This window comes from Tyto alba, unplaced genomic scaffold (assembly GCF_018691265.1).
Source record: "Tyto alba isolate M040663 unplaced genomic scaffold, T.alba_DEE_v4.0 Super-Scaffold_33, whole genome shotgun sequence".
NCBI lineage: Eukaryota > Metazoa > Chordata > Aves > Strigiformes > Tytonidae > Tyto > Tyto alba.
Genome location: NW_024881308.1, coordinates 6,243 through 77,933, shown reverse-complemented (window position 1 = coordinate 77,933; position 71,691 = coordinate 6,243). Strand labels below are relative to the sequence as shown.

General features: G+C 43.3%; 3 protein-coding genes and 1 long non-coding RNA gene across 5 annotated transcripts in view; 1 reads left to right on the top strand and 3 right to left on the bottom strand.

Annotated features, from left to right (window-relative positions):
- Nucleotides 1-11,744, bottom strand: part of LOC116962195 (ral guanine nucleotide dissociation stimulator-like 1) — a 22,983-nt gene extending 11,239 nt beyond the window's left edge. Inside the window, exons 1-6 of the mRNA XM_042801210.1 lie at nt 11,713-11,744; nt 11,063-11,140; nt 8,938-9,122; nt 5,452-5,576; nt 4,559-4,774; nt 608-711 (exon numbers count right to left, since the gene is read on the bottom strand). Of these exons, the coding sequence (XP_042657144.1) occupies nt 608-711; nt 4,559-4,774; nt 5,452-5,576; nt 8,938-9,122; nt 11,063-11,140; nt 11,713-11,729 (725 nt within the window). The 5' untranslated portion in view covers nt 11,730-11,744. The remainder of the gene's footprint in view (nt 1-607; nt 712-4,558; nt 4,775-5,451; nt 5,577-8,937; nt 9,123-11,062; nt 11,141-11,712) is intronic.
- Nucleotides 11,745-46,387: 34,643 nt separating this feature from the next.
- Nucleotides 46,388-48,968, bottom strand: LOC122154169. The gene is made up of 3 exons (XR_006166097.1): nt 48,872-48,968; nt 47,397-47,429; nt 46,388-46,647 (listed from the first exon to the last, which is right to left on the bottom strand). It is a non-coding gene; the product is annotated as an uncharacterized LOC122154169 (long non-coding RNA).
- Nucleotides 48,969-49,285: 317 nt separating this feature from the next.
- On the top strand, nt 49,286-56,134 carry LOC116959126 (protein ecdysoneless homolog). 2 transcript variants are annotated; one of them, XM_042801052.1, is made up of 5 exons: nt 49,286-49,396; nt 52,207-52,313; nt 53,169-53,291; nt 54,915-55,135; nt 55,758-56,134. In XM_042801052.1, exons 2-5 carry the CDS (start codon nt 52,244-52,246, stop codon nt 55,974-55,976), a joined length of 633 nt encoding a protein of 210 aa, XP_042656986.1. In that variant the 5' UTR covers nt 49,286-49,396; nt 52,207-52,243; the 3' UTR covers nt 55,977-56,134. The 2 variants fall into 2 exon arrangements, with proteins under 2 accessions (XP_042656986.1, XP_042656987.1); XM_042801053.1 differs by lacking the exon at nt 53,169-53,291 and having other exon boundaries at nt 55,758-56,133.
- Nucleotides 56,135-67,460: 11,326 nt separating this feature from the next.
- On the bottom strand, nt 67,461-70,049 carry LOC122154167 (syntabulin-like; the record flags this gene model as incomplete). Its single annotated transcript, XM_042801046.1, is given in 3 exon segments — nt 67,461-68,376; nt 69,286-69,435; nt 69,947-70,049. Coding segments are annotated over 3 exon segments (1,169 nt in total), but the record flags the coding sequence as incomplete, so codon positions are not given.
- Nucleotides 70,050-71,691: the final 1,642 nt, after the last annotated feature.

The window sequence follows — 71,691 nt, the reverse complement described above, 5'->3', positions numbered from 1 at the left end:
AGTGACATTTTTCTTTGTTTATCAAAGGCAAAGGAAATAAATCTATTCTCAAACTGAACGAGCAGAACACCATCTTCCCTACACAGAGATTTCTGGTGTCTCTTTGGCATGCGGTAAATATGCCAGTTGCACAAAAAGGTATTCCCCTGTGGGAAATAGCAGCTTCAAAACAGGTTTGGATTTTGTAGTTTGGGGATATATTTTAAGGAAATGTCAGGACCAGGAGAGGATTAGTGCGGGTTTGTAGTAACCTGGGCCTCCTCCAACTTCACAGGAGAGGAGACAACAGGCAGGTATCATGGTGCCCTTTTGCTTGCCTTCCAAGGGTGGTGCGCATGTGCTGCGTGAGTAGCTAGTCCTATAATTTTTCAAAATAGGTTGTGGAAGGTCTAATAGGCGATAAAGGACAGAAATAGGAAAGAGGAGCTCACAGCAGTCAGACCCAAAAAAGGGGTCTGAGCCTCACAGGAATGAAGAGATCCTCTAAGAGAACAGATGTCCACAGCAGAGCAGAATAGGAAGGCTGAGAAGAATCAGATGAGAAGAGCGAGCACTGAGCTTTTGCCTTTGTTTGGGGCTAGCCACAGGAACGGAGGGGGAGGCTTACTTTGAAACACACCCCCACGTCTTCTTTAGCCGATAGATGGAGTTGGACTGCAGAGCTGAAATGATGGCCCTCAAGGAGGAAAAATTCTTCAGGATCCTACATTCCTGTGAAAGGAGCGGTTAGAAATACAGGAGCATTAAATGTCAGCATTACGAATACGTTAGCGCTCTTCTGTTTGACGGGTGTCATGCTTGCTACACATTCTCACTGCTAAGCAGGCAGCTGTACAAATATTGAGTATCAAAAATATCACTTCCCCCCCAGCCAGCCTCCAGCCACCAAACACTTTATGGGCTTTGGCACTTATATCTTGTTTTCCTCACTTTCCTGTATTTGTGGTGATGTTGCAGCGTTACAGCTTCCAGTTGTCCCAATAAAAATAAAAGTGGAACTGAGTCCATGAAGCTAGGCTAAAAAGCACAAATGTCACACTTCTTAAGAAGCTGTTTACAGTTACCAATCCCTTTTACCCCTTAGGGGGAAACCCAGGCTTTGCCTCTTTGTATGTGGTATTTAAAATGTAAACCCTCAATCAGCTAAGTGTCAATTAAAAATAAAGACATGCAAAGGAATAACCCGATATTCAAGTATGTGCACACTGTTAAAGAGAAAAACCTTCCCAGCTTTTCCCAAGTTGGGATCAAATCTTAACAGAAAGACTGGTTCATAGACATTTCTTATGCAGCTTCTCTGTGGCAAAAGCTTTGATGGAAATGGGTACTGAAAAACTCAAAAAAAATAGCACAGATTCCTGGTAAAGCAGACAGAAGCAAGAAGGAAGGGTAAAGTTTGGTCTGGGACTCTTCGTGGAACTCCTGTAAATCTGTTGGCGGCTCATGAACTAGAGCCCAGGCACCACAGACTTAGGAAACTCTTGCAAATACAAGCTCTCACAAACAGGTGTCAGTACATGCAAATTAAGCAGACAAAACACATGCCAATTTGACTGTTGCATGTAGATGAGAATGTATTCAAACTCTGATTGCGCTTCTGCCAATTGTTATGGGGCTGATTATTACACTAATAATGCTGATGGTGTAAAGGATCCTTACACTGAAAAGAGACATAATTTATTTCCTTTGTAGGACTGAACAAATGTAAAGCAACCTTCATAGAAACAAGAGTCAGACCTTAGTATATCAGCAACTCTGCTCATGAGTTGCATTAAAATTGACTGAACAACTAAGGCAAGTATGTTTACTCCCATTTATTTACCTAAAAAAAATAATCTTTGTGCAACTTAGGAGGCTACATTTAACAAAGCGTGGCTTAGGAGGGCTGAGTGGGCAGACAGCACTTGAAGCAGGTTGACAGTTAGGCTAGATAAAGACCAAGTTCAGGATCACGTGGTAGGACATGCAAGACCTGAAAGCTATTCTTGCATGGTTTGGAGCCAAAGAAGCCACATAATAGCTCTTCTTCAGAGACTGACACATTTAAGAACAAGACTCTTTTTTCTTTAAGTTCAACTTGAAATTCAGGCTGGGGAGAACATGGATTTAGAGGCATAAATTCTCAGCATTTCTGTTTTTTCAAATACAACAGGAGTTTGGCCTGGAAGATCCAATTTGGAAGCATCTTGACTTAATTACATGTTGCATAATTTAAAGCACATTAGGAATTCAATGTTGGATTTTGTGTTCTCAATGATTTAAACTGACTGCAGACTAAACTTTCACAAGCTTTAATTTGTATATAAGAAGAATTTTTAAGACTGCACTGAATAACCTTGTTTCATGCTGTGTCCTTCACAAGCGGAAAACCAGAAAGAATCCTGTGCAGAAGCAACTTTGATTTAAAAAAAGTAAGCATAACAGGATATTAATGATTTCATTTTCACTTTTTATTTTTAAAGAAAATATCGTGAGTGAAATTGGCTGCTTCTGCTCAGGAACCCTAGATCTAGGTGGAGCAGAGAAGGCTGGCAGTTTGAAAAAGTATTCAATTTACCCTGTAAACCAAGAAACTGGATCCAAAAGTCACGAACAGATAACAAAAGTGGAACTCCACGCTCCTAAGTTACAGAGTTAGCAGTCAGTGAATAACTGCACTTTAACAAGTGGATTATTTTCTAATTCAGGCATCTACCTATTCAAAACACTCATTTGCATGCACAAAGCAAGCAGCTTTCTTGAGAAGTGGGCAGCTAAGCATATATGCAACTAGCTGTTCTACACGTGCAATTATTTTGTGGAGTGTGCACACGCATTTTTCATGTGCTTAGCTAAGACTGCAGTATTTAATTATGTGCACAAATTAAATAAAGGGAGGAGGACTGAATCAACACAGGTGAAGAACAAAGTTCTCCATCCGCAGAACAAGTATGATGAGAGGAAGTGGTGCCTGTCCTGGCTTCCTGGGCCTCCCCGCTGCCCTGGAATGAGCAAGAAGCTGCTTCGTACTTGCTTGCCCAGGCTGCCCCATAAAGGCCCCTTTAGCTGGTACCCTCTGCAACTTCAAGATCTGCACGCAGAAAATAGGGCTCAAACTGCCTAATCCATTCACACAGGCTACTAAGCAGCCTGGATGATAACAAAAACGAGTCGATGTAAGTGCCAAGAGAGAGGTGAAAGACTTCTTCCCCATACCAGTTTCCTGAACCATGCAGTTGCCAGAGCTTAGGTGCCAGGACTAACAATGCTGCTGCTGGAAGGTTGCATTGTCAAGGTTGGAAAGCCTCTGTTTGGCTTGAGCTTTTTATGACTGCTTATTTTGTATAGTTCGGAAAGAATCCATGTGATTCTTAAAACAAAAGTCAACACACATCCATATTAAAGTGCTTTAAATGTTCTCTTCAAAAGAGAGATCTAGTTTGCTTCCAGTTGCCCGGTGCTGTGAGGGGAGTTAAAAAGGTTACAGTAAAATATTAAAGATAAAATCTAATTAGCAAATTAGAGTTATGCAAAGAAGTCATGCAAAACCCTTTCATGCAAAGATTAAGGAACACACAATCTGCTACAAGACAAAGGAATTGAAGCCAAGAGTAAAAAAGTTTTAGAGAAACATGTGAGACAACAATAAAGCAGAGTGGTAAGAAGATGAGGAGACTGGTACCATATTGTAACTCGACTTATTTTTTCTGGTCACTGCTTGCACCTCTCACCCCCTCCAAACCCAGCTGGTTTGTCTACTTGATGTAAACCACTAATAATTCAGTAAACAGACAACCTTTCAGCCTCAAGACTTTTTCAGAACAAAAGAGTATGAATAATAATTACATTTTTTCCCTGTTAAAGAGTCTGCTACTTCTTAGAAGTAAGTTAGCTTTGTCTACACTTACTTAAAACCTTGTGTTTACTTTACTTTCATAGGTACATGCACATATATATATATGTGTATGAAAGCACAAACAGTTGTGCTCTCTTCCACCATATCTGATTTCAACTCCCGGGTGTTCATCGACGCAGGAGGGGGAGCATGACACTCATTGACCAAACACGACCGGCCAAAGGCAGAGAAGTGCAAGGTGTATTCCGACTGCACCACTGCCAGTCCTAGCTGCTTGCTTGTTAAACTTTCCTCTGAAAATAAGCCTAACCGTTGGGTGATACCAGCCATCACTTCTTTCCCTGATATGAGCAGTATTTTTTTTGCCTAGGGAAGTGAACTGGTTGAATTTATACCTGTATCTTACCATTAATGTTACATTATCAAGTATATGACACTCCCCATCCTCAAGACACAGTATCTGCCTCACCCATTAATTAGCACTCCCAACCCCATGAAGAGACAAGCAGCAGCCCCCTTTCCACTGTGGGGAAGGAACTAAGGAGAGGAAGGGCAATACTTCATCTGCTATTACAAAGCAAGTCAGTCAAAAGCAGAAAGAATTAGAGCTAAGATGTTCACTGGCCTGGGACCAATGCATACAACCCCTTCCTCCCCTCCCAACTCCCTCACTCCAAGGCATCTGCACAAGAAACATTAAAGAGTCTAGAATAAATGTTTTACGTGTGCAATATGAATCCACTTCTCAATGATCTTGGCTCTTTGCTGTGTTTTGAGTTCCTTGTCCTTCAGGATAGTGCTGATGACACATTTGGTAACTGCACTGAACTGAGAGATGGTAGCTCTGATGGTAGGTGCCAGGTTCTTGTTTTCTTTCTTATCCCTTTGAGACCAGATGCATCCCAAACAGTGGTGGGGCACAACTTGCTTGAAAAGTTTCTAGAGTGAAATAGAGGTGGTTAAGGCAGCAGGATTCTCCTGGATCTTTACTGTCCACAAGAAGAAACGTATATTTACAGTACAAATAGGATCTAAAAATCTATTATGGTATTAAAAGATAAATATTTGTTTTCCACTAGTTTAAAATATACACTTTGGCATACTTTTTATAGGCTTGATGCTCTAAAATGTCTGTCAGCTAAACAATCCTGGGAAAATAAGAGACACCATTATATCAGTTGTATAACCAAGGGGGAAAATTATTTCTATATTGATATTTTGAAGGAGATCGATAAAGACAAACTAAATCAGAGCACTACAGTTAAGAGTACTTTTACATCTTTAGGCCAGGTAGCAATATAGTAAAAATGTGCTATTTATCAGGTGTCAGATATTGAACTTTGCAAAAAAGGCTACACATTATACATTCACACTTTTTTTTTTTTTTTTTTTTTTTTTTAATTAAAAAAACCCTTCAGAATGGCTGAAGGAAAAATCCCAATGAACTAAGGAAGTTTGGCTAACCAAGCAGAGCTGTGTTCTGTGTCACAACAACAGACCTGTTCTGGAACACTACACTTACATTCACATAACTTAAAAAAAAAAAAAAAAAGAGAGAGAGAGAAGCCCAGCACTATTTCCCCTAGCATTTTAAGTAGTACATATACTCTACATACTGCATCCATGTATGTCAACTGTTCTGCCACAAGGTCTTCTTGGAAAAAAGAGAATTCTTCTGGAGTGCTGATCTCCAGTTCCTCTTCATTATATAGGTTACAGGGGGAAGTGTTACGGAACCCATCTGTCCAGGATGCGAAAACACAATTTAGTAAATTTGTACAGCAGTGAATCAAAGCAGATGTTTGTTTATTTTAAAACACCACTGTATATATTATAGCAGAACTCCCAAAGGGTCCTGCCTGACCTAATGGCCCCACTGTGCTGCATATTTTAGTGAGAAAGATGACGACCAGAAGATTAAATTGTCAGAGAAAAGGTGGAAGAAAAAGGAATAGAGTTAGAGAGAATTGAGCTGGTCAGGGTCTCTTAGCAGAAAAGTGGCTTAACCCATTCCCTAACCATTTTTCTGAAAGAAAAAACATCACTGCCCCAACAAAAATTCCTTATTAACATTGCAGAATTTTGTTAATCTACTTTTCAGTATTCATGCATTTTCTAATCTGAAAAAAAAAAAAAAAAAAAAAAAGATAAAATCAAACTGTAAAGGGACAAGAATGTAGTTCTATCCCCAAAATATTGCATGAGGAATGCTCCTATATCCCGATTTCATCTCCCACATGTGGAACTACAAGGAGATATCAGATTTCTTGGCACCATTTGTGGCTACGTGTACTATATCGAAGAGAGTTTATTCCAGCATCTCTCACCTTCCCTCTCTGGGAATTTTTCTCAGAAAAGGGAATACAGTAAGCACCTACAGCATTCGGCTGAATGCTTCTTCTAAAGTTGCACCAGGCAGCAGTGGGGAGGTGAGAGAGGAGAGCTGTCCTCACCAACAGACCTGATCCACTGTGGGAGAGAAAGGATTTCACAGATGTTCCCATGTCACCTTTTGGCTCCCACAGGTTGGGAACAAAGTCACGTTAAAACACAAAGAAATATGCCCTTGTTTCCCATGGTAGAGGAGGAAGTCAAACAGAAAATCCCTGAAAACAAATCCTCTTCCTAATCCTTTTTACCATAAGGGACAGTAACTCCGTAAGAAGGGAGAAAAAAAAATGGGTTTGTTGAAGATTAACAGTGAAAGTACTGAGTTTACTACTATTGAGATTTCTTTAACAAAACCAAGCAGCACATTTCAGAGTATGTTATGCAATACTTCATACTCAATTAAAGCAGAACAGACATGCAAGTAACAAAAAGCAGGTAAAGTGATACTTTATCATTGTTTTTCAAAATAGTTTGGTTCTTCTTTCTTCATTAATTAGCAAAACCTAATCATCAATGTAAATTGCTACAGTTCTGAGGTAAGAAATTATAACTACAGGCTGTATCCAGATTTCCATCTGTACATTCCGATTGCACAATTTATTGACAGAGCTAAATGCAATAAGTGGAGACCTCTGTTCCAGCATTATTTTTCTGTGGCTGTTTTGTAACAATGTGCATAATTAAATGGACTTCTAATGAACTGTTACAAGAGCTACACTTTTTTCCTCTCTCTTTTGGGCTATGTTACTCTGCATTTTCCTTTCAGCTCTTGGAATTCAACTGAAAATCCTCATCACTGGACTGCAAGCCTGCTCAAAACCTCACCAGTGCCTTTAAAATCAGGTCCTGGAGTCCAATGCAAGACTTTCCTTTTCTTTTTGCATGTCTCTTTCTCCTTTCTCTCCCACCTTCATAAATGTGTAACCAGTCTTTTCCCTACTCCCCAAGAAGCTGGAATCCTCTTGTACTCAAGTATCTCATCATCTTCAAATCGCTCTGATCCATTTAGCCCTCTCAAAGCCCAGTTGCCCTCTTGACTTCACTGAGAGCAGCCACGTGTCCTTTCTGAATTTGCAGCCTTTGACTCACCTTCATTTGTATTGCTCAAGCTGCAAGAGTCGAGGCCAGGAACAGCTTTTAGTTATGTATCTGCTACTGCAATCTAATCTACTGGCATGGCTGATGGCAGCACTGAATGGAGGTCTGATTACACAAATCAAACTGTAGGATTAGGACCCAAATTTGTAAATTCATAGCACAATATGAATGCTTGAGAACAATAATTATCAGCAAATCTTGATGGCAGACAACACCCTAAGAGTTTTGAAAGAAACCTCTGAAATTAACAATGAGCTCTGATAAAGTGACAATTCTAAAACTCCTTTCTGCAGATTCAGCAGGTTAATTGCATTCTCTTATTTTAGTCTAATTAACAGCCTCTATTCTCCCGCAATTTGGGAAATGTTGTCACTCAAACTGACCCATCTGTAACTCTGAAAAGAACCTTTTCAACTGTTATTTGAGGAAACAAATGCAGAAGCAGGGCTGCTGAGAACTTCTGTTGACTTTGAACAACAGATGAACTCAAATATAACCCTCGTGAGCTTTCTTGGTTTGACCTGGGGGAATCAAACCCAGGAAAGGACATCAATAGGCAGATATTAGCAATCCTGCTCACTTACCTGTGTTCAATGAGGAAAACGCCTGGGCTCTGTGCGGTATTCCTTTTTATGTATGTGTTAAAGGCCAAGTTAATTTGTCATTTCACAGTATTATGCATTGTCATGGTATTTTTGGAACATCCGGCAGACATTATTTTTATGGGATCAAATGTTGGTTTGGTTTTTGTGGGGTTTTTTGTTTGTTTATTTGGTTTGTTTGTTTGTTTGTTTGTTTTTCCCCTGTCATTTCCTTTATCCTTTATTACATGAATTATTCCCTCTCACCCCTCTAACAAAGCTGGGAGTTGATTCTAGTTCTCATTCATACACTATGTGAGCTCCTATGATTTTTCAGCTTATGCCACAGGAAGCTTTCTGACCAGGATAAGGGTACGTGTCAGGCTTGACGCTGCACACAGCATATTTGTGTTACTACAGTTCACTATTGTTTCAGTAGTTTGTGACCCCCAATAACGTAAGATTTTCCTGTGCCCTTGGATACCAGCAGCCGGCCACTCAAATAGGAAAAAACAGCCACAGACGCTTCCTTTGACATGATGGTAACTAAGAGGAAAAACTTCATGACAACAAGGCTTGTGACTTGAGCTGTATTTTGTCACAGCTCTGTATTTTGTTGGTTTGGGCTTTTCTTGGGGGGGAAGTGATGGGGTGTTGAAATGAGAAGACCAGCTAAAGAGCAGCTGTGTGTTTTAATTCCATGGCATGGGAAGTGTGCTGACAATTAACCACTTGGATGCTGCAGCAATCTCAAAGCTTTGGCTAAATATTAGCGAAGTGCTGGATTTCCCAGCCACTCCAGGATAAACAGCCATAGGCACCTACACTGTACAACTCTTTCATCTCAGACAGAACCCGCAGCCTTGCACAGAAGTTTTTTTTTTTTTTTTTAAAGGAAACAAGAAAAAAGTCACTGGTGAGCCTCACAATGCAGTCAATTAACATAGGAGTTAATGAAGTGTACTCCGCACAAATCTCTGTGCTACCATACGGTCTGGGAGAACAGAAGGGCAGAAGGGAAAGGTATCTTACCATCGTTTTCCACTTCTTGGTTCTGGAACTGCTCCAAGAGTTTCTGCACCCTCCTCTCTGGGTCAGAGCCAGGGATATTGCTCTTCAGGTAATCCAGCAACTTCAGCAAACACGGGTAGTTGGGTGGCTCTCGGAAATCCTCAGCGCACTGATCGAGCCAGGCTCGTAAGATTGATGCTATTGCACTAAGAGCAAAAACAGAGAGAACACGCTGGTTGTATACAGCGTTATCGATGCAATCATGTGTATCTAAAGCAACAATAAAAAACCTGAGACGTTCATAACCCACATGAAAGCAGTATGAAGACTTTTTTGATCAAGGAATTTAATTTGTTCTTTTTATGCCTGGAATCTTATTAAGATATCACTCAGATTTTGCCAGGGACTTCAGTGAAGTTGCTCCTGATTTGCCCTCCTCTAAGTGGATCAAATTATAATCCCCAAATGCAAACTAATAAAGAATCTAATTCATTTAAGCTATAGTGAGACCCTTCTGATAAATTCAGGGTATCAAATGATGATAGAATAGAATAGTTCAGTTGGAAGGGACCTACAAAAATCATCTAGTCCAACTGCTTGGCCACCTCAGGGCTGACCATAAGCTACAGGATGTTGTTAGGGGCATTGCCCAAATGCCTCTCAAACACTGACTGGCTTGGGGCACCCACCACCTCTCTGGGGAGCCTGTTCCAGGGTTTGACCACCCTCACGTCCAGTCTGAACCTCACGCAGCACACCAGGAACCTCTTTATCCCACAGTTGGACAACTCGTCCAGAAGGATGCTGCGAGGGATAGTATCCAAAGCCTTACTAAATCCAGACAAACTTCATCTACCACCTTCCCTTCATCCACTGGGCGGGTGACCTTATCATAAAAGGACACCAAATGAGTTAGGCAGGACTTTCCCTTTGTGAACCCATGTTGGCTGTGCCTGATCACTGAATTATTCTTTAAACACCTTTCAATAGTACCCAGTATCATCTCCATAACTTTTCCAGGTGTTGAGGTTGTTCAGTATGTTAATGGCACATTTCAGGGCTGGGGATATTTGAACCATTTTAAGCCAGACTTGAAACCCCCCTATCCCAACCCACAAACCATCAGAAAAGCATGGAGGTAAGCAGTGGGAATACCAGGCCCAATATTGTAGAATAGAATGTCATTTGAATCAACAGTCAGCCTGAATCTCAGAAATGAAAATACTGCAGTGTATTTCTCAGTCTTGATTGGACTGTGTATCTCAGAATAGAAAAGCTCAAAGTTTTTCTTCCATCTCAAAACAAAAGGAAGCTGAAGGCTTCTTCTGCAATTACACTTTGAGAAATCAGTTCACTGATAAAAAATTTAAGGTTTTCTTAACTGGTGGAAGCTAAAATAAATTCATAGAAAAACAACCCTCAGTAACACTGACAGAATCAAACATCTTCATACTGTAATCAAATATAATGACGCAGCTACTTTTTACTGCCACAATGCATGCAAACCACAGATCATACAGATGTCAAAGAACAAATGCTGATGACCTAAGGCGCATTTTATACCCAATATCTAAAGATAAAATACAGTTTCATACGATGCTAGGAGGATAACCAAACTGCTTTTTTTTTTTTTTTTTCCATTTAAAATGCATTTCAAAACAGCTTTGCTATTTTTCTTGCAAATTAGGATGACTTCAGAATTTAAATTTCACTCTAAAAGCAACACTGTAAATCATAGGGGCACTAATGAAAAAGATATATGCATACACGTTGCCTGAAACAACCTCAGCTCTGGCCTGCAAGCACTATTGTAATGCACAATAAAGTCAGTTATAAGAAATAATCATTTACTGCCATAGATAAGGCAGGGGAACCAAACACTCCTCCTTTGTTTAATCAACAAAATGTTGGCCTAGATGTGTTCATCTCATGTTTAATTCTGAGACAATTTCCCTGATGGAAAGATCTCTTGGTTATATTATTGGATATGTCACGAGACAGTTGATATTTGTCCTTTACACGAGCCTGTTTAAGCAAGCAAACAGTGCTGTGAAATTTCAAAGGAAACAACAGCTATGCTGCCCACATCCTCCCCCAATACCGCATCCTGACTGGGGCTCGCTGTACAGTGCAAAACCACACTTACGTCCTGAGTACTGTATTGGATTCGGAGGAATTCTGGTCTCCATCTTCTTCATAGCTTGAGATCTCCAGGTTTCCATACCTGAAAAATGAGATGGGTGGTTTAGAGGAAACTAGTGAATGAAAGCAAAATCCCAAATAGCATAATCCATATACAATCTTCATAAACAACTAAAAACCTCAAACTGCAAACATGGAGTTTAACAGATGGGCAAAATGAAAGAGCCTGCAGATTATTTCACTTACGAGGAGGAAAATCCTAGAGAGACTCCCAGTATCTTCCAACCTAATCTGTTAATTTATATGAAGCAGCCTGCACACAGGAGGAACAACCAAAACAGTTTCTTTGCTCACAGCTCCAAGACCCTTTCTGCCTGTTTTCACTCCATCCTTTCCCCGAGCAATATTCCAGTGTGCAATGAGGCTGTAACACAACCACTTCCTCCAATATAGCTTCTGTTTCTGCAGTATTTGTCATTTCTTCTAACTCCAAGCATGATTTCACACTAAGTTTTCTAGGTGGCAAGTGCCCACTTGTGCCAAAACTACTGACACAGTTGTCTTGAGCGGGAATGGCCCGTGGCGCTGTGAAATATCACTGGGAAAGAGGAAACCATGGGCACAACTGCAACAGTGCAAAGCAAAATCTCTTACCTACATAGGCAGCGCATGTGCCTCCAAGGCAGGATTATGCACTTCATTTTCAATGGGAGTGCCCATTGTTTCAGATATACAGCTCCATAAAGAATTGCATGGTTCCTTACAGCCAGCTTTAATGAAGGCAGACAATTACTCACAGTCCAGAATAAGGCAAGCTGATTTTACACATTCGGTGCTCAACTAATTGTGCCTGGCACCTGCAATTAATCTCAATGGTTAGAAGAGCAAGCGCATCATTGAGTGTTTGTGCTACAACATCCTAACCTCAGATAGAGAAAATATAGCTGGCTGTCGGTTTGTGTCCAGAAGGTTCATGTCAGAACTGTAACAAATTCATCCAAAAATGTTTTAAAGAATAAAAATAAGAGGTGTTAGCTTTATGCTCCTCTGAAGTATCAGTGTAAGGCTTCATATGTAAGAATTCCAGATCTGTACAACTACTTTAACTGAATTCAAGCTCACTCTCAGCAGTTCTGCTAGATTGTAAATAAAATGGTTTTGCGCCATCGTGCACCACCTTCATACACATATACTGCCCTACCATGGCTCACAATCTCAGAACTCCACAATACTTTAAAATAAGAACTTAAGTTTCAACAATCTTATGACAAAGGCTTCATGTTGGATGATTCCACTGTGGATGGGGAAGCTGAGGCAGAGAAAGATCGATGGTTTGCCTACATTGCAGTGCACTGCAAAGTAAACACAAACTAATAAAGGCAAACAACTAATCCTTCTTATAGGAGCAGCAGAGCCACAGTCATAAGGAGGTCAGCTTGGGCTTACTTAGCCTTGAGAGTTCTGCACTAAGACCACTTGAATTCTCTGAAACAGCTCATTTAAAACCAGATCTTGCATCTTCAACTGAACTGCAGATAGACATGACAAAATTATTTGCCCCAGCTGTTACCACATATCTGTGACAAAGCTGAGAGCAAAATCATGACTCTTGACCCCCGCAGCTTAGTCTGACCAACACACTGTCTCTCATTCAACCTAAGTTCTCACATCAGCGGTCAAGACTTTGGAAATTTCAGCGTTTTATCTGTTCAGCAAAAAAAAAAAAAAGTCAAAACACGCGCATACAATCTTGCAAACTCATGTTTTAAAGGGCTCGAATTCTTCTCAGTTATCCTGAAACAGTCCTTCTAGCCTTATGAGACAGCAGAAATATGAACGTAGGTTTTAAGGACTTCTTAAAACAGAAAGGGTCCTTAGAGGTACATACAGGATAACCCATTTTGCCATTGCAATTTCACAGAGCTAATCCAAGCATCTAAAGAAAAATATGCTTAGCTAAACTGACAATGGGGTAAGAATCCACTTCCAAACATGCTGAATAACACCTCGATCCCTCGGTGGTCAGGGTAAATCACAACAGGAGCATTCACAGAGGAACCACCACTCCTTGGCACAAGAATGGCTGTCAATCCTGCTCTGAAATTTGTTGGTGCGATGGCCTCTGTGCTTTCTACTATATTCTCCCAAGCAATTTCACACTCTGCCTGTGGTTTTTTTTCTTTTTTTTTTTTTTTATTGGGATCCACACTACTGAAGCTGTAAAACTGTGTAGATACCTTCTTTCTGACTCTGAGCTATGCCTGAATTCTCCACTTAATCCTACCTGGCCCCTCTCAGCTCTCGGTCATACTCTAAATACTCATTACTAGTGTTTGCAATTCAAAGTAAATGCAATTAATTGTATGAGATACTTTCCACTGCTTTACTGCAAGGGTGGAATACATCAGAAGAGCCTTAAGAACAATACTTCCAATACTTTGCTAAGCGAAAGTGTAAAGTTTAATCTAATTTTAGTAGATTAAACTGTATTGGTTTCAATATTTGTTCTTACAGGCCTGTAGCTTGTCCTGCATTTCCAAATATTATAACACTGGGTAACATACTGTCTTACCAAGAAGAAACAAAAAGAGCGTGAGGGGGATATTTAGAGAACTATGCTGACACCTTCTCGGTGGAGATCGCCCAGGACAGAATTGAGACATGTTGCTGATATAATGTACATTACATGCTATGGTGGCTGTCACTCTCCTGTTGCTAAAGGGAGAGGATTTCACTCTCCATTGTCATCTGCTAGGTAAGATGACTAAACTACATCTTAGCCAATAGACAAAAGATATTTTTCCCCCTGCTGGGAGAAATATGCAAAGAAAGCTTCAGGTTTTGAATAAGAATTCCATTTTTATATTAATTTTTCAAAACTTGCCATTAATTCTTAGAGCAAAATTTATTGAGATGACTCACAGTGTCATTGTCCTAGTATTGTATGAAATATAAAATATGTATTTGTAGAACATTAGGCATTTGCATTTAAATCCCACTAGAGATACATGCTGATTCTTATAATATAAATGCATAACACAGTAATAAAGAGCGGGCAAATTTTCTGTACAAAATTGGAGAAATCTATAATGTTTCGTTAAATTGCCAGATGTAAACCTCTGCCTATTTCTCAATGCAAGAGCTCTGCATGAACAACAGGTCATTAAATACGGGTTAGGAGGAGTTAATGATACATCTGATGTAAAGAACAGCATTTCTGCAGACTTCCACTGCTCTGTTCTCACCAGCTCCTGGACAAAGAGCCATTCACTACACAGCCTTGTATGAATGCTTTGCATACAAAAAGGGACATGAGAAACATGACAAAACACAATGAAAAAATATTAATCAATTCATAAAATAATTAGGAATAACCCACCCACTCCATATTTACATCACTACCTTCCATTGCTTTTGAATTATTTATAATAGATACCCTTTTTTGTTTCAAGCGATATAGATGTCTTTAATATTAGTCTAAAGCTTTGCTACTCTTGCACGAGGACATCTCATTTCCCAGCTTAATGAGGTCCAACAAACTGTCATTGTTACATTAAAATACAGCCTGTTGTGTTAAAAAAAAAAACAAACCAAAAAAACCCCCCAACAACAACAAAAAAACCCACAGCAAAAAACAACCAAAAAAACCCACAACACAAAAACAATTTTTAAAACCCCCAGACTTGATAGGGAAAGAAAAATCAGGAATAATAGCAGTATCCTACGATGTTCTGGACTTTCTAAGAAGTGGGCCCAAGCGCAGGTTTTTTGGCAGAAAAGTGCCTCTGTCTGTAGGAAGCCCTGAAAGATCCAGGAGCATCTTGTAGGAATCAAGCCACAGGGACCTGTCAACAGACTGTGATGAGCATAGACCCAGTAGGTAAGCAGAGGTCCTAGGAAACTTGCAGCCTCATCTCAACTGCAAAATGGCACCACTTCACATTGAGCTGAAGCTACTGAAAGGAGCCATTCCCAGAGGCCCTTTTCTGCCTGTCTGCTACAGCAAAGTGGGCTGTGAAACTGGTCCCACCGAAACACTCCGTGGGCTCAGGTTTAAGCCACACAAGTTCACCCCACGGCTACAGAAACACACAGGTTGACACAGGTTTGGGTGCAAGCTGCAAGACAATTTCTGGAAGCATCGCAGGTTTACATCTGTTCAAACAGATTGTGAAATTACAAACTGGGTAGCTTGGGCTTGTGTCATGAACCCATTAATGCCTTTTATAAACAGACAAGACAATGCACAGTACTACTGCATCAAACCCCACTGCTACCCCAGCGCAACCCCACCATTACAGAAAGGCTAAGAGGATATGTTACCACCACTACACTTCTCCTCCATCCAAATTTTCCTTAAGCAAACCATTCCCGGGGAAAAAAAAATAATTCAGTTTTCTTGCTGACTTTTCATCTTACAATTAAAATAGACTTCTGAAAATAACTAGTTACAGAATACAACTGCTTTCAAACAGGGAATAAAGTCTGCACCACTGTATTTAACTATTAATTTTCTATCCAGCAGATTGCCCAACTCATGATGTATTGACTTACGGCCACATTCTACTCAGTGTGTGTAAAAACCTCTCATTCCCTGATGTGACTATGTACCAACCAAGGGCAGAAATACATGTGTTTATTTGATCTTTTAGAGAGAAAGGATTATGCTCCTAAAAATCTGCCTTATATTCAAAAAATGGTTATTTAATATTGGAAAGGAGGAAAAACATATGTAACATTTAACTTCCATTTAGTTGCATTCTAAGACCATTACTGTCTTAGTTTGGGCTGAAATAAAGTTAATATTCCTTTTCAGGGAAATCCAATTAGGGTTTCCCTGCGCAGGTTCTTAGGGACTAGATGAGTGCTGTGTTTTGGATTAGCTTTGGGTTTGGTAGGAGAAGAATGCTGATAGCACACTGATGTTTTCAGCTGCTGCTGAGACTTCAAGGACTCTCCGACTCTCCATGTCCTGCCCGTGCGCAAGGGCACAGGGAGCAGGGAGGGAGCACAGCCATAGCACCTGACCCTAACTGGCCAGTGAAATATTCCATATCATGGAACATCATGCTCACTATATAAAGGAGGGGTGGTTGGGAAGGAGCTCTCTCGCTTCCGGGATTGCAATTGCGGGATCTTGGTATCTTGGGGTCGCTGGCCGGGAACGGGCTGGATATTGGTTAGCGGGTGGGGAGCAATTATGCTCTACATTGCCTGTTTATATATCTCTTTTTGTTTTCCCCCATCATCGTTATTGTTGTCATTTTATTGCCATTATTAAACTGTTCTTATCTCAGCCTGCAAGTCTCCCTTCACCCCTCTAATCCCTCCCCCATTCCCAGGTGGGGAGGGGGAAGGGAGGGTGATTAGCTGCGGTGGTTGGTTGCTGATCAGGCCCCAAACCACAACAGTTTTTGGCGCCCAACGTGGGGCACGAAGGATTGCGATAACAACAGGTTGATTTGTGTGCTCTTCTGAATTTGTTAAAATGTCGACTGCTTATCCTGCTATAATGTCAATCGAATGGTTCCTGGAATCGTGGTCTTTCGTGTTACAGTTGTGTTATACGTCACCTTACTTGCCATATATATTCCCCATGCTGCTGCTTACCACCCGTGGGAGTTGGGTTCAGATTGTTGCTTTGCTGTACTATGTAATACTGATTTATGGCACGATAAGGTTGTCAGTCCTGAGACTAGTCTGGTATTCGTACTCAGCATGGTTATCATTTGTGCATGTGGGAGGTCAGCTAGTGGAATGGGTTAACAATTACACTCTCTCCCTTTTCTCCGTGGAGAGCCAGACCATAGAGGAGATATCGTTTTCCATTTCCTTCTTCACCAGGCTATTCACCAATGTGTTTGAGTATGTTGGGAGTTTTGAAATTCTGTGGGATATTCATGCTAATGTTGCTGTCTCACTGCTGGGAGCTGTCATGTTCCTAAAGGCTGTTCGGGTTGTGTTTAGGATAAGGATTAAGCGACTATTTCTGAACATCACTCGGAGATCCCCCCCAAGGTTGGAGGGTTATGAGTGGCTGGGGGTGTGTGATAGCATGGGCAAGTACTTAGGAGAGTTGGCACCCCTGGTGTCCTGGAAATTCACCCCTGAACAAGTGCAGGATCCTGAGAAGCTGGTAAAATGTTTAGAAAAGATATGCTGTCATCCTGGTAACTCAAGAGAGACGCGGATCATGGCAACATGCTGGGGACTGGCCCATGCCTACCGAGCCCTGCTCACCAGTATACAGTGCCCTCAAAAAAAGGAGGTCTCTGGATCAGAGAGCAAACCAACAAGCACTGCAGCCGCTCCGACACCCCCACCAGAGACTGCAGCTGTTCCAACACCCCCACCAGATACTGCAGCCGCTCCAACACCCCCACCAGATACTGCAGCCACTCAAACTCTGGCAACAGACACTGCAGCCACTAAAACTTTGGAAACAGAAACTGCAGCTAATCTGACCCCTACAACAGGTACTGCGGGTGAACCAGAGAACCAACCCACGACTGTGTCAGTTGCCCCTGTACAGAAGAAAAATACAAAGAAAACACCCCGCCTTGTAAGGGATGAGGATGAACCAGGGCCATCACGAGAACAGGAGGAGGAGGCAGAACCAGTGGTAGTCACCCGATCGCTATCCCTGAGTGAGCTGCGAGACATGCGGAAGGATTTCAGCCGCCAGCCAGGTGAGCATCTCCTTACTTGGCTGCTCTGATGCTGGGATAGCGGTGCCAACAGTGTGGAATTAGAGGGGAAAGAGGCCAGGCAGCTTGGATCCCTGTCCAAGGAAGCGGGCATTGACAATGCAATTGGAAGAAAGACACAGACCCTCAGTCTTTGGAGGCGACTTCTGTCAGGCATAAGGGACAGATATCCCTTCAAGGAAGATCTTGTATGTCATTCAAGCAAGTGGACAACCATGGAGAGAGGCATCCAATACTTGAGGGAACTAGCTGTGCGGGAAATGGTTTATTTCGACCCAGATGATGCACGGCTACCCACAGACCCAGACGAAGTCCAATGCACCCAGGCCCATGTGGCAGAAATTGGTACAGAGCGCACCATCATCACATGCCAATGTATTAGCAGTAATGGACTGGCGAGACGAAGACAGACCAACTGTGGATGAGCTGGTGCGTCGACTCCGGAACTATGATGAAAGTCTCTCTCCCTCCATTATCGCAGCCGTGAAGGAACTAAAGGAACTATCCCGCCAACTCAAAGAGGATATGTCTTACTCTCCGCCTGCATGGACTAAAGTCTCAGCTACCAGGAGCAGATGGTTCCCTACTCAAGAGAGACAGTATACACCACGGAGAGACCTATGGTATTACCTGTGTGACCATGGAGAGGACATGAGGAAATGGGATAAGAAACCTACCTACCTTCTAAGAGAGCGAGTTCAAGAGTTAGAAGGAAGAATGGCTAAAAATCAAGGTTCTTTCAGGAGAAACGCTGCTCCAGTCTCCAGTAATCAGTTGCCCAGACCGAGCAGGAGGGTTGACTTGGCTGCCGATCCTATGAGGAGGACTCCTGGTTCGTACTTACAAGAAGTAAGTAACCAGGATGAGACTGAGACCCGCACAGACTACACTAACCCCTTCATTGATAATGGATACTAGAGGGGCCCTGCCTCCAGCCAGGTGGAGGAGAGGGAAAACCGGGTTTACTGGACTGTGTGGATTCGATGGCCTGGCACATCTGACCCCCAGGAGTACAAGGCTCTGGTGGACACTGGTGCCCAGTGCACCCTAATGCCATCGAATTTTAAAGGAACAGAGCCTATTTGTATTTCAGGAGTGACAGGGGGGTCCCAACAGCTGACTGTGTTGGAGGCTGAAGTGAGCCTAACTGGGAATGAGTGGCAAAAACATCCCATCGTGACTGGCCCAGAAGCCCCATGTATTCTTGGCACAGATTACCTCAGAAGAGGGTATTTCAAGGACCCAAAAGGCTACCGGTGGGCTTTTGGTATAGCTGCCTTGGAGACAGAGGAAATCAAACAACTGTCCACTCTGCCCGGTCTGTCGGATGATCCTTCCGCTGTGGGGCTGCTGAGAGTTGAAGAACAACAGGTGCCAGTTGCTACTACAACTGTGCACTGATGGCAATATCGCACCAACAGAGACTCTGTAATTCCCATTCACCAACTGATTCGTCAACTTGAGAGCCAAGGAGTGATTAGCAAGACTCATTCACCCTTTAACAGCCCCATATGGCCAGTGCGAAAGTCTAATGGAGAGTGGAGACTGACAGTGGACTATCGGGGCCTGAATGAAGTCACACCACCGCTAAGTCCTGCTGTGCCAGACATGCTGCAGCTTCAGTATGAACTCGAGTCAAAGGCAGCCAAGTGGTACGCCACAACTGATATTGCCAATGCCTTCTTCTCAATCCCTTTAGCACCAGAGTGTAGGCCACAGTTTGCTTTCACCTGGAGGGGTGTCCAATACACCTGTAATCGGTTGCCTCAGGGGTGGAAACACAGTCCCACTATTTGCCATGGACTGATCCATACTGCACTTGAACAGGGTGAAGCTCTGGAACACATACAATACATTGATGACATCATTGTATGGGGAAATACAGCAGAAGAAGTTTTTGAGAAGGGAGAAAAAATAGTGCAAATTCTTTTGAAATCTGGCTTTGCCATAAAGCGCTGTAAGGTCAAGGGCCCTGCACAGAAGATTCAGGTTTTAGGAATTAAATGGCAAGATGGACGTCATCAGATTCCGATGAATGTGATTAATAAAATAACAGGCTATGTCTCCACCAACCAGCAGAAAGGAAACACAAGCTTTTCTAGGTGTTGTTGGTTTCTGGAGAATGCATATTCCAAATTACAGTCAAATTGTAAGCCCTTTCTATCAAGTGACCCGGAAGAAAAATTATTTTTTATGGGGCCCTGAGCAACAGCAGGCCTTTGAACAAATTAAACACGAAATAGTTCATGCAGTAAGCCTTGGGCCGGTTCGGGCAGGACAAGATGTTAAAAACGTGCTCTACACTGCAGCTGGAGAGAATGGCCCTACCTGGAGTCTTTGGCAGAGGGCACCAGGGGAGACCTGGGGTCGACCCCTGGGATTCTGGAGTCGAGGATATAGAGGATCTGAAGCCTGTTATACTCCAACTGAAAAAGAAATACTGGCAGCATATGAAGGGGTCCGAGCTGCTTCAGAAGTGATTGGTACAGAAGCACAGCTCCTCTTGGCACCTCAACTGCCAGTACTGGGCTGGATGTTCAAAGGGAGGGTCCCTTCAACACATCATGCAACTGATGCTACGTGGAGTAAGTGGGTTGCACTCATCACACAGCGGGCTCGAATAGGAAGCCCCAGCCGCCCAGGAATATTAGAAGTAATCACAAATTGGCCAGAAAACAAAGATTTTGAAATGTCACCAGAGGAAGAGGTGACCCGAGCTGAGGAGGCACCGCCATATAATGAACTACCAGATAATGAGAAGCGCTATGCCTTATTTACCGATGGGTCCTGTCGCATTGTAGGGAAACATCGGAAGGGGAAGGCTGCTGTGTGGAGCCCCACACGACGGGTCGCAGAAGCTGCTGAAGGAGAAGGCGAATCCAGTCAGTTTGCAGAAGTGAAAGCCATCCAGCTGGCCCTAGATATTGCTGAGCGAGAAAAATGGCCAGTCCTTTACCTCTACACTGACTCATGGATGGTGGCAAATGCTCTGTGGGGGTGGCTGCAGCAGTGGAAACAAAGTGGCTGGCAGCGTAGAGGCAAACCCATCTGGGCTGCCAACTTATGGCAAGATATTGCTGCTCGGGTAGAGAACTTGTCTGTGAGAGTACGTCATGTAGATGCTCATGTACCCAAAAATCGAGCGACCGAAGAACATCGAAACAACCATCAAGTGGACCAAGCTGCTAAAATTAAGGTAGCTCAAGTGGATCTGGACTAGCAACATAAGGGCGAAAAATTTATGGCTCGATGGGCCCATGATACCTCAGGCCATCAAGGAAGAGATGCAACATATAGATGGGATCGTGACCAAGAGGTGGACTTAACTATGGACGTTATATCACAGGTTATCCGTGAATGTGAGACCTGTGCTGCCATCAAGCAAGCTAAGAGGTTGAAACCTCTTTAGTATGGAGGGCGATGGTTAAAGTATAGATACGGGGAGGCCTGGCAGATCGATTACATTACACTTCCACAAACTCGACATGGCAAACGTTACGTGCTTACAATGGTAGAAGCAACTACTGGATGTCTGGAAACATATGCTGTGCCCCATGCCACTGCCCGGAACACTATTCTGGGACTTGAAAGACAAGTCCTGTGGCGACATGGTACGCCGGAAAGAATTGAGTCAGATAATGGTACTCATTTTCAAAATAATCTCATAAACACCTGGGCAAGAGAACATGGCATTGAGTGGATATATCACATTCCCTATCGCGCACCAGCCTCTGGGAAAATTGAGCGGTATAATGGGTTACTAAAGACCATGCTGAGAGCAATGGGAGGTGGGACTTTTAAACACTGGGACACACGTTTAGCAAAGGCCACCTGGTTAGTCAATACTAGAGGATCTACCAACCAGGCTGGCCCTGCCCAGTCCAAACTTCTGCGTACTGTAGATGGACATAAAGTCCCAGTAGTACACCTTAACAACATGCTAGGAAAGACTGTCTGGGTTATTCCCACTTCAGGTAAAGGTAAGTCCATACGTGGAATTACCTTTGCACAAGGACCTGGGTGCACTTGGTGGGTAATGCAGGAAAATGGGGAAGTCAAATGTGTGCCTCAAGGGGACTTAATGTTAGGTGAAAATAGCCAATAAATTGAACTGTATTAGGTCAACCACCAAACAGCCCTATCAATGCACCACTATGATTAACACATATTATATAATGGCATTGTATTCATGAAGGAACACGTGAACTCAAAGTAAGGATTGGCTTCAGAAACTGATGCCCAACGACTCCCATAGACCATGAACACAGACGGTGTCGGATGCATCAGCCACCCATTCCAACTGTAACAGGGACTGCATGCCTTCCTTCTGCAAGGCCACCTGGTCACCTATTCCCTACTGACCAAGAATCACCCTTCCCGCCTTAAAAGACTATTATGACATATGGAATGCAAAGTTATGAACCAAATGAACTTATGATACATTCTGCAGTGATGGCCCAGTGACTGAGGGAATGATGTCTGTGTGCACATGCCTAAAACCCAGGAGAAAGGATAACGATCAATTAGACTGTATTGGGTAATAGGGAACTTGAGCATAACGTAAATGATATGGAAAAAGGGGTGGATACTGTCTTAGTTTGGGCTGAAATAGAGTTAATATTCCTTTTCAGGGACTAGATGAGTGCTGTGTTTTGGATTTAGCTTTGGGTTTGGTATGGGAAGAATGCTGATAGCACACTGATGTTTTCAGCTGCTGCTGAGACTTCAAGGACTCTCCAACTTCCCATGTCCTGCCCGTGCACAAGGGCACAGGGAGCAGGGAGGGAGCACGGCCACAGCACTAGACCCTAACTGGCCAGTGAAATATTCCATATCATGGAACGTCATGCTCACTATATAGAGGAGGAGTGGTTGGGAAGGAGCTCTCTCACTTCCGGGATTGCAATTGTGGGATCTTGGTATCTCGGGGTCACTGGCCGGGAACGGGCTGGGTATTGGTCAGCGGGTGGTGAGCAATTACGCTGTACATTGCCCGTTTATATATTTCTTTTTGTTTTCCCCCCATCATCGTTATTGTTTTCGTTTTATTGCCATTATTAAACTGTTCTTATCTCAGCCTGCGAGTCTTCCTTCACCCCTCTAATCCCCTCCCCCATTCCCAGGTGGGGAGGGGGAAGGGAGGGTGATTGGCTGCGGGGGTTGGTTGCCAATCAGGCCCAAACCACAACACAGACTCATTTCTTCTATTGCACGAATGCTAAACCTTCAAATCAAACCACATCAAATCCGTATGCTGAAAGCTACGCTTTCTACTTTTCAACACTTGCCTTTTTGGACTAGGAATCCATGAGAAACTCTTGATTCCAAAATAAGTAATATCAAGTATCTCTTTTGTAATTCCATACTTTCTTCCACAGCTTCTTGCTCTCTGTTTCCTCAGCAAAGGGGGAGGGGGTGGAGTAAGGACCAAGTATCATTCGTCTTCATTAGTGCTCTCAACAATGACTGAAATTTATTATGGTTCCACAGTCTGTCACACAGTCTTGTCTGACATCTGCCTGCACTGAAATGCCGTTGTTTCCAAGCAGTTGCTCATTGATGTTTCTATCAGATATCCTGACCTAAATGCAGAGCAAGAGAAGAGTATCTGGAAGAGATTCGTAACCTTTCTTTCGCATGCCAGTTATAGGTTGGGAGGACCCAGCCTCTAGTGCTTCCTCTTGTCTCCAGTGACTACAGAGGGAGCCTTGGGAAAACAAGTTCTCACAGGCACCTGGAGGTAATTAGATGAAACTCACTATTCCAGTCTCAAATCTCTGGTTTATTAAGTTACTGTTTTTTCAAAATGAAAATGCTCATCTAGCAGAAGGAAGCACAAGAAAAATACACGCAATAAAGACTGACATTTTCCCCTTCGTCTTTACTTTTGGTTTTGGACATAGAAAGGAGCAGAGTAGGTGACTCCAGAAAGTGAATGATTCAAAATGAATGTGGAGGAGAGGGAGGGGAACAGATGGTGGGTTTGAAGCAGTGAAACAAAGCTTCTTCACAGACTGTGTTCTCCCCTCAGATTCTGTCCCAGGGAAGAATGCCTAGAACTTGCACAAGGAGTAAAATGGAAAGTTCAGTATAGGGCAGTGCTCCCTGTTTGCATTGACATTTTAACCCGGGACTCAGGCTGATCTTACATCTCAAATGCCTGGATTGTTCTTTGCCTCTAGTCTGGCATAGAGGAATCTCTGCACTGTGTCCACCTCAAGAACTTTCTGAGATTAAAGCACTGGCTGTATTTGAGCAAAAGCTCAACCTCAGTCACCCACAGCAGTATGAGCATAGTGAATTGGTGACTCAAAGGTGACAGTCAAGCTTTTGTTTTGTTTTGGTTTTTTTGTTATACCATCTGAATAAATTATTTTTTATAAGATTTCATGCTTGAGACTCTACTAGGTTAAGAAATCTATTGTGCAGAAACATCTTTATCAGTAAGGCACCCCAGATGGGAGCCTAGGCCACCACCTTCAGATCCTCTCATCTCCAAACATCCAACTGCCAGCATCGGGTGAGTTCACCTGAGATCTTTGGAGCAGTTGACAGCAAAGGGTAAGGGTTAAAACTTCCTGAGCAGACTTTGTGGAAATACTGAAGGAAGTTCCTTGATGCAGCTTTTTGTGATACGGGGCCTGATCAGCATAAAGCAGAGAAAATGAAAAAGAGTGAGTGCGTGGCCTGATTAGCATAAACCATGTATTGATAAATAAGGAAAGTGATGGCAAATATACCCAGTACACAGAAGGACATGCCCTTGGCCATCATACTACAACACTGGAAAAGAATTTTTGTTACAGCAAGTCCGTCAAAAAGGTGTGCAGCTACTTTATGCCAAGAGGGCTGTCCATTTATATCTAGACTTGGAAACCTGGCAGAATGGTGGCCACTGCAAGGGACCTTTGACCAGCACAGACATCTTTCTGGGACATCTAGAGGATATGTTCCCAGGACAAAGGGATTTACTGGTATGTTTGGGATGATTGGGCTTGGGAGAGAAAACACCAAAGTTGGAGGTACAGAATGAAAGAGATATAGGATGAACAAGGTATCGCCAAAGGTAACACTTGCAGTAGAGGATGCTACTGCCCTGGACAAAGCTGCAGATAATGCGCCAACCATGGCCGCCACATTTTATCTGCCTGATGCTCTTTCTTTGTCTTCTGATTCTGCTGTGCTGACTGCCAGACTCTATCCTACGGTTTCTACTGTCTTACTTAGTCCTACTACAATGAAACTGGGGGCAGCAGGTAAAGCTCCCCCACCTGTATTATGTGTATTTACTAACCGACCTTGGAATTCAAGTGACTTGGCTCTATGGGGAAGTAAGAAGTAAAATGCCGAGACTGGGAGAGGATGCTGAGAAATGTGCTCAACTATTTTCTAACATATGCACTGGGCACAAACCCAATTGGGAAGGTACAGAGGTGTTTCTGAGGGAATTATTCCAACCTGATGAGGGAGGTAAAATAATTAATAAGGATGATAAAATTGTGCAACAGGTGGAAGGAAACAGGAAGCCCTAGCCAGCAAATGATCCAAAGTGGGATGATAATAATGCAGGGGATTAAGCTGCTTGTCAGACAGATGATCATCGTAGTGATTTTTTGGGGATAACTCCAATGAGCACTGTTAAAATATAGAGGAATGACAGCTGAGAATTTTAATGACACGCTCACAATCAGTGTCTTTGTGGATCAGGCGGCCCCTGATATAAGGAAATATGTTGAAGAGCATGTGCCCAGGTGGCAGGGAGAGAATTTGCAAAAAATGTTGAATGTTGAAGTGTTTGTATATGATGAGCACAAGGAAAGGCAGATTAAAGGAAGGAAAAAAAGCAAAAGAACAAGAGTCAGTTTTCTGGAGGGGGCTTTAGGAAGGAATTTAGGAAAGATAGGTGATGGGGAAGGAGAAGGCTGGAATACAGGGCATGGATTAAAACCAAGAAAAAAAAAGGAAAGGAGAATAGGAAGGCATGTTGAAAGGGACTGTTATGGTTGCAGGGAGCTAGGATGGATATAGTGGGAATGCCTACTCCCAGTTATGGGGAAGGACAAGAGAGGGAAATTTTCTCTGGGAAGAATTGCCCCAGGAAGACTCGCAATCACAATGACAAGAGGGAGTGGACCATGAGGATCTTCGCAGGGGGTTAGGAGGATTGGAAATTTTTAATATGTGGATAACCCAAGTAGACAAGCAGGGATATATTATAGGTAAAGTTGAATGTCATGATACTGAATTCTTGGTGGATACAGGAGCTACATTGCCTCTTTTAAATTTCACCCCAAGACCCTCTACGACCACAGACAGAGTTTTAATACATGGAGTCACAGGACAAATAGAGCAGAATTTGATCAAACCCTTATAAGTAGTCATAGGAGACAAGAGTATATGGAGGTCATATGTCCTAGCGGAGGACTCCTCAGCATGCCTGTTAGGGAGAGATCTCTTAGAGGATCTGGATGTAGAATTACACTTGTCACCTGGAGGAATAGTTATGGGAATGACTGTGGTCACTGAAAGCCCAAGTAATGAGCTAAAAATACTGGAAATATTGAAGTCCATACCAACAAAGCCATGTGTAGGAGGGACCCCGTATGGAGACAAGACCCGAGGAACGACCTCACACCGATGCGATGAAAGTTGTTCTCCATTTATTTGTCCAAATAGCACCAAGATATACAGAGCCAGATGGTCACGCGCTCTCTGCTTTACAATCTATTGGCTAAAGGCACTTACCCCGCACCCGGAAGTGCTGTGATAGGTCTGCATCATTAGCACTCGTGAACAAACTAAATCTACTGTGCAGTTAGTGTATCTAGGCATTCAACAGGAAGGAAGCACTAGCTTGACTTCCTCATTCTAGCCTTTCAAGGTGACCTCAAGGACAAGATTACCACGTGGCAGTTTTCTGCTCTGAGACCCAGCCTGGATTGTCCAAACCCTGTAGAATCAGTGCCTGTCCCTGATCCTCAAGAAATCCTACCACAGCCATGGAGTAGAGCTAGCATGGATATAGGATTACTGGTTTCAGCTCAAACCCTGAGCATAAAAACAAAAAGAGGAAATCCCCCTCCTGGCTGTGCAACAGTACCCTATTCATCAAGAAGCTGAGAAGAGCATTCAAAAGCAAATAGACCAGTATCCAACCCAAGGAATTCTGAAAGCATATGTGTCAGCATATTATACTCCCTGTAACAACAACAGCAACAAAAACTATACTTGCTTTTTCATACAAGATTTGTGGATAATTAACCAGCACATAGTAATCCCTCACCTGGTAGTGCCCAATCCTGCTATTATACTTTTACAAATAACGTACTGGGCAAGAGATTTTTTTTTTTTTTATATATATATAATTGCCACTTTCTGTAGTATCCCTTCAGATGAGAACAGTCAACTTTTGTTTGCATTTCCATGAAAAAGACAACAATTAACCTGGATGTGTCTCCCAGAAGGGTTTGAAGGGTCTCCTACAATTTGATCCGAGACGTAAAACTACCAGGCAAATCAGTACCTCTGCAATATGAAAACAAGTGGTTACTTGCTAGTAAAGCATGTGGAGATTATTTGAAAAATACTTTTTGTCTATGTACTGTTTAATAGAAAAAAATCACCATACATCTCTTCCTAAGTTTCAGCTGAGTCAGCAGGAAGTAAAAATATTTAGGATTCATTTTAAAAGAACAAAGATTAGTTGACCCAGAACAGGTCCAGGCTGATGTATAAATATGTTGGGACCAGGAGAGTTAAGTAAGCCATTGACAGAAACTACTAAGGTCAAGGAAGTAGAACCTATACTGAAGGGTTCAGAGACAGAAAAGGCTTTCCAAGCTATAGAATGAGCTTCAGCTTCTACTACGGCGTTGAGATTGCCTGATTATTCTGATATCCTAGAACTACTTGTATGTGAGAACAAAGGAATAGCCAGCAGAGTCCTTAATCAAAAGCTAGATCCACACATCACATATTACACAACTCGGTGGATCCTGTAGCTGCTGGGAATAGCTGCTGTGTTAAAACAACATCAACAGCAACTATAATGGAAAAAAAAAAGAAAACCATTCATCCCGGATCTCACTCCAGCAACCTGGAGGAAGATCTACAGGATCAACGTCTTGAGAACTCAGACCTAAACTGATGGATCATCATACTATGTAAATGGAAAATGACACACAGGTAATTCTACAGTGAGAAACACAGAGGTACTCAAAGAAGAACCTCTACAACCCTTGGTGAGTGCCCAAGAGGCTGAATTAACTGCAGTAACAAGAACAGCCTGATGGGGATGTGATCAGCCAGTAATTATTTATATGGAATCTAAATATGCTTTTGGAGTGTGTCATGGAATGAGTATGTTATGGGAAGAATGAGGGTTCCCTTCCTCATCAGGAATACTAAACAATATCTATACAAGTTTAAGAATAAAACGACAGTTCTCAGAGCAGGCGGAGAATGAATAGGACTCTCAAGAATACAGTTGCTCAAACTTATAGTTGAATAGGTTTAAAAGGGCCTACATTTTTAAGAATAGTGCTGTGGGATATTGGAAATACCCCTCACCAACCTCTGGGGATGTCACCATCAGAAATTGTGTTTGGCAGGCACTTAGCTGTACTTGGGACCTTTGACCCACCAGGACCAGCCTCTTAGATGGAGAGGAACAGTTGACATAGATCTGCAGAATCTACATTTTAGATATGAAGAAAGAGTTTGAAAACAAAAGAAAATATGCTCAATGATATCAAGACACACTATCTGAAATACAGGTATATGATTTACAACCTGGAGATTAAGTCATAAAATATTTTCCCCAAAATCAGAATTGGAGCCTAAATGAGAGGGCCCATACTGTCTTATTGTGTTCTTATTTTGATGTTAAAGTTTTAGGAAAAGAAAATTAGATACACCATTCTGGTGTCAAATGAGTGGTGAATAGCCAGCCAGCTGATGACAGATTCCTGAAAATCAGCAAAGGATGAGGTGGAGTGTTACACTTCTCCTGATACTGTCAATTCTGGTGACTGCTACAGCATAGCTAAGTATAAAATCAAAAAGGACAGATACTCTGGATTGGATGAGAGGTGATAAATATGAAAAGAAAAAAACCTACGTGGGATATGGAGGCCCTGGTTTCCCAGTTTCTGACAAACCTATAGAAAGGACTCTCATTGTTTGTTGTCTGATATGTCTGTTACTTGTAACAATACTGTCTATAAAACTATGGGCACTAGTCAAACAGAAAAGACTCTGCAAAGATTGTTTAGCATATTACCAGGAATGCTTAATAAAAACAAAGGGAGGACTGTTAAGAGAAAATAGCCATCTAGCTTAAATAAATTTTAAATTGAATTAATTGCTTAGACTTGTAATGTTGTGTGATTTAGTATGCTGTTTGCTTAGCTTCACTTACAAAGCAGGAATAGTTAGATTTGCTGAAGTCTTAGGCCGTAAACTGTAAACTTTCACCTTGCTTAAATTCTACTGAACTTCTGTCTATCAGAGCAAAGCAAGGCCTCCAGAGAGAGCACAAACCAGAAAAAATAAGAAGTGTACAACCATCAACAGCATCTGCATCTAGACAACAGCCTGTCTGGATCCAGTGAAGGAATACAATAAGGAGTCAGAAGATCTCAGACCAGAATCATTGTTGGACCAGAAGGCTCGTGGAAGATGTGAGAAGAGAGTGGCGAGAGTGCATGAGGGCTGGGTGAATAGTCTGTGAGGGTATAATTTCACAGGGATTTCTTTGTTCAGGTCCCTCTCTGGAGGCACCCAGCTCAAGCTGATCCTGCTGCTGTACCACTCTACCAAATTATTTTTTAATGAGATTTGATGCCTGAGACTCTGCTTTGGGAAACCTGGGGTTTCACCTGTGAAGAAAACTTCTTTCACATTATTTTTCCTGTTTGTGCAGAAATCTTTACTTAGTCTCCACTCCAGATGGGAGAATTTTCTTTGATACCTGTAATTATCCCCAATATACCAATTGTCCCTTTTTGTGATGGGAACCAAATCTCCCGTTGATGGAATAAATAACACAGCTAAATATCATCTAAAGAACCAGACTGTGGCCAAGTCTGGTATGCATCACCAAAGGCAGTCACATCTGGCCAAATTTCCTGACACAGAGCTCGGGCTTTTGGTAGCTCAGCCATCCCACCAATAGATTTCCAGTGTTGCAGCAATTCATCTACCAGTAACCTCTTCACTATACTTTGTCTGCCTCACATTATTACAAAATCACCGCTTTATCACCACACAAGAGCCACACTTCACTAGCCACCCCGTACCCCAGAATCCCAAGGGGAACTCGCCCAAAAGCCATCAGTCCAGATCACTGGGGTCTGGCTGGTAGCAACACATTGGATCAGGTGAGTTGTCTGTGTCCCATCTGGGTTGCCAAACTGTTGCAAAAATTCACTACTGGTCCATGTTGACCGAGGAGAGAGGCTAGGATGCAAAAGACAGAACTACAAAGGTAAATATTTATACACATTCACGAGGTGTCCCATCCCAATTGGGGCACCTTGAATGTGGTTTTAGGTGGGGTTCTTATACCCTTCATACGTTCAGGTACAACACAGTTTGACTAATCACTAGTTAACACACACACACTACTTGTTGTTACTCATAGTAAAACACTGCAAAGCAGCTATCTATCTGCAGCAGCAGCATCCATCAGCAGCCCAGCTGCTTGACTATTGATGCAGCTGTCTCTGGAGCTGCTCTTGCTGTAGTTTCTTGTCTGTGATGCCAGACACTGAGCTGGTTTCAAAGCCGTGTTAGAGAGGCTGGGATGTTGGTGTTATTGTGGTTGTCCAGGGGTACCTTTTGATGTATGAATGAAGAAGTACTAACCAGATGGTTTCTCAAGAAAACATTAACTAGATAACTCCCTTGCTAATGAATGAGAGAAAAACAGGATGAGCCCACCATCGTCCTTGAGATAAGGAAGGAACTACTGAGCCACCAAGATAAAGGAGCTGCAAGTTAGCAACAAACTGCATCCAACAAGGCCTGAAGGACGAGATGTGCGTAACTACAGAACTGAGTCTGCGCAAAAACAAGGGTCAACTAGCGAACACAGTGAAGAAGACTACGAGCCTTCATCAGAAGACCCCTGCCCACAACCACCAAGAGACATTGTGCAGGCGTGATGGGGAGGGACTTGGGGCGGGGGATATGTTAATGATTTGTCAGAATTAATTGTTATATTCCCTCCCTATTACTGGAATTATAATACATATGTATTAGGACTGATGAATACGTAACTTTGGCATCATAAAAGGGGGCTACTTTTGGCTCCAGGGCATGCACGCTATGGAGGAGCGATCCCCTGTGCATCCAGTGCTGAATAAACATGCCTACTTTATAACCTCACTGGTTGTAAAGTCGTCTTTCTGCATGTCAGTTTTGGCGACCCAGGTGGGACGTGCTCTGCTTGGCTGCAGGATCGACCGAGGGGCGGACGCCCTAGGCGCGCCCCGAGTGTTTCTTGGAGGGTCTCCGCTCCCCGGACACTCACTGCGGGGGTAGACAACGACCATCCCTTACAGCGGAAAATATCAAAACGGTATGTTTATCATTTTGGGCCAGTAAGTCGTACGTGTGGCTGGGACTGCTGATAAATCGCACAGAGACGTCTGGCGTACAGCATAAGTCTCTATTGGGAGGCTACCCTGTTGGTAGTATGAAGTGTTGTTAGTAAGGTTCGCCGATCGGTAGCACAACACCAGTGATCTTGAATACTGGCTGACAGATCCAGGGTCGTTACATCTTGATTCAGGACTTAAGAATGTTTGCAGACACCTGCTAGAAGGAATTATCTTTCTACAAGCTTGTGAAATCTTTACATCTGGTACTGTTCTATTAAGCTTATTGTGTAAATCAATTGGTTTTATATTTGTGGCAAAGTCTTAACGGTATATGACTCATTGATTAATGTTTAAAGTTTGAGATACAGACATTTGGTTTGGCGTGTGTGAGTGAGTGAGACGCAGCGTCGCTGCAAAGCGAGTGAGGAGTTCCGATCTGCGGTTCCGTATCCCCGCGAGGGGAGCGGCCAGAGACGAACGAAGCGAGTGAACTGTGGGGGTTTATGCGGCCCAGCGGCCATATCAGGACCTATGATAAGAGTCACCAAGGCAACCAAGGACACAAGGAAAACAAGGTGATGGAAAACAAAGTGATGGATCAACATTTAGAGAAGGAGCTGGGAACGGACTCGGGAAAAAGAGCAGCCAATCCGCTAAGGCGCGTGAACAGCAAGTGATCGGCCTCCACCACCAATCACAAACTAACATATGTAATTAGTAGCCTATAGCTGTAATGTAGTATGCATGCTCGGCGCGTGTACAGAACACAGAATAAGATAAATATGTATCACTGAGGCTTAATAAACGAGCGCTTTCTGCACACCATGTTGGCGTCTGAGACTGGCTCCATCACCGACATGAGACCAGGCTGCGCACGGGCACGTGAATTCACTGCAACTGGGGGCTCGTCCTTGAACTCACTGATCTCAAGCCACTGAACCAGGTAAGCCCTGCGCGAAGAAAAAGTCGGTGGTTGATACGGTTGCATGTGAAATACTGGGCCCAGGAGAATATAAGAAGGAGGAAACCATGGGAGTAGCTGCATCAGCTCAGGAGAAGGTTGTTTTCTCTGCTTTAAAGGAAGTCACCAAACGCGCAGAAACCCCAGTAAATAAAAGAATGTTAGCAGAACTTTTGCAATGGGGTCAGCGCAAGAACATTTTGCAAAATACGGATCAGGTTTTTGCTCTCAGTGTCTGGGACAAGCTAGGCCAGGACATTTGGGAAAGCTATTCAGCTGGGAGCAAACAGGCAGGACGATTAGCACAAACGTGGAAAACTTGTAGAAATGCCCTTGAACAGTTGGCTGCCGATCAAGACACTAGGCATGCTTTACTCGCGTTAACTACCAAAAATAACCCTGGCTCACACACAGAGGTCAAAATTGGAGAAAATTCTGATCGAAATGAGGAAGGTATACATGATGAGCCGATTACTGATGGCCGCGGACCTAAAGGCATGGCTAAAACAGAGGCTCAAAATCTAAGGCCGGATGAAAACTCTCTGAACCCGAGCCAAAGAACCATGCGAGAGGCTATGATGTTGCCGGTACATTCCCCATGCATTCCTGACAGTGCTCTGAGAGGGCCGCAAAGGACGGCTTTTCCAGTTCACAGGGGGACAAGATTCATCCCTTGGAGCCTAGATCCGGTTATCCCAATGGCTCCCCTGATTATCGATACCGAAAAAATGGAGGTAGACGAAACGAGTGACTTAGGGAAGGACTGTGACATCAATCAGGCACTTAAAAAGCAAAATGAGCAACTCCTGCATATGCTGAGCTGTTGCAACCTAAGCTACAGGAACAAGATATCCCATTACCACTTAGTGACGATGAACAAGACCCCAGAGCATGTCCTAAACTGTCAAGAAACAAGGCTAAAAAATTGGTGCCTGTTTATAGCTCTGAGGACGAAGATACTAATATGCCTGACTTAATTGATTTAAATGATGATAATAAGTCGGGAATGGGATTGACCCCCTCAGGGATCCCACCAAAGAGCACACCAGAATATGATGTTAAATGGTTCAAATGGTGGCAGAATTCATTAGAGTGGGAACCTAAGCCAGTCTTCCTATAGAAGTATAAAAAAGAAGTAATAGAGAGGGGATTGGACCGACACCCTCTACATATAAATTGGCTACAGGAAAATGAGGATGACATAAAAGGGAGAAAGCATCCGCAAAAAGTAAGACGACTAATGGAACAGCGGTCCCCTGAAAAGCTGGATGGGACAACAGCGCCAAAAAATAAGCCAACACTGCCCCTGTCAGACCCAACTTATAATGGCTCACACAAGTGGCAAGCCATAATTACAAACGGAATCCTAGAAGGGACTATAAAAACCACCCCGCAGGCGTTCCTTATTATCAGGCGAGAACAACATGCAGAATGGCAACCACTTGATTGGAGAATTGTGAAAGAAATACAAAGAATGATCATGCAGTATGGGGTGGATAATTCCCAAGCTATGGCAACCATCTGACATTTATATCAAACTACACTTATGCTGCCACATGACACCCGCACTTTGGCTGAACTAATATTCCCTCCGATGCAAGCACTCATCTTCCAGGAGAAATGGCAATGCCCAGCAGAACAAGCCGAGCTGGAAAATCTCGAATTAGGGGATGGACACCCTTTGCAGGGTGTAACGGCTCCATCACTCCTGGGTATTGGATAATTCTTAGACCCACAGAGACAAGCAGCCATGCGGCCTGAGGTTATTCGACAATCACAAAATCTGGCTTTAAAGGCCATGAAAATGATGCCACAGGTGTTCTCCCCGCAGCCAGAGTATGGAAAAACAACACAGGGCCCTGAAGAATCATTCGCCTCCTTTGTATCTTGTCTCCATCAGGCTATCGAGGCTGCCCCAAATTTGTCACAAGAAGCAAAAGCAGCCGTCACTAGAGATCTAGCCATGCCAAACTGCTCGAGTGACTGCAAAAGAGCCATACAATCCATGTCACCACATGCCACACTGGTGGAAATGATCGAGCGTTGCGCTCAGATTCACTTGCAACAAGCCGCCCACGTTCAGGCTTCAGCAATGACAGCCGCACTACGCCCTTTCTTACAACGGGGAAGCGGGGACAGAGGCTCGAGAGCAGTGGGAGGAATAGGAGTTACGAGAAGAATGCCAGCAGCCACTTGTTTCAATTGTGGGAAGCAAGGTCGCTTTAAGCGACAGTGCCCAAAACAGAATGCAGCAACCACTTATTCATCACCTGTAAATACTTCACATGCTGAGGCGTCGGGATTTGCCAGTACATGTGGACACTGTGGCAAATTTGGCCACAAGCAAAAGGATTGCTATTCTAAATTCCACAAGACCGGTCAACTGCTGCCGGGAAACTGGAATGCGAGCGCCTGGCAGGGCACGATGATACAAGCACTGCCGGTGACACCGTTCTCGCCCGCCTCCGAGCAGCCACTGCTGGGAGTGCTGGACTGGATGTGAAGATCGCGTCGGATGTGACGCTCACAAATTCTCAAATACAAGTAATTCCATCAACAGAACAAGGCCCTATCGGTCACGGAATGAGCGCTCTATTGCTTGGACGCTCATCCGCTACAAAGCAAGGACTGATTGTTCTCCCCGGAGTTATCGACGCAGACTTCACAGGGACCATATGCATCATGATCAGGACCACAGCACCACCACTAACAATCACGGCTGGGACTCCGATCGCTCAATTAATTCCATTCCAAGCCCAGGTTCGAAACGCCTGTCCTAAGAAAAGGGGACCGGGAGGATTCAGTTCCACAGATCCCCAAATTGCCTTTGTTCAGCAAATAGGCCTGCAGCGGCCCATGAGGACAGTGGAGATCTCTGGGCCTAAGGACATTGTTCTGAGCTTGACTTGCCCTATTGACACAGGAGCAGATGTTACAATCATCCCAGAAGGTGTATGGCCAAAACAATGGCCAGTTCAAGCGGCATTCACTGCCATCCAGGGCATAGGGGAAAATCAACTTACACAAATTAGTCAAAGCTTTGTTGAAATACAGGATCGGGAAGAGGGGTTAGTCGCAAAAGTTAGACCATATGTTGTTAATTGTGAGATCATATTGTTGGGGCGGGACTGTCTGAGTCAGTGGGGTATAAGATTGCAGCCTTTTTGATCAGGGCCACTGATCGGCAGCGACCCATGCTTAAATTAGTGTGGAAGACTACCCAACCAGTGTGGGTGGATCAGTGGCCCCTTTCAAAAGACAAATTGGCTGCGATTCACGATCTGGTAAATGAACAATTGGCACTGGGCCAGATAAAAGAGTCCACTAGTCCATGGAACACCCCTATTTTTACTATCCAGAAAACATCAGGAAAATGGCGATTACTACATGATTTATGTGCCATAAACAATGTTATGGAAAAAATGGGTGCTCTACAACCTGGATTACCTATGCCAACCATGTTACCAGAAAATTGGCAATTATTAATCATTGATCTGAAGGATTGCTTTTTCAGTATCCCACTGCATCCAGACGATTGGGAAAAATCTGCATTCTCTGTACCATTGATAAATCGTGGACAACCTTACAAGAGGTACCACTGGACTGTCCTGCCACAAGGAATGAAAAACTCTCCCACTATTTGTCAATGGTATGTCGATCAAGCATTACGCCTGATATGACTGCAGTATCCCAATTATATTATTTATCATTACATGGATGACATTGTGATAGCATATAATTCCATTGATGCTTCAGTATTTGTTCCCTTATTAGCAGAAAAATTAAGCGAATGGGGACTGACAATAGCCCCCGAAAAACTCCAAAAAACTATGCCATGGAAGTATTTGGGCATGGCAGTCTCTGAGTCTCAAATCCGACCCTTGCCCATAAAAATACCTGCAACATTTACCACCCTCCATGACGTTCATCAATTAGTTGGATCACTCCAATGGGTGCGACCATTAATAGGCATCTCCAACACTCAGCTAGAGCCTCTCTATGCACTGCTGCAACATAAGGAAGGTACCTCCATGGAGAGGACTCCCTCTTGCGAGGTAACTTGCTTACTACAGCAGCTGGGAAATGACATAGCACAAAAGTTCGCATCTCACGTACTGCTTGAGCGACCAGTTCACCTTGCCATTATCAGTATTCACCAGGAGGTATATGGTATCATTTTTCAAACTAATGAAGGCCAGAAAACTCCCCGAATAATTGAATGGGTATTTTTACCCCATACCCGTAAAACAACAATCACTACCCGGTTCACTTTGATAGGAGAATGCATTAGTAGAGCCACCCAGAGGCTCCTTACACTGTCTGGTGATTACTTCCACACCATTTACATTCCTATGTCAGAAGACGTATTACAGCTAGCCTTACAGACTGATTCTACCCTAGCGCTAGCTGTTACCTACAGTGCCTCTCAACTCAGTTCCCACTACCATCCTTATGATCTGTTCACTTCACAAGTGCTTCTTGAACCTACCCCTATAGTCTCTTCTAGACCACTACAAGCCCTCACAGTTTTCACAGATGCCAGCAGTCGTTCAGGTCAGGGAGGCATCTGGTGGACGGATCCAGCAACTCAACAGCAAAAGACGCATCGTGTATGTGGTCAAGGTTCAGTGCAAGTATTGGAATTACAGGCAGTCAGAGTAGCACTACAATTACACTCTCAACCTATTAACATTGTCACAGATTCCAAATACGTAGCATCACTGGCTCCTCGTTTACACTGTGCAGTTCTAAAATATATTGATAACAAAATTTTATTTCAGGAATTGTTCACTCTGTGGAATTTGATTAATGCTCAATCATCACCTTTCTATATCATGCATATTCAAAGCCATACTAACACCCCCAGATATCTGGCACACGGCAAGGCAGAGGCAGATAAATTGGTCTCTTCTGCTCAGGTAAACCTCAGGGATCAAGCGGAGACATCATATAAATTTTTTCACCAGCCTACTACATCGCTTGTCAAACAATTTCATATTCCTCTACAGGTAGCTCGTGATATAATCGCCATGTGTCCTGGGTGCGCCAGAATTCCCGCTTTGGGTGAGGGGGTAAACCCTAGAGGTTTACAGCCAAACGCCCTCTGGCAAACAGATGTCACAGAATACTCCCCTCTCGGTCGCTATAAATATATCCATGTTTCGGTAGACACCGATTCGGGTTTCACATGGGCCACGGCACACAGCACGGCATCAGCCAAGCATGTTCTAGCCCATTGGCGAGCTGCTATTGCAGCCATGGGTAAGCTGGCTACCATCCGTACAGACAATGGCCCAGCTTACCTCTCTAATAAAGTATCACAGTTCTGTATGACACGGTCCATCCTACACACACTAGGCATCCCTTATAATTCCACAAGCCAGAGCATTGTGGAACGAAAACACGCCACATTAAAATGGTATCTTACATTATTGACAGAGGGGGAAAAGGACCTGTTGCCCCAAGAACTTCTGAATAAAACTCTAGTTGTGCTCGATTGGCTCTTGGTGCGCGATGATACCCCTGCAGCACAAAGACATGCACGCACAGAAACCACACCAAATAAACCTCCTCAGGTAAAAGTGTGGAACCCCAAAACACAACTGTGGGAATCAGGATATTTGTTATTAACATATGGTCGAGGATATGCTTGTGCTTCAACACAGGGGAAAGAACCACAGTGGATACCCTCTAAATGGATGAAACCTGACATTCATACTTCATGCAACGATCCTATTACAGCACCCGTTCCAGGGACTACCCAGAAGAGCCAAGAATCAGACGGCGAAGACTACGCCAGGAATAAGACTGGGTAGAAGCAGACTTCAACCTCACCTGTCAAGTTGAAGCCACAGCATTAGGCCTACCCTGTACTGAGTTAGAAAGGCTGGTAATTGAGACAGAAATTTTGTGAGATTTGACACCATGTGCCACGATACATTGTAAATTCTTTGAAACAAATCAGATAATTTTAAACCAAATCCTTTTGCAACAGTAAGTATTGGGAGTCTGGTGTGAGAAACACCTAGGACTGCCACATTTTCAGACTATCGAAGCCAATAATTGGGAGCAGGCTTTGCAACACTGGCAATGGCATCCAAATCCTTGATACTAATACTTTTGTCTTGTGTAACAGTTGCTTTAGCAATAATCACACGCATAGATTCTCAAAAAAATGTCTGGGTAACATGGGCAAACCAAACAGGGAAAATGGATTTCTGCCTAAGCTTCCAAACTGTAGGCGATCCCTTCAGGACCATGTTATCTGAGGCAATCGACCATGTTTGCTCCACATTTTCGTGAATTGCTTTCGCTTAACACAACTCGAGTCAAACGCTCTTTACACGCTTTTGCTTCTAACTGTGATGATGATGCTAAACTAAATTCAAAAGCTGTTGATGCAGCCTTAGCTATACTTATCCCAGGTGCTGCAGCGGGACATGCTTTAAATTAGTTAAGACGCCTAGCCTGCCGGTCTGTAAAACAAAGCAACATCACCTCAGCTGTGCTTGAACAGCTCTTAAACGACGTCACGTCTATTAACCATGCAGTCTTGCAGAACAGAGCTGCTATTGATTCCCTCCTATTAGCTTAGGGACATGGGTGCCAGGAGTTTGAAGGCATGTGCTGCATGAACTTGTTGGACCATTGTGTAAGTATCTACAAGCAGCTAGCTCAGCTAAAGGAAAATATCAACCACATTCAAGAAGGTGCCTCACCATTTGACAGCTTCTTCACGGGCTGGGGTCTTGCACCCTGGCTTAGCCAGCTAATCAAAGAAGGCCTCCGTTTGTTCCTTTTTCTCTTATGTGCCCTTCTCATGTTTAGTTGCCTCTTTCGTTGTACAAATCGTTGTATCTTTTCAATTATAGGGAAAAGGGGGATATGTGGGGGTTTGGGAAACCCAGCGGCCACATCAGGACCTATGATAAGAGTCACCAAGGCAACCAAGGACACAAGGAAAACAAGGTGATGGATCAACATTTAGAGAAGAAGCTGGGAATGGACTCGGGAAAAGAGCAGCCAATCCGCTAAGGCGCGTGAACAGCGAGTGATCGGCCTCCACCACCAATCACAAACTAACATATGTAATTAGTAGCCTATAGCTGTAATGTAGTATGCATGCTCGGCGCGTGTACGGAACACAGAATAAGATAAATATGTATCACTGAGGCTTAATAAATGAGCGCATTCTGCACACCATATTGGCGTCTGAGACTGGCTCCGTCACCGACATGAGGCCAGGCTGTGCACGGGCACGAGAATTCACCACACACGCTTTTGAATAGGGGGTTAGTTCAGAGACCTGTAGGTATCGGCCACTGGTCCAGCGGCAAACCCACAAGGCATGTAGAAAAGGGGTTGTTAGGAGAGGCAGTAGCAAGACACAAAGTGTCCTGTCCGGTGAGATTCGCTAACGTTATCCATACATTGACCTTGGGTAACACCTTGGGTAAAGGTGGGTGACTTCGCACGGCCTCTAACATGATTATAAAAAGAAACATCATTTCAAAAGTGACTTTCTGTATGGCATACACATAAGGCCCAGGATTCACAGGTTTTACATAAAGCACAAGCGATTTTCATAACTGGTGTTTCTTTACACTCCTTGCTTGCGGTGTTCAGTCCCCGCTGTCCTGTCCCTCCTCGGGAGGTTCACCCGTTTGTTGCTCGAAGGGCTGGTCCGAAGGATGATCGGAATTCTCACCAGATGATTGTGGTAGGGATTCACGGAAAGGTTGTACACTCTTTGCTGGGATCCATCGAGGACCTTTCTCTGTGGAGACACAGGCATGGCCTCTGCCCCATGTGATAAGGGGATACAGTCCCATGATTTTACCTGTTTCGGGATCACGAACCAACACTGGGGCCTTGACTCACACCTCAAGTGAAGCATTCGTATTAAAATGTCGGACTATCGGAGGGTTGCTGTCTAACAAAGAGCAATTCAAAAAGTTAAAAACATACAAAGCTTTCTGTAGACGTTCCTCAGGGGTGGCAGTCCCTACTCCCCCTTTTTGTTGTGGTAATAATCGTTTCAAAGATTGATGAGAGCGTTCAATCAGGGATTGACCTGTAGGGGAGTGAGGGATGCCGGTAATGTGGGTCACACCCCAGGAGTCCAAAAAGGTTTTTGTTGTGGCCGAGACATATGCAGGGCCATTGTCTGTTTCTATTTGAGAGGGTATACCTAAGGTAGCAAAGGCATGCATCAAATGTTTCCGAATGATCACATGTCTTCTCTCCTGTGTGGCAAGAAGCAAACAAAGCGCCAGAAAAGGTATCAATAGAAGAATGGATACATTTTAAATGACCAAATTCCGAAAAATGTGTAACATCTGTTTGCCAAAGTTGCAGACTCTGCAATCCTCTGGGATTAACTCCTCCCGCTACCGACGGAAAAGAGTGTCTTTGACAGTCGGGGCACACAGCGATAATATTAGCCGCTTGTTGGGAGGTAAGCCCAAACTGTCGTTTGAGACCTCCAGCATTCTGGTGAAAAAAAGAATGGCTGAGTTTAGCCTGTGCCACATGATCCGGTAATACTTGCACTGGCAATGTCAGCATATCAGCTCGTCAATTCCCTTCTGCAATAAAGCCAGGTAAAACAGTATGTGCTCTGACATGCATGACAAAATAGGGATGAGGGCATGAATCTAAAAGAAAAATAAGCTCCTGCAATAAATCAAATAGGTCAGAATGCAAGACATCACAGACATGCAAGACATGCTAGCGCTTTCTGTGAGAAGTTTTTGCCGTGAGCCTAAAAGCTCTTGTTGTGGCTCTGATGAATGTTTGTGTGTTCCCAGCCAAAGGGTATAGATATAGGCAGATTGATGTACCAGTTTAATGGTAACATTTTAATTGAAAGCCTTTCTTCTGCTTTTGGGGGGAATTTGGAAGGGAGTATTAGAGGGAAATGTAGCCTTTTTTTTTTTTTTTTTTTTTTTTTTTCCCTATTTCAAATGAGATATTGTTATCGATGCAGGTAACATTTCTAAAGAACTTTTTGTTTAAAAGAAAGCTATTAATCAAGAGGATTTTTCTTCCTCTTGGACGACAAGAGAAGTAAAAGGTTTATTATTTCATAACCCGCAGACATCTGGAGAGGAATGTAAATAGCGTTAAAAGTTCCTGGTGCAATCTGCAGTGTGCATGGTGCTTCTTTATACAGTATTAGGCCCAGCAGGATGGGAAACTGCTAATTGTCCTGGGCATATGAGCTGTGTTGTGATATATTTTCAAAAGGAGACACAGCAGGAAGAACATACCTTTTTATACTTGAAACAGTGGCATGAACTTCAACTTGAAGCACTGGGGTTTCATGGGCTTTTTAGGTATGTGATGCGGTAAAGAGATGGTTATTATGTGATGGGAATTACTTCATAAGAGTTAAGGAAAAAGCAAGATTTTGTGCAGAATTTTTTTAAAAATAAGAATGGATGAAGAACAGTTTTCTCTGGTGCATCGAAATATTTTCTGTCCTCTTCTAGAAGAGAGTGTCTTTGGGTACGGAATTACGAACAATCCCCCTGGAATAAGCATTCAATTGAAGAGCTAAAATAGCCTTTCCACACATGTTAATTCCCTCTTCGGTAGAGAATGCAGGACAGGGATCACTTTAGAAGAAACTTCTATTTACAAGCTCTAATAGCTTTGTACATGATGTTTCTTTCATGAGAAATCTCAACCACATATAACAGCATCATCGTCTCCAAGCTCAGGAGCGATGCATCCTGACAAAGAGGGGGTCGGGTAAGAAGATCAGGAGGCTGCATGGATGGACGAGGAGCTCCTGGATGAGCTCAAACACAAAAAGGAAGCCTATGGAGGGTGGAAGCAAGGGCAGGGAGCCTGGGAGGAATAGAGAGAAACTGTTCGCGCAGCCAGGGATCAGGCCACAAAGACGCTTGGGGCGCTGGAGCAGCCCCCCTGGGAGGCCAGGCTGAGAGAGTTGGGGGGGTTCAGCCTGGAGAAGAGAAGGCTCCGGGGGGACCTGAGAGTGGCCTCCCAGGGCTTAAAGGGGGGTGGGACTGGGTGGGCTTTCAGGTCCTTTCCAACACAAACCATCCTATGATTCTATGATACACGGGAAAGTTGCAGTTCTCTTTTAAACTGAAGTGTTACAATTTCTAGATGAGAAGAACAAAAAATATTTGACTGATTCAGAACATCATAAAATGTAAGAAGCATTGCCCATTTCAGCTGAAGAATCAAGGTGAATATTATTTTTCTCCAACACATTCTCCAAAGCGTGTAATTTACACTGCTCACGCTCCATCATTAAATCCAACAATTGCATTAGCCTCCTTGACATCTTCTTGAGAAAATGCCCCAAGTATGTTCCAGCTCCTCAAACAACTGAGGCCTATGAAATATAAGGAACAAAGAAGGGCAGCAGTGAAAGTGTTATCTTTTTGTTAGCTATTCATGCAAGGAAGGTAATTTTCCATACAAAGAAGCCTTGCAATCAGTTGTTTACCATTAGACATAAAACCTGAATAGAAGACAGTCATGGTTATGGTTCTCTCATACATTATGGATTTCTCATTCTTTTTCTTTCACTGGTTGCTTGTAATACTGTTTACAGTTCACATCAGAAAACTGTGGTGTTGTTCAGTGTTGACTTGACTGGCATTTTACTCTACACGTGCCCATTCTTCTGTCCAATTTGGATTCTGAAATTGAGTTCAGAAAGAACGGTACTGGGTGAGCCAGGATGGCTGTGTTGCTTGACATTCATTGGTCATGCCTTGCAACTCCCCGACATCTCCCCCTGTTACAAGTCTCAGCCCCTCATGACACCTCTCTGCAAGACTTTGCTTCACCCGTGCATTTGCTGTCATCTCTGTTGTTTCTGATGATGCAGGTAATTTCTTAAATAAATCTAACAGTGAATTTGTAACTTGAATAATGTAAGAATAACTCTCTGCAGGGTAGGATTTGCATAGGTTTTTTATGCAAATATCTGTAAGTGTTTAGGCCTTCAAAACACACATTTTATGTTACCATTATTTCACTTAATGCATATTCTCTGCTGGACTATTTAGAGATCACCTACGAGCATCTTTGTTTACAGATTAAGTTAATTAATGCCATTAATACAGCAGGGGACAGAGGTGAAACTTTTTTTTATCTGCTCCAAACACATGCAAGAGTCTGCTGGTGTCAAATGGTGTGACATGGTTGAAAACCAAGGCAAGTTTGTTGACAACTTAGCTAAGGTTCATGAACATTTCAGATGAACCTCCAGTAAATTTTCAGTGAACTTGGGCTGATAGAATATTTCCCTTTAAGCAACATGAAAAGAGCCACTTCGAATCCCTTCCAAACTACAACTGTGTGAATAAATGATTTTCCAAGTTCACCTGTAGTTACGAATATTCCAGGGTAACATAAAAACACCCGCATTAGAAATAGCACATTGTCCAATCCTCCCCTCTCCCACCCAAAGCACTGTTTCATTTCAATTGCATGTATTGAACAGGAGCCTCTAACATGAGCAACAAAAGTTTGGAAAGAAAAGACCTGATAAACATGGCAACTCCAGTGCTCTCCACAGGACGCATGACATCTTGGTCATGAACAACCCCATGGTTCAAATGCCCTCTTAAGGCTTTTGGAGCAAGGATTTAAACACTGGCCTTCTGCTTCCCAGACAAGTGCGCTAACTCCATGGCTACAGTTTACACTGGAGAAGGACTCTCAATTTGTCATATCAAAGTCACTCCAAGATTACGCTAGGATAAACAGGTGTAGTAATGACTGCACTGCATGACAGTCAACACACCCCATCAGGAGAGTCATACTTCGGTCACAGCCCTTGTTCCACTGACTAATCCTTCACAGATAGTTAGAGCAATTGGCAAAGAAACAAAATAATGATACTAGGGGAATTCACACTGAGTATTTATAGCTCAGTCTGATACATCTTACAAAACTGGAGAAAATAGTATTAATCACTGATTGATTCAGGGCTTTATTCCATATACCAGACAGAAAACCAATGCCAGACACCGTGAACTCGTTAATGGTGATTTTCTTAAGGCTCTTTGCCAGTTGCTGCAGTGGAGCTTATTTGCAGTGTGAGGGTAACACGTATCTGATATACATTTAGTTAATTAGTGTAAGTTGGAAATGCAGCTTTGCACTTCTTCCTCTCCTGCATACGTGAACATTGGTACCTGTTAAGACTGGAGAGTAACCTTTGGAGAACATGGTGATGAAGTGCAGAAAAATGCTCTGCTCCAAGGAAAATGACTGTGCGAGCACCCTTCAATTCCAGCAATGCTACTTTACAGGCCAAGAACACTTCTTACAATTTAAATCCAAACAATCTCATTAGCTTTTCCTGAAAGTATCTGAAGTAAAATTTCTCTTGGCTTCACAATACAATTAAGGTGTGAAGAGATCTCCAGAATGGTCCAAGAAACATTCTCTTTAAAGAGGCACAGGCCAAGACCCTGTGGGAGTGATGCTGGCTCTAAAAGCTCCCTTAATATGCAAAAAAGGAGAACTATTTCCATAATACTGCAGGCCATACCAGTGTCTACAGTTAATAGAAATTCACTTTGAAGAATATGGATTGTAGGTAGCCATCGAAGCCACAAATAGAAATACCTGATATCAGTCTGGGGTGCAAGACCCAATATTCTTTTGAACTAAGAAAGCTCTACATTGTTTTAGCTGAGTATAGAGAAAAAACAAGACAAATTAGGTGCTGATACTGAAAACTCAATACATGCCCTCATTTGTTTATTTATAAAACAAAATGATATCTAAAAGACAACTCCATTCTCATTTTTTGAGGTTGTGGAAGACATTTTTTAGTGTTTTGTCCAATAGGAATAAAGCTTTATCTGCTTCTGTCCTTCTCTGTTACGAAGGGCTTTCATCTGCAGTGAGGGCAACACAAGGAACGGCTCCCTTGCAGGCTGTGGTATCTGCTATCACTGAAACCTCTCACAAGAGTCCTTTATAAAACTGGAAAGAAAGCCAAGGCAGTTCATAATATATAGAGAATAGCAAAGCCCTTACGTAAATGAATGAATGAGTGAATGTCTTGTTACGGTAAATACAAACTACTTGAATACTGAATGCTTGCCCTGAACGCAACTCCAGTAGAAACATTTGATTTTACTGCTAACAGTACTTATCTCAAAAAATCAAAAGGCAGCTAGCATTGTTAGAAACTGGAACCTTACAGATGTCTAAATATACTGCCTTATGGTAACTGCAGAACCAAGATTATTATTTTTTTTCCTTTTTCTGACTGACTGCTTTTCAAGTTGTGAGTGGGCGTATCTTAATAAATCCAATAATGATTTTTGAGATAGTGATTGATGTAGTTTAAACCCAGCCGGCAGCCAAGCACCACACAGCTGCTCACTCACCCTCCCCTCTCTCGGGGGTGAGGGAGAGAAATGGCAGGGTAAAGCTAAAGAGACTCGTAGGTTGAGATAAAAACGGTGTAAATTTTTTTTTTTTTTTTTTTTTCAGTAAAATACAAAGGGGTAATGCACAATGTGATTGCTCACCACCTGCCCACTGATGCCCAGCCCATTCCTGGCCAGTGATCCCAGAGAAGTGAAGATCCCAAAACTGCAATCCCAGAAGTGAGAGCCTTCCCTTCCTGACCACCCCTCCTCTATACACTGAGCACGACATTACATGATATGGATTATTTCACTGGCTAATTTGTGTCCAGTGCTCTTGCTCTGCTCCCTCCCAGCTTCTTGTGCACCCACGCACAGGCAGGACATGGGGAGTTGGAGAGTCTTTGAGCTCTCAGCAACAACTGAAAAACATCAGTGTATTAGCAAGATGCTTCTCATCCCACACCCATTACTGAATCCAAAGCACAGCACTACTCCAGCTGCTAAGAAGGAAAATTAACTCTATCCCAGCCAAAACCAGGACAGTATCTACCCCTTATTCCATACCATTTATGTTATGCTCAGGTTCCATGTTTCCCAGTACGTTCTAAGGGATCACCACCCCATTTCCTGGTTTTTGAGGTATACACACAGATATCATTCCCTTAGACTCTAGGCCATCCCTCCAACATGTATAGTGAGTTCATATAGTCCATAAGTTTGGGGTCCACTGTCATGACAGTCTTTTAAGTCAGGCGGGGTGATGTGGCGTTGGTTCGGTGGGTGGAGCGGGTGGTCTTGGGCACGGCAGGAGGAGGGCACGTAGCCTCTGCTACATCTGGAGCTCGTAGCAGCTGTATCTGGTGTGGTCCATGCTCACAGATTGCGGGCTGAAGATGTTGATCTCAAGGAAGTTGCTGGGCACCAATTCAGTCCTGAATCTATCAAAGTTCATTTCTCATTAACCTGGGTGATTCTTAATATGATGTTGTTAGTATAATATGTACCAACCGTAGTGATGACCATCTTCAATAACAGGGTTATTTAGCAATTAACATCATACAGTTCAATTCATCAGCTATTTTTACCCAAAACCAAATCCCCTTGAGGCACACATTTGAATTCCCCATCCTTCTGCATTACCCACCAACTGCACCCGGGTCCTTGGGCAAAAATATTCCCACGCATGAGTTTACCTTTACCAGAGGCAGGAATAACCCAGACTGTCTTCCCCCGCATAATTTTAATGTGCCCTATGGGGACTTTATCTCCATCTACAGTACGTAGAAGGTTTGACTGGGCAGGGCCATCCTGGTTGGCAGATTCTCTAGTATCTAAAATCCTGTTCACCTAATGCCTCTGATTTTGGTGCACTAAAATGCCAAATGTTTAGTCTAATGACTTTTACTTGTACAAGGAATCACTAGGCGTTCCTCCACAGTAACTGAATTACTGAATTCTAGTTATCTTGAAAGAAACGCTATGGGTTCAGCTTGTGTTCTTGTTTCACTGCTAAAAAAAAATTGAAACTAAGCAAAACAATTCAACAAAAAGCTGTGTAAACCAAATACTGTCGATGTTCCCCACCCTGCAGCCCTTTACTCAGCAGCCTTTTCACTTGTGTGATGAAAGGCACACGCAGACCCACAGAACACACGGTGGGAGAGCACACTCACCAAAAAATACTTACATATCCCACAGGAGTATCTTGAATACCGACTTTCTGAAAAAGGAGAACATTTTGTATCCGTTGCCTAATCACCACCGGTAGAATGTTTTAGGTGACATGAACATGTCTGAATGGCTCAAACACATTCAGTGCCACTGCAGGCAGGACACCTTACCATCTATTGAGGGCCTCTGCGGCCCTGGGAGGGCAAGAAGCCGAAAAGGCTAGCAGCACTGAAGGCTCATTTTACTGTCATTAGACCCTGAAAGCAGTTAGCTTTCCCAGGGAAATAAAATGACTTCTCTTGCATTTAATATTTTAAATGTGATTTAAATGTTAATAGTTAATGTCAGAATACTTTTAATTTCTATCAGTGAAAGCATATGCTGCAGTCTATTCCATTTCCAGTGGGAAGGAAACTGTGGGCGCTGTAGTCTTCTGTTATTAAAGCATTACAGTAGCAGTGTGAGTCAGTAGAAATGTGAATTTGTCACAATTTCCTTGTCGGATAATATTTACAGTGTTTCAGAGTGTATGTATGTGATCAGCATTTTGTACCCACTTGGAAATTGTATCTGGACATCTCCTTTCATGGTTTAAGTTCACAAAGGCCTGGTTCCTTCAGTGCTGGTGAGGTATGAAGCCTAATCCAGCTGCAGCACACTGCTAGCGTCACGGATCTGTCCCATTTACTGTTCACAGTCACACTAGCAACTTCTGCAATGTTTGTTCTTTATGATAGCTATGCCATTGCAATTCAGAGTATAAGAAAGCCTTTGGGCAAGCCAAGAGTGCCAAGATCTTTAGTTTATGATGGTCATCATTGTTTCTCAAAAACCACTGAGACATATTAAAGCAATATCCTAGAAAAGTAGTACACGGAAGGAAGGAAGACACATCGGTAAAGAAAGTCACAAAGAGCTGGGGCAAACGTCCACACTACATCATGCATTGGCTTTCCCCTGCTCCCTCCCTTTTCTGAAATCCAATGGAGCTGAAAACAGTATGCACATCCACCAGAAGAACAGAAAAGTTGACACAAGAAAAAAAGAATAAAGTAAAAAAAAACCCTGCACAGATAAAGCCACCAGAAAACAATTATTTAAAAATCCCACAGCTCTTAGAAACACTTAGCAATTTTAATATATCATAAAAGAAACTGGCAAAAAAAACAATTCAAAGAGCATAAAAGAAAAAAAGGAACTACTCATCTAGCACTATCATCAAAAGTGAAACAAAAATGTTCCCGCTAACAGCCAAATTTGCAGCTTCCCGTCCCCCCCGCCCCCAGGAGACACCCCCACACCCGCCCAAGGGGCTCGCTCGCCTCACCGCCACCCGCCGCCGCCGCCGCCGCCCCGCCCCTCTCTCTCCCGCGCACCGCGCCTGCGCCGGAGGGGCCAGAGCCGGCGCGCGAACGCCGGGCTGCAGGACCGCGGTCGGCGCGCAGAGCGCCCGGCGGCACCGCGCACGGGGCGGCGGCGGCGGCTCCTGACCGGGAGGAAGCGACGGGCGAGGCGGCGCCGCTCCGCAAGCACCGCCGCGTCACGTTGCCGGTAACCGCGGAGGCAGCAGCGATCGCTGCAGAGGGCGCCCCCACCGCGCCTGCGCGGTCCCGGGGCTGCAGGACCGCATTTTCGGGGAGCAGCCGGGAGCCCGCAGGAAAACACACAAAACCGGCACCAAAACTGCACCTCGAGCCGCGCTGCGGGGGCCGCGGCGGTAGAGAGGGCTGCGCCGGGCCACGCACCGCAGAGAGCAGCGCAGCTGTCCGGCGGCCGGGCCCGCGAAAACTACAGCTCCCGGCATGCCCTGGGGCAAGCACAGCATGGCGCCCGCCGTCCAGTGCCGGCAGACTGCAGCTCCCGGCATGCCCTGGGGCAAGCACAGGATGGCGCTCTCTGTCCAGTGCCGGCAGACTGCAGCTTTCATGGAGTAGATGATACAAGAGTTATCCTAGCCTCTCTCATCAGCGTGTTTACACAAGTTCTCTCCAGACTTTTAGTTTTGTCCATCTCAAGGTAATGGAAAACTGAACCCACATGTACAAAAGTGGAGTAAAAAAAGAGTGGAAAGGGCTGTCTTTAGGAGTAAAAGATTATTGAATAGTTTCAGATATTTAATTGTACCTGTAGATGTAAGAGATAAAGAGTCATCTTAATGCTGATACAGGGTTCAGAAAGAAAATTCTTTAAATAGTTGTAATTTGATTTATTAATCAAATGTTTCGTCCTGGAAGAATGTAAACTCATCTAATCTACTGGTATCTTAATATGCACTATGTTTGAATTAATAAAACCTAGAGAACTTGGAAGAGCCCCAAACAAGCTACTCTCTCTAGTCAGTTGGACTAATGACATGAGTTCGTGGTTTTGTTTGTATTAGTGCATCGTGCTACATTATTCCCATAATTTACATCCAATTTACATCCATTCATACTGCTAGATTATGCAGGATGTTACAACCTGTCATTGCAAATGCATTATCTGTTTCAAATTAAATCAATTTCACTCAAGAATGAAGTTTGATACTGGGAGTGTGTTGTGGTTTAAACCTGGTAGGCAGCTAAGCACCACACAGCTGCTCACTCACTCCCCCCCATAGTACAATGGGGAAGAGAATTGGAAGGATAAAAGTTCAAAAAATTGTGGGTTGAGTTAAAGACAGCTTAGTAGGTAAAGCAAAACCTGTGCACGTAAGCAAAGCAAAACAAGGAATTCTCTCACTACTTCCCATCAGCAGGCAGGTGTTTAGCCATGTCCAGGAAAGCAGGGCTCCATCCCAGGTAATGGTTACTTGGGAAGACAAACACCATAACTCTGAATGTCCCCCCTTCCTCTTTTCCCCCAACTTTTATTCCTGAGCATGACGTCATATGGTATGGGAGATCCCTTTGGCCAGTTGGGGTCAGCTGTCCTGGCTGTGTGCCCTCCCAACTTCTTGTGGGCCCCCCAGCTGCACGCTGTTAGGGCAGCGTGAGAAGCTGAAAAGGCCTTGACACTGTGTAAGCACTGCTCAGCAATAACTAAAGCATCCCTGTGTTATCAACAATGATTTCAGCACAGATCCAAAACATAGCATCATACAAGCTACTACGAAGAAAAATAAAACCAGTACACAATGCCAGTCTCAGACTGGCAGAGTGCTAAAAGGGTCTGGATTTTAAAGCTAGAGTTGTTTTTCTTTTTTAACCATTAAAAGCTTGAAGCAGTCACTAAATGACATTGGTTCTACAGTGACATGCTACCTGTTGCTGGTCAGCCTCTACTCAGTGAACTCCTGTGGGATTTCTGTCTTGTTTTAACATTATCTTACACTCAAGGTGCAAGGACTGACTCCTTTTGTTTTGTGGTGTATCTTCATTTGGTTATACAAGACTTGTCCTTGTATCAGTCATTATTTGGACCATGAAGACATTAAAGTGAAATCAGACTATTGTTATTTCTATTCCATTGATTCCAATTAAAGAGATGAAAAGGCTTTTATTTTACTATTCCCCACAAACTTGTATAATATAGTCTACAATCAATAGATGCTTTCAAAAGACACACTATCATCTTGCTCCCTTCTCCCTGGAAGCCAGTTCTGTGTAGATACAGCTTTATGTCAGCATGAAAAAAAAAAGGCAAGGAAGGCTTGATTTAAACATGTCATTGCTAAATAGGGAAAACTACTCTGTCTTCTAGAATATGAGCTCCTGTCCTTCTCAGGGGAGCTTTTAAGATTCACAATAAATTAGATCAGTTGGTAACTGAGTTACTTTAATTAAGATACTATCATTCTGTATTCTTTCTGATTAGATTTTAATTACTTTGTTTGAACATCCATAATTTTGGGGGGGGGGGGTAAATAGCCTTTGAAAAACATTCACCACAACTGTCTATGAACAATTTAATTGCAACGTCCAGTCTATCATTTTAAATTTTACCATTTAAAAATCTTAGCTTTAATCCTTATGATTCATCTATTGTCAGGTTGAGTTTTATTATTCAAAAATATAATTTCTAGCTTTGATGAATTAGTGTCTAAAGGCTAAATTGATACATCTGTGTCCAAAGGCAGTTCACAAAAATTCCTTATCCAACAACTATAAAAATGTTGCTAATTACACTATTCAAAAATCTGTAGCCTGCCTCTTAGATTTATGAAGTTCTTCTGTATTCCCACTTTCTTACTTGCTCAATCTTTTTCATAAACACCATATTTGAAAAGTCACACCTGGTAAATTCCCAGAACATTCTATTCACATTGAGTTCAACTCTGCAAAGTAAAACCACTTTGGCAATACGGAAGGTGAACATAAGAAAAGTAATAACTCGGCAGGGATCCTTGAGAGAATGCATCGTATTATTATGCACTAAAACCATTGCTCCCTCTACCTAAGCTACTCTACATGTTTCGTAGCCATCAGAAGACCTAGCACATTTCATCCTCCACTGTTATGGAAGATGGTCTCACAAAAATATCTGAGGGTTTGCCAACTCATAATATCTTGACTGTTAGTTGCTTGAATTTCCAGTCTTGTGCTGTTTGGGATCTGGCAGTCCTAATGTTTACCAAGACAAAATAAATATAAATAACAAAGAAGCATGAGAAATTTGCTTTGGAGCCATCAACAACGAATAACAGTAACTGACCGTGTCATGTTTTGGCTAATACTATTGGTGTAGTATTCTGGTACTTCCCCCAGATTCACTTACCTTTTTGATGTCTTTGCACAGAAGGAATCGTGAGGAATTGGAGTGAAAACTTGCGTGTAGTGTGTGTGATGCCACTGGTATCGTAATGCTAGTAAAAATCCATTTCAGTAAATGGTATTTTTTTCTTCTAGCTCTTTTGAAGTGAGACCAGGTGATGAAATCTTGACAATGCTACAGACAGCAACTGTTGATTTGAAGGAATTTGAGAGAGAAGCAGCTTGTCTTCCTCCAGAGGATGGTGAGCCGGATGGGGGGTGGACTGTTCCTATCACAAATGAGTATTTCTTGGGGAAGAGGGTGAATGTTCACAGCACTGTACCAGTCTCTTTATCAATTTAGTCTCCTACCATGTGACTGCTGGAGGTGTTACTCATGGGCCATCATTTAAGATGAAGGCAACCGGTTCGTCTGTATAAGCTCGGGGCTGTGAATTGGTGAAATACGCAGTCCAGTTTGTGGTTTGATACCGCTAGACTGATAACACCATGCACACTTATACCAGATCAAGTCCTTTGTGTCAACTGGATACCAGACAGGAGGTATTTAAACATTTAAGAATAATAATAAATCAATTCCAATACTGACAATACAAAGTTAATTACTATCTGGTCTACTCTGATGGCCAATACAAGACCAGCATAAACTTTATAGAATAGGTTCTTTTCACTCATGTCACGGGAATGCAGTTGTTGCCAGCGTGCAGCACAGGTCACATCTGGATTTCTGAATGATGCCTTAGCATGCAAATCCAACATTCAGCATTAATGATTGTAGTGGAAGGTCTCCCTTTATAGTGTAAGCCTTTTCTTCCTTCATTTAGTGGCAGAAGGATTACCTGTGGCTACAACAATTTCTGCTAGTTTGAAGCTGCATGTAAAGCAGAGTTTTAAAGTAGTAAAATGAAATCCGAACACTCTTCTCAGCCTCTCTCTGCCTTATACCCCGTGTTATTTTTTATCAGCACGAAAACTTAACAGTGCAAAAATAAGCTACAAAATGCTAGCAGTACTCTCAGCCATCTGGATTGGATTTTGTGGCCATTGTGGGCTGACAGATTTGTGCTGAATAACAAATATGCCCAATATTCTTTCAGATGACAGTTGGCTGGAGATTACAGCAGGTGATCTAGATCAGATGCTGAAGGAGGCAAGAAACGAGTCCCTTCCTTCCTCAAATGAGGAAGAGCAGAAATACGACTTGGAAGCAGTTGCTGAAAGTATGAAGGCTTTTGTATCCAAAGTCTCACCACATGAAGGAGCAGAAATGCCACGGCAGTAGTATTTTTAAGTTTGGTGTGTGGTGTAGAATGTGTTTTCATTCTGCTGTAGCCCTTTAGTTGATTCTGTAATGCGCAGAATCAACGTTTGAAAGCGTTCTGCGTAGCAGAGGCCTGAAACAAACCCATGTTACTAGTGAATACGTAGTTGCTTTTAAACCAGTTTGGTCACCACTCTGACAGTGGTGCAGGTAAAAATGTTGGAAGCTGTGTTATTTTCCAGCACTCTTACTTAGTTTGGTTTTGAGGTTTTTAAATTTTTTTTAACGCTTTTAAATTGAAGGCTTGTTGTTGTTCATTACGGTAGCTCTTAGCACTGTTATTAAAATGCACATCTCAAGTTCATTTGTGCTGAAATTTTTCTGCCATGAAGGTCTGTTCAGACTAAGATTCTACTGATGAAGCTGTGAAGAAATAAAATGAAACTTAAGTTGGGGGAACCTGTGAATTAAGACTACTGATTTTTGTGGTACAGTTGAATTTAGATTTCCTGTAGATTAGTATTTTGAATATACTAGGCCTGCTTTTCCACACCTACAGCACATACTGTACACCTAGAAGCAGGAGCAAAGAATCAAATCAAGGTGGATCCCTGTCATTGTTCCCAACAGTGGGAGTGCTAACTGAAGATACCTAACTAGTTAGGCAAGAGCAGAATGCCGCTAGATTAAGTGCTGGAGTTAAGAAAGTGTGTGTGACTGTGGTGTGGACAGGCCTTTAATTTTAAAAACCAAAGGGTGAGGTCGGAGCATATTGTCCAAGTTCTTTTTAATAGCTTTAATATTGAGAAAATAATGCTGTGTAAACTGTATCAAGCATATAAGGGTCTACTCAATTTATACTCTTAATTGTTTGATCCTTTTTAATTACTGTTAGTGTCAATGTCTGAGTTATAATGTGGACTTTTGTCAGTTATTTAAAAAATAAATGAACAAAAAAAAAAAAACAAAGAAAGGGCAAACCACTGAGCTTAAAAGAGGCTAGAATGAAGCCTGCAGTGTTCTTTCTAGGCAGGAGACCTCCAAGATTCTCAGCTTTTTACATCTTTGTCTAAGGTGTACCACCACCACTTTGTTCCAGAAGGATTCAGGCATGTTTATTTTGGTTCCCTTCGGTGCAATTTTATTTGACCACCACAAACGGTTAAAGTTGTTGGGTTTATTTTCTCTTTCATGCCAGGAACTCCTCCCGTTGCTGTTTCGTTCCTAGTTCATACAGGCCTCAGACTTCTAAGCACTTCCAAGACCATCAGTTGAAATGTTCCAACTTCAGTCTAGGCTCGAGAGAAATCTGTATGCCATATGGGTTATGTCTGTGTCAGCTTATGCAAGCCTAAAAGCTTTATTTATTTAAAAGTTTTTTAGATTTCAGGTCACCTGATGAATCCCATGTTACCTTTGTAGATTCTTTTACAAAAGCGTTAGACAGAATTTTAGGTGAGATTGTTTCTTTTGTCAGAATATCTCATGGTTATTTGGCTTTCCTGGGTCATCCATCCGTCACCCATGCTCGCTGTGCTGATTTGTTTGCTATCTGTACTGACACAAAATAATATATATGTAGGGGCAGACTCAGAAGAGCTGGATTCTGATGATCTGGATGAAGAGGAGGAGTTTGATTTCTTGAATGAGGATGATGAAGACTTAGATGTGGAAGATCAAAGGCAAGACCAGAAGGTGCCGCCTAATGAGCTTATAGGCAGTCTCAAGTCATACATGAGTGAGATGGACCGTGAACTGGCACATACCAACGTTGGTAAAAGTTTCACTGTCCAAAAGAGAGGGGTAAGTATGCCTCAAGTTCTAGTTTGTAGCATAAAGTGTTGAGAGCTTTGGTAGGAAAGAGGAAGTATACTAAAAGTGATCATTCCGAGTAATGTAATCAAAAACTTGTGTCTTCTAATCATGTGCTAACTAATTATTAAAAAATAAAGCAAAAATCGCATGCGCAAGCAAAATGTGCTGCAGCTGCACCATGGTGTATTTTTCTGGGGGGGTGGGGGCGTGTGAAGAAAACCAATTTAGGGGGAAGCTTTAACTTGCACATTGTATCCAAGACTTAGTTTCATTTCCCTGTTTTACCCTGTTTCAGTAGTAAGGCAAGCAGCTGCAGCTTGACTATTTGAGTTCCTGTAGAAGATCACGCCCATAGGAAAGGGAGCCAGGACTCAGTAACCCTCTATGTCCTTCTCTTGGAACTTTATCTGTATAATGGAAAGTGATGATTTTTAACTGGCATGAGCATTTGGTGACTAAATTCCTGTCTGTCAAGACAGTGTGGAACATACTGAACTTTGTTGGCTGCAGAACTGTCTCCTTGTTTTCTTCTCTCTTGTGGTTTGTCTTTTTTTTTTTTTTAAACCTGTTTATAAAGTTTGATAAAACTTTGTCTTTATACTTACTATAGGCAAGTTCTGTTAATGCAACTACGTCTCAAAGTGCTGGCCCTGATGATACTGAGTTGATACCAGTTGATGTGGATCAGAACCTGGTAGCTAACCTGCTCGAATCCTACAGTGCTCAATCTGGACTGGCAGGACTCACCTCTAACATTTTACAGAGCATGGGAGTATGTTTACCTGAAAATGCAGATCATATTGGCTCTAACAATCGAGCCACAGAATAAAAGGCTGTCTTAGTGCAGAAAACATGGCTGATTGAGAAATGAAGCACAGAAAAACTAACAGTATTTGGAATAAGAGACAAAAGGTTTGAACTTAAAACATTTATGCTTTAGTTATGTGACTTTAAAGATACAAAGTGAATTTGCCTGCAAAAGCCATCTTTTTGGATACTATCTTGGATAGAAATCAGATTTTTCCAGTGCCATCATGTTTTCAGAAAACTGAAAAATGATGTTATGACCAAAATGAAACTTTTATTACAAAAACCTGTCTTCAGTTTTTTCAGATCAGTGATACAATTTGCCATATTTCTGAAATGCCCTTTACCCATTACTAGGTGGTTTCAATACCTGTAAAGCAGCTCATGGTCTGAAAATGCCTCTGCCTTTAGGGGGAGATGGAGGAATACCATATTATAGGAATAGTGTTCTCCTGTGGATTTTTCAACACTGGTTAAATGTTCAGCAAACACTTAATTGCTTTTCCAAAAGTACAAGGCTTTGTTCAAAGAACTTCTGATAATTACTGTAAGAATCTGTTCTTTATTAATCAGGAGGATTTGAAGAGTAATTTGATTGAACATGTAAATATTTGCTCTAAGTATTTTTTAAAATTTATTTGAATAAAAGCAGAAATACAACTTGATTACTGGAGCTGGGTTGTTTGTTTTGTTTTGTTTTGTTTTTCTTTGAAGGTATGCATAACTTCCTCAGTGCATTATCAGAAGTTCTTGGAGTTAAAACACTTTCATAATTGGGCATTTTTTGAATTTCACTATTGCTGAATGTGGGTATTGTGCCAGCAGTAGCTGTATATGAGCCCAGTCTGAACTGTTTTGTTTGTTAGAAGGTGTTCAGCATGTTGCTCCCACATAGAATGAAACATATATTCTAGATATGGAGACTTAGCTTTAACAAGATAAATTTGAAATAAAATATGTAGAAGTTCCTGATTTACAGACAGCAAGAATGCAGTCCTGCAAGATCTGGATCGGTTTCTATGAGTCTTTTCTTTATTTTTCCTTCCCTGCAACGTTTAATCAAGTGTCTTAACTGGTAGAAGAGAAACTCATTGGTTGAGTTTTGGGGTTTTGTGGGGTTTTTTCTGTTTTGTTTTGTTTTTTTAAACATGTTCAAAAAAATAATATTCAGTGATACAAAAGCCTGATTGATCCTGAAGGCATACCTGATTGCTTTTAACGGACTAATTGTTATCATCTTCATTATTAATATTGTTGTTATTGATGTTGTTAGTATTAGTCTTAAGGCTTGGAGTCCATTTAGTTGAAGTATTTGTTTTAATTTTTTTGCATGTTAAGTGTTGGCATTATTTTAACTGACAAAGCAGAATGTAGCAAAAGTTGTTTCTGTGTAGGACACTTGTTGGATGATGAGTCTTGCTGTCTGACTGCCATGCCAGCTGAGTTTGACCAACAGAGAAAATTCTTTGAAAGTCACACATTGGCATAGTTACACTGAAATTCATGAGACTTTGACAACGTACAATGAATGCTTGTTTGCTGACTTCTCTACTGATCTGTGCTCACAAGTGGCTTTTTTTTTTTTTCCTAATTTTTGTTTGTTTTTTAAATGACAAATATCTGGTAAAATGCTCCAGTACAGCATCACAAATATGCATGGAATGGAAGTGGTTGAAGGCTATGATGGCTATGCTACCACCATATTTGTCCTCCCATCACTGTTGTCTAAGTTACTTTGTCAACAGTTTAAGGAAAGTACTGGCAAGTTGGACAGGGACTTGAGACGGACAACAAGAATTAAGAAGTCTAAAGATGCTGTTAAAGTTCAAGGTGTTTGGACTGCAGAGAGGTGAGGTGGAATGAGATTGAGTTAGACACTGGAAAATTGGGGCTAACAGGAGTTCTTGAATCTGGCAGACAGTGATAACCAGCAGCTTGTGGTAGAAAACAGATGTACCTGAACCTTAAAAAGGGTTTATGTTTTTAACAGGGAAGATAATTAACACTGAAGCTACATAAAATTCTCCACTGATGAGTAGTTAAGATCAAGTTTAGATTCTTTAAAAAATAATTCAGTTTAAAGAACATGATCACATCTAAACTCTCCTGTGGCCTGAACTGTACAAAAGGTCAAAGCAGATCAAAGGACTCCTCTATTGTAGCATGTGAAAAAACTTCTAAGCTAATGTTCAGAACAAAGCTTTTCTTTTGGAAGCATTTCAGCTGACCTTGCTTCTTGGATAGTCTTATGTTTCCATCAATTGGACTGTTATTTCTGTGGAGCTGTACTTATTCCAACTATTTACATTTGTTTATCAGCTTCACAGTGGAGACCTTGAAGACTCTGGAATTGCTCAGAAGACAATTTGCCCTCGAAGAACAAGCATTTCCATGCTGCCTCTTCCACTGCTTTGAAGTAACATTTGAGGTGTTTCTGCTTTCAATTTTGAAAGAGTATTTTTAGTGAAAGAAGCCTGATGGAATTAATAAAGGAAGACGTGTACAGTGTGTTTCCCTTTCAGTGGATTGCTATCGAAGTTGTAATTATATTCTGAACTAGTTTAACTAGAACTGCATTCCAACACAGTTTACTCACTTGAGCATCTACCTTTCTTACAGCCTTGTTCATCCTAGAACTTCTGTCCCTTCCCAGAAATGTAGTTTTCTTGTCTATGGCTTGACCCTTGAAGCCCCAGTTCTGAATGATGTAGTTGTTGACTGGTATGTTTTCAAGCAAGAAAACAAATAATGGGGTTTTCATCTTCTGTATATGAGATGGAAACTAATCGCAGGGGACAGCAGAGACCTTTAACTACTTAAAACTCTTCTAAACGCCTGGACGGCTGGGCTGTTGCCACTCTTCCCACCGATAGGCTTTATGGAATAGCAAGGAGATGAAGACGGAGGGCCTTTCTCTTCCCTGTGGTGATGGGGGGCGTGCACTTCAGCTCAGAAGTCAGCAGCCCACAGGCCAACAGTGTTTCCAGTGTGAGTCCAACTCCTGGTCAGTGGCGAGGAGGTGCTGCTTGGGAGGAATGGTATTTAACTACAGCCAGCTGGGTCCCGGTGCAGTTTGGTGTCCGTGATACTACCTGCTATTCGAAGTCCTTGAGTTTACATGAACCTCCTGCAAATCAAATGTCTTCAGCATCCTTGCTACAGAAGTGGCTGCCAGCCCCCCCTGCAGCATAGTTTAATAATGTTTCCTGTATGTCTTTAAAACTGGAGAGCCCAGAAGGGATTTAGTGGGAGCTGTTAGCTGGGTAGGAGACTTGCTCTCCCGTGTTAGTGATGTCCCTGGTTTGGCTCACAATTTCAGCATTCCAGATCAATTTTCAATGAGTCCCATCCAGAACTGAGTATAGATTTTGAGGTGAGGAATGTGACTCTTAGCTGCAAAACAATCTTTGTGAAAAATCATCTACCATTTAGTCAGTATTTTAGAAGGAGTATTAACTTTTCAGAAGCTCTTAAATACACACTGGTATTGTAGTGTGCAGTTCTGAATAACGGCATTGGTTTGGTTTTCTCCTTTACACGGTCAGTGTGCTCAGCATGTTTCTCTTTAATGAATTTTCTTCTTTTTTTCCCTAGCTGTATTCATATACTTATTTGCCCACCACCTGCATGACAAGTGTTTTAGCCACCCACGGGGTGCCAATAGGAAGTGGCTCCTTCCTCACTGTTTCTTCGCAGGGCTCTGCAGACTCATGGGGCTTGTTAGAGTCTGCATTTTTGTCTCGGTTAGGAAATGGTCATTGGTGCCTTTTGCCTAGTGCAGAGAGCAGTGTCAGCTGCTAAAAGTGGCAGAAAGAGGAGGGTATGCCCTGGGCCTCTAGACTGCTTCAGTGCTTACTGAAGAGAGGGGGGAAAGCCCAGGGGAAAAACTGGGGCTGGTGGGGAGAGGAGGGCTGAGGGGAGAGGAGGGCTGAACATCCCCTGAGGCCACCCAGCTCCAGCTGGGGCAGGACGGGCCTGGCGAGCCTCAGGGCTGTGCTCACAGGGCGGCCAAGTGGCTCTGGCAGAGGTCAAAGACTTCTGGCGTCCCAGAGGCCGCGGCCCTCCTTCCTTGGAGGAGTTTGTGTGGTGTCACGAAGCATGGGGCTGTGCTTGCTTTCGCTGGGGAGGGGCCAGGTGCCTTGTGTAGTGTTCCCTTTGCACTCCTGCTGTGCCCTGGTCCCCACTTGTCGGCTTTTTCCCATCAGGCTGTCACAGCACCCCCAGAAATACTCTTGATCCTCACCTCCGCTGTCCTGGCCGCACGTAGCTAAGGCTGTGCTGCTTCCCAGCGCTGCAGTGGGCACAGCACCAGCTCCTGCCTGCACAGCTCCTTGCCTCAGGCTCTGATTGCTGAAGAGTGCACAGCTGAAAGCAGAGTGGAGAGCTAGTTTTAGAGCTTGGTGTGTCTTCTCTCAGCTGAGCAGAAGAATCTTGTGCTCTGTCTGTCTGTATCTCTCTCTGTCTTTCTCCTTTTTTCCAGATTTTCAAACGACTGGCAACACAGGATGATGCATCAGCTGTCGTTGGAAACAATATACCATTTACCAATATGCTGGTGTGTGAGAGCAGGGAAAAGGCATGCTTTTCACCATAGCTTAAGCCTGAGAGGGTGGTGTCTTTTTTTTTTTTTTTTTTTTTTTTCCTGTGCTGTTCACTTAAAAAAATACATTCTGTGTCATAAAACCCTACCTGCCTAACTTTGCCTTGTAACAGTAGTGACTATAAATGCTGAGGAAATGAGCGCTCCACCTTTTATCAGAGAAATCTCTTTGTATTTGCTACGTAATACAAGGAAGGGGTATCTGTGAGGCACATAAATGAAGACCTGTTCCAAAGCGCCAGGTAAGGCTGTGGGAAGGCTCAACTGCTTGTTAGAGGCTTAGCATCTGCTGTGAAGCCTGCAGAGCAGCAACATGTATTACATTTTGTGGTTTGTTTGTAATTACTGTATCAAGCCACTTTGAATTGAATGCGTGATTATCTGTGTATTTGGCAAGTGCCAGAGATACCTTGATTGATCTGTGGTATGTGGCCAGCTCATGTCCAAGAATTCCTTAGGTCTTCATTTCCTTGGGTTTACTTGATAACTCCTTGCTAAATAAGGCTGGAAATGATTTTCTGTTGCCAAATTCTGTTGTGGCTGTTGAACTATCTATATTAAAAAAAACCAAAACAAGAACAACCAACCAAAACCCACAACAACAAAATGGGGAAAGTAATTTCCCTTCCTCCTGTGAAATACCTACATTGTTCATGTGAATGTGTAATAAACATAAGAAATATAAGCAATGTCATAATAACTGTAACTTTTGTTGTAATCCTCGTGGTACTATACAGCCGGTTGTGGGAAACAGTAAATGTGTTTGTGCTTTTTCTTCAGTGGTTAGGCTACTGTTTGGAGATGTACGCCACTGCCCTTCTGTATGGTCCTACGTTCTGGGCTAGGATTCCCAGGGCTGTTCCCTGTTTCTCATGGGAGAACAGCCAGAATAGCTCAGTAGTATCTGGTAGCCCCAAGGCAGGGGCCTCCATGAGCTTCCTTTTCAGTTGTTGGAATGCTCTTTCTGCTCCCCTGTTCCAGGTGAGGTCTTTCTGACTAGATTTCAACAGTTCATAGAGTGGCCTTACCGGGAGTCCGTAGCTGTATAGGTGACACCATCCTGTCATTCCTAGGAACGTGGGGAGTTCTTTAGCTCTCTGTGGTCGAGGGTTCTGACAGATAGCCGCCTTTCTTGCTGTGCCTAGAGACCTCTGACCAGCAGTTATCTCGTATCCGAGGTAAGTCACCTGCTGCTGAGCCACTTGGGCTTTCTGTGGAGAGACTCGATAGCTATTAAGTCTGAGGAAATTTAGCACACTGACTGTCCATACTATACATAGTTCTCTCATTTATCTGGCTGTCAATCCACATATTGTAGTATTACTCCAACTCCATGTGGTCACTCCCACTGCTCCTAGTCTTTGGATAATTGGTTTCTGAAAAGAGTGGGGCTATTTTTAAACCCCTGTGGCAACACAGTCCATGTTAGTTGGGCCTTTCTCCTAGAGTCAGGGTTTTCCCATTCAAATGCAAATAGCAACTGACTTTCTGGGCTCAAGGGTAGGCAAAAGAAGGTGTCTTTCAGGCCCAGTATGATAAACCAGATCAATTCAAATGCCAGTTTAGTTAATAATGCATATGGGTTTGCCATGACAGGATACAAATCTTCAACAGTCTTATTAATAGCTGTGAGATCCTGTACTCTTCAATAACTCCCTTCTGACTTTTTGATTGGTAGAATGGGAGTGTTGTACTCTAATTCACACTCTGTAACAGCCCAAATTGAATGAATCAGTCGATGATTGGTCAGATTCCTTCCCTGTCTTCTGCATATGGAGGTATTGCCTAATTCTTATGGGCTGCACCCCTGGTTTAAGCCTAACTATTATTGGGGAGGCATTTTTCGCTCTCCCGAGTATCTCCAAGGCCCATACCCCCGGATATACCTGGTTCTGAACTTCCTCGGGTATTCCTGAGATAACAGGAGTATCTATAAGGGCCAGACCCAAAGTTCAATCTAGTTGGTCATCTCCTACTCAAAGTTCCATTTTTCCTCTCTCAAATGTTATTTTTGCTTTTAATTGTTGCAATAGGTCTCTGCCTAATAAAGGTTTCAGCGAATTAGGCATATATAAAAATTTGTGTATTCCCAACCGTTTTCCCGATTTAAATTTAAGAGATTTTAAAAAGTATGCCTTTTCACTTTAGCCAGTAGCTCCCCTGACCGTTACAAAATTATCATCCATAGTTGTTAAGCTTGATCCAAAACTGAAAATGTTGCCCCTGTATCTACTAGAAATTCTCTACTCCGTTGTCATGTCCCCAGCTTAATGTAACAGTGGATCCGGGTAGGCCCCCCCAGGTCCCCATCGATCTTCTTTAAGGTGGGCCTGTATCCTTCCTTCCTCTTTCTGTCTCTGGTCATTCATTTTTCCAATGTCCACATTCTTTACACCATGCACACTGGTCTCTTCCTAAGGGCCTTTTAGGTCCCACGCTCTTGAATTCTTTTCTTTCTTGTAACACCATTACCAACACCCGCCGGTCTCTTTTTTGGCTATCCTCTTCCCTGTTGCTAAACACCCTCCGTGCCTCATCTAGTAAAGTCTCCAGGTTCCTGCTTTCTGCAGGCTTCAATTTCTGCAACTTCCTCCGGATGTCGCTTGCTGATTGTCCGATGAACAGAGACCCTGACCGCTGAATCCCTATTTCTGACCCTGGGTCTAGAGGAGTATGCCGCCTCATAGTATCCTGTAATTTATCTAAAAATTCAGAGGGGGTATCCCTTGGACCTTGCCAAGTGGCATATAAAGCTGACCAATTAATTGTTTTCAGGGTAGCCCGCTCCATTCCTCTTCCAACCCAATCTCTGTATGTATTCAGCAATCTTACGTGTGCCCCTCTGTTAGGGTTCCAACGTGGGTCTTGTAAGGGGAAATATTCTTTTATATCCTCCCCTGTATCCTTAAGAAAGTCACTAGCCAGATCTTGGACTGTTTTCAGTATCAGCTGTTTCTCCATTTCTGTCATATGGTCTAATAACAATTGAATAGCATCCCAGTCAGGATTATGCTGTTTTATCAGAAACTGGAAATGTTTAGTCACCCCCACAGAATCACTTCGATAGTTTTTTGCCCCATTTTTCCATGTTTCAAGATCAAATGAGGAGAAGGGAACCTTTATTAAGACAGGCTCTCTGCTTTGTCCCACTGCTTCCCTCAGAGGTGCTTGTACCACTACTTTTTCTTTTTTACTCTGGGTGTGAGAGGAGACTGGACTACCGAAGGGTTCCCCTATCAGTCCTCACTTTTCTCTTGTTGTATTTTTACCAGAGGTTTGTAATGTTCCAGCAGGTCTCCTGTTTCAGGATCCCTTATTTTCCCCAATCTTGTACATCTCTCACTTATACTGCATGCTGAACAACACCTCTTGAACTTTCCTTTTCCTTCCTTCATATTTTCTTTCTCTAAAGCCAAAACCATTGGATCCTGTGGGCTCATCAGTCCACAGGCTGTTTGGTACTCGGGGAGATTTTGGAGGGTAAAGAACATGTCCGTGTATGAGACTTCATCCCACTTTCCCTCTCTCCTCAAAACCAACATTAGTATGTTTCCCAGGTTCCCACAATACGCTCTTTTAAGCTGACCTGAGTGCTCAATTCTGTCCCAGTCAGACCAATTCCCTTGACATTTATTACACTAAAAATCATTTCCAAGCTTTACCGAGACTTCTCTTCCCCATTAAAAACATGCGCTTCGTTCATCTCCTGCCGCTCTCCTCGCAGAGAACATGGAATTGCAGATCGGAACTCCACACTTGCTTCGCAGTCAGACTGCGTCTCGTTCATACAACAGTCACACAAAGAGGCCCCAGTGATCACAACATAAACCTCAACACATGATGTACAGTACCAGATTTTTACAACAGATGACAAGAACAATGGTTGCAACCCCCTGCTCCTGCCACCGTGGCCAGGAGAACCCAGGTTACCATTGGTCAGGGTGTACTACTTACCCTGCCACCACCTTTTGGGGACTCAAACCCCAGCCTCCCCGGGCGAGCACCAATGCTCTTTACCTCGTGTAGGACGTCTCCTCAGGGCTTACAGATATCCCCTCCTAAATCCACATACCTGGTCCCCCGAGGGTCCCTGTCTGCCCCCACAGTGATCGAATGAGCGAGGGAGGTCCTCTGAGAAGCCTCGAGGCGTGCCTAGGACGTCCCCCTCTCAGCCAGTCCTGCGGCTGGGCAGAGAGGGTCCCACTGGGGTCACCTAAATTGAAGCGTGGAAACAAACTCTACAACTCACAAAGAGTCATAAAGCAGGTATGTTTATTGCAGTGCTGGGTGCGAGGAGGATCGCTCCTCCTAGCTTGCACACCAACAGCACACTTTGCCAAAAATTTATGCAATGCAGATATACATATTCATGGGATTATGCAACACAAACATACGTATATATGAGCAAGGTGGGCTTAGTTTGCACAGACTCAGATCTGTCTCTGGTGGTCGTTTACTTCTTCAGGGGTCTTATCTTCCTCTTCCTCTTTTGTCCTTTAGATGAACTTTAGCCATTCATGCATGCTCTATTTGTACTTGGTGATCTCAGCAGCCTTTTAACCAGTTTTATGGTCAAGCTGACACCGTTATTCTTGTTATCCCCCCCTGCGTCTAACACACAGTCCCTAGCGAATACCAGTCCCTGATAAGCTTAGGCACCAGTCTCTAATAAACAAGTTTCAAAAGAACACTCAAGGTGTCAAAATAACATTCAAGGCAAACAAAATTTTTCCGAAATTGCAAAGCAGTTATTTCCCTGTATCACTACTTGTGACCTTAGGTCAAGTACTGCTCTTAAGCTGTGCCTTAGGGCATTGGGAGCCAGGAGCTGTATGTTCTCTGTTTGGAGGGCATCTGGGCAGTGTCTGTGTTACAGCCTGGGTTGGGATTTTTCTGGAGCAGCCCCTTCTCTCCCTGCTCTGAATCTAGGCATTTGAGAGATAGCCAGTACGGCTGAACAATCTGGCTTGGTAGGTGTCATGGTTTGAGCCTGGTTGGCAGCCAAACACAATGCAGCTGCTTGCCCACCCTCCACCACTTGGGAATGGGGAGGGAATCGGAGGGGCAAAGGGAGACTCAAGGGTTGAGATAAAGACAGTTTAATAAGAGTAATAAAATAATACAGTGACAGTATAAATGGGTAATGTGCAATGCAATTGCTCACCACCCGTCGACCGACACCCTGCCAGCTCCCGGCTAGCGATCCCATAGACAAATACAAAGCTTGACTCATTTGGGGCTCCCCAGTGTCTTCAGAAGTGACTCCTCTGGCAAACCAATGTCCCTGAGGACACGGCTGGTTTGTGGCTGTAGTGCAGAGTTTACTATTGGCTATTAAAACATTAGGAAGTCCTCTGCTGATTAAAGGATGAAACGAAACCTCTCAAGGTCTGCTACACACTGCATGGGGGAGGGCTGTCATGGGCACAGCAAGTGGTCATGCACTAATTGGAGGCAAGCAGTTTTCTGCACGCTTTCCAAAATGTGACATGATGTGGGTGTTTTAATATAAAAAGGGTCCCCTCTTTCCATTGGGTCTAATCCTCCTGCCCAATAAACAACCCTCTGGGTCAAGGACCAGGGTTCATGGTTATCACTGGTAGTTAATAAAACTCCAGGTCCCCAGTATCCTCTAGCTTCATCTTAACTTGACAGAATATGATCTCTCCTGGTGAGGGAGACTCTCCAGACCTACTCTGTTTCAGTTTGTCAGTGGCCCTGAGAGTATTTTCCCTGTATTTTGGCCAAACCCCAAAATCCCAGTTCACTATCCTGATCGGAGCCCAGATCTATCCTCTCATCAAACACCTGCCTGTTTTCTTGCAATTCATACCGTAAGATTTTCTCTCAGTCTAGTGAATTTGGCAAAATTGCATGAAGCCTCTGAGGAGTGTTATGTTCAGCAGTGAGATGACTTTGCAAGTTTCTTAGCTGCTCTTGCAGGCACTCAATTGTCTCTTTCTCTGCTTGTTTTTCCTTTCCAGCCGCAATTAACGCAGCCCCTAGAACAGCACAGATGGTTGCTTTTCCTTTCCCCAATCCCAGTTTTCATTCCTTTGCCAAAAGCGTGATCCTATCCACCAATGCCTGCCAATTCTTTGGGCCCAAGCCATGCCAAGAGGAGAGGACAGGGATTTATAGCCCTTCAATTTCTCAAGGAGGGGCTTCTCTGCTATTGTTGGATCCCCAAATCGATCCCGACAACAACTGTTACACAATACAAAAGGGTTACTCTAAAGTATTCGGCCTAGTGTGTATTTACGGACCCAGTGTGGATCTTTCCAAGAAGATCCATTGTCCTCTCCTCCTGTCAGGCACTTCCTTAAAGAAGGGGCCATGTTAAGGGCCCTGATCCCTTCTGGTTGGTTCAGTATCACAAGGGCATCCTGTCCGTGACGACAATTTAGAAATGCTGCAGCCCAAAAGAAGCTGTTCAAAACAGCCTCCCTCCCCTTGGGACTTACGACCAAGTTTGAGATACCCTTGTACTGAATTGAGGTGAAACACCACCAGCCAACCCACTTAACAATTTATTAATACAAAAGACATGGCAAGTGGTTAGATACAAATACTCAATGGCAACTTCTTAACTAGGTAAACAAGTCCCATGCTTACTTGGAGCTAGTTACAATTCACTAAAGAAAGGAGAAGAGAGAAAGAGAGAGAGACAGAGACAACTTGTCTGTTAGATTTCCATTCCCTTCCTTAATACAATGCTTAAGGAACCATCCTGGATCTTTGTGGCCAGCCCAAGTAATTAAGAACCTGGGCGTCACAAGGATGAGGCAGGTCTTAATATTCAGAGCATATCCACGTCTGTACTTATCACTGTAAGATGTTTCAAGGCTCCCAACAATGTACATTTTCGGTTACAGTCCCTGTATACGCACAAGACTAGTGAAATACTCAAGCTGTCTGAGAGAGGGTATTAACATAGCCAAAAGCTTCAGCATGATGAGGTTCTGCAAAATCAAGTTCTTTCACAAAACAGTTTTTATTAACCCTGTGTTCCACCTTCCTGCATGGAGACTCCATAGGAGACAAGAGGACGGCAGAGTTTGGATCACTCGGAGTTAAGTCCACTAGGGTAGCAGAATCATGGACGCTTCCAAGAGAAATTTCACCCAATTCCTTCAGTGAAGCAGGTGGGATTAGAGGCCAGGAGTCTCGAGCTCTGAAGATGTTCTGAATGAGCTACTCCACATCTAGGCTTTATGGCACCAGGTCAGTCGGGATGGCCTGTTCCACCACCACCTTGCTGATTTTCTCCTCCTCCTGAGAAGAAGTTTGTTTTTCATCCAGAACATTTTCAAGCATCTCTTGATACTCAGAAGAACTGGAGGGAGCTGGTTCACTCAACCCAGAAGTTGTGGCGGTCAAATGCTCTTCAAATGAATCAGTCCCGTTAGCGGTGTCCTCATTAAGAAGCAGCCCACTGCCTGCCACCTCCTCCAGAGCTTGGTCCTCCGTGGTGAGGCTGCCTGGCATCGTGGCACACAATGCTAATGACTTCCCCTCTGAGTCCCACATGGACTCCAGGCACTGCTCATCTCTCACAGAGCTCTTCTGAGCCATCCCCATGCCCTGCAGCAAAGCTTCCAGCTTCTTGTTTGCAATGCTTATGTCTATGAAGTATTTCTGAAATTTTTTCTCTTTCTCAGCCAAGCTGTTTCTCATGCTTTCAACAGCCTGCTGGAGTTCGTGGCTTTCCCTTCTCGCTTCCCAGAAGTGCAGCTCCAGCTCCACATGCTTACACTCTTCCTCAACCCAGTCTTCCTTCATCCGTGCCAGCTGAGCCTTGAGCTCTTCTATTTCTGTTTCCCTGCAGCAAAAGCAAAATGCAGTGGCAGTGCTGTGGACGGTCAGTGAAAGAGTGCAGCGCTTGCCGTCTGGCCTCCTGCCTCGCCCTGGAGGTGATGGGAAGCGGCTGCCCGGATGCGTCCCCCATGCCTGCCAGCAGCTTGGCACCTGCAGCCAGAGCCAACACGGGCCTCGGGCACAGGACGGCTCGGGGCTGCATCCCCCCGCCTTGCTTTGCACCCACCCAGCCCCGCGTGGGGCCAGGGGCTGCTGCCTTGGCCTGCGAGGAGTGGGGAGAGGGGGCCCCCACGTGAGATCCAGCCCGCACAGATGCGGAGGTCGGGCGATGCGAGCGGGACCAAGAGCTCCCTGGGCCTCTGGCCCTGGGGCTCCGTGCAGAGCCCGCTTTGTGCCCGCCTGGGTTGTGTGTCACTGCTTCTCTTCGCATCCATACAAAGGGCTGTTGTGAACCATTCAGTCCCCAAGGGGAAAAACCACCAGTGGGCATGCTGGTGTGTGTAAGAGCTTTTCTTTCGCTAGGAGAGAAGGGGGACATTGGTAGCCATCTGTCTCTGAGCGAGGTGGAACAGGAGATGGAGCAAATACATGCTCGCAGGTAAAAACCGCTTGATGTAGAAAAGGTCTCAGTGCTAAATCAGACTGGTAAAAAACTATCCTTTAAAAATATTCTATTGGGCAAGTTCAAAAAAAAGGGAAAAGAGACAGACAGCCGTATTCTTAACTAAGCCGCATGGTACGTATGCACTGAGCATCACGATGAAACCTGAAACAACTAATCAGTCTGATCATATTTCAGATTTCTTCATGAAATCTTTATATGGTCAGAAAATGAGAAAAAAGATCATGGATTCCCACCCCAAAACGCTCCTGAGTAAATCATTCTAACTCTGGTTTCCGAAGTGAAATATACCTTTCTTGAAGTTTGCTCTCAGACTCCTTCAGCTTTGTTTTCAAATGCTGTACTGTAACTTCTTTCTGCTGCAGATGACTCAAGTACTGCTCTCGGTTTTGTGGCTCAATGCCGTGGTTGTCACCACAAGAAATGTATCTCCTTGATCGCCTGGAAAGGGAAGAAACCCGAACTGTCACAGAACATCACTCCTAGAGGTCTTCAGTCTTGCCAAAAAGAAAGACTTCCCATAGACTGATACAAAGCTTGACTCATCTGGGGCTCCCCAGTGTCCTCACAAGTGGCTCCTCTGGCAAATCAACATCCTTGAGGAAACAGCTAGTTTGTGGCTGTCGTGCAGAGTTTACTATCTGCTGTCCTTGGTTTCAGTGCCATGCCATCAAATGTGACATTTAACTTTAAAATACTTTTACAACAACAACTTTTTAGAACTAAAAAACCTTTTTTTTTTTTTTTTTCCTCCAAATACAGCTCTTTTTTTGTTTCTTTCTTGTATCACAGTTCTCATCTGTGTTAGTGTTGCCTGAGAGCATAGTGTTACCCAAATTGTTTTAACACTCACAATACTGATACTGTATGTATTAGCTGCAAGACCAGACCTAGTCATCTACCTCTGCACTAGCAACACTTGCACTATCCCGGAAAAAACTGCTGTGCTTACTCGAGAGAAAAAGAAGATCTTTTGCTTCCAGCAGCAGACATGGGCACTTGATGCGCTGAAATAGTGCCTGTGCTGCTTGAAGAGATGAAATTGGCTTCACTCCCTGGAAAGACAAACACAAAGACTGTTTTCAAAATAACAGCAAATCACAAGCATTCTCCCTTTGTGCCCTCCCTTTGAGAGAGGGCCTCACTGTGTAAAAACGTCCAGTAAAGCCATTAGAAGCAGCTGGAAAAGTGGAGAGAATTCAGTTGTAATGCTCACTGTTGGAAGGACCTGCATGTTTAAGAGACTGAGATTAATTTATCCTAGAAACCTTTAACTCACAGCTACGTATCTACTTCCCATCTTTAACAGCATAAGCAGTGTGTTTCCAGGAAGCACTAATGCTGCTTCTATTCTATTTAATATGAGGTTGCTCCTGCGAGGTTGTTTTTGTATTCTCCCTCTGCCTCTGTCTCAATCTCTCCATGACCATGAGGTCTAAAGTCAGTGGAAGAAGCTGAGGATGTGCCTGGGCATGCCGAGAAGCAGGTCGGCTTGAAAAGCACCCAACAGCTCGGTGCCTGGCTCCTCTCTAAGACCAGGGTGGGTGTTTCACACCGCACCAAAGATATCAGGGTCCACACAGGAGCAAGCTGAGGAAAGCTCCCTTCTGCTGCCTGATTTACTGGGGAAAGGATCCAGCTGGGATTTGCAGGGCTTACAAAGCTTACAATGTGTTGGCTAAAGGCACTTATCACGCACCTGGAAGTGCTGTGATAGGTCTGCATCGTTAGTACGCGTGAACAAACTAAATCTACTTTGTGGTTAGTGCATCCAGGCATTCAAACAGGGAGGAAGCACTAGATTGACTTCCTCCTTCTTGCCCTTCCAGGTGACCTCAAGGGCAGGCTTACCACGTGGCAGTTTTCTGATCAGAGACCCAGCCTGGATTGTCCAAACCCTGTAGGATCAGTGCATAACCCTGATCCCCCCCCCCAAAAAATTCCTACCAGGTTTTCCCCCTTTTTCTTTTTTGGACAATCCAGACTCCTTTTAACGTTTGAATCATAGCATTCATAAAGCATTTCCACACAGACCCCAATACCATCATGACAATCACAATGACAATCAGCATTGCCAGTCTGTGCATCAACAAAGCTTTCAGCCACCCCGTAATTTCCAAGTTTTGTAGATTTGCAACCATCATCAGTCCATTATCCAAATTCCCAAGTCTCGTAACCAGTCTGTCAGTCCATGTTCCAATCTTATGCAGTCTTATGTAGCAAGAAAACCATCCTTACAGTTTTAAAAGTGTCCGCAATTGTAACAACAGAGTATGCAATACAGAATGTAATACAGGTTTCACCATGCTATGTTCTAAACATTGCAATGAACCCACAACATACAATGAATCTGATAGTATATGAACAAGTTTTGATACCAGTGTCGATGTTGAAACACCATACAATGAACCTGATACTACATGAACAAGTTTTTGATACCAGTGTTGATGTTGAAACACCAAAATGACCGTTCAGAGTTGTAAAGTTCGTAAGGAGTCTCCAGACCCCCCGAGGAGAATTTTGTGATCTTGAGTTCCCAGGTGTCCCCCATTCGTTGTCACTACCGGGCAGGCCAACGCTCCAGCAGCATGCCAGTCCCCTTCTAACAAGGCATCACGAATCACCCCACTCCATCGGGACTGAGCTAAAAGCGGAGCTGGTTCTGATAAAGGTGATGGGAGTGGGTGTGGTGGGGGC

What these genes read in the sequence shown, in the direction of transcription:
- LOC116959126 (XM_042801052.1), top strand. Translation starts at nt 52,244, where the DNA reads ATGCTACAGACAGCAACTGTTGATTTGAAGGAATTTGAGAGAGAAGCA. An exon ending in TTGTCTTCCTCCAGAGGATG is followed by an intron (nt 52,314 to 53,168) that starts GTGAGCCGGATG and finishes ATATTCTTTCAG; the next exon opens with ATGACAGTTGGCTGGAGATT. An exon ending in CTTGGAAGCAGTTGCTGAAA is followed by an intron (nt 53,292 to 54,914) that starts GTATGAAGGCTT and finishes ATATATATGTAG; the next exon opens with GGGCAGACTCAGAAGAGCTG.